This window comes from Schistocerca serialis, chromosome 1, assembly GCF_023864345.2.
Source record: "Schistocerca serialis cubense isolate TAMUIC-IGC-003099 chromosome 1, iqSchSeri2.2, whole genome shotgun sequence".
Lineage (NCBI taxonomy): Eukaryota > Metazoa > Arthropoda > Insecta > Orthoptera > Acrididae > Schistocerca > Schistocerca serialis.
The window spans coordinates 303,142,404-303,214,492 of NC_064638.1; positions in this window are offsets into that span (position 1 = coordinate 303,142,404).

Genomic DNA, 72,089 nt, shown 5'->3' on the forward strand with positions numbered 1-72,089 from the left:
TTACGATGACTAAAGATACAAAATCAAACATATATAGGTTAGTAATGACAACATATTCTGAAGTAAAAACACAATTTAAATTACGACATTTACATTTTGCAATTACGAGTACCGCTTCGTTGCAACTCGTGAATGTATTAATAAATTAATGTGGTAGTGATGGCGGTGTGTCAAAATACATCGAATATGCGCAAGACGTAGAAAACAAAAGGTGCCTCTTATTCTGCTACTGATATGAAAATCAAAAATCTAAAAATGTTTCCAGGGACTGCATACAATATTTACACAGCCGCGGACCTTATCTATGGCTCAAATTAATTGTTTATTTCATGACTTCTAATTACATTTTCCGCTAATAAAAGCCCAGCATGCAAATCTGCCATTAAAGTTCTAAGAGCAGCAGAATGAGTTTACCCTACATCCCCGGCCACCAAACGCCTCGGATTTAATAGAACCGAGAATCTGTGGGACCACCTCGATCGGGATGTTCGCTCCATTGATCCTCAAGCGATAAACCTGTGCGCAGTTGACCACGACACTCTAGTCGGCATGGTTCCACATACCCGTCGGTACCTTCCAGAGCTTCATCAAGTCTTTTCCTGCACGTATCGTGGCAGCCTGCGCTGCAACACGTGATTATTTGAGCTTCTGACATGTCGTCACATAAATGTGACTGCACAATGTGTATTGAAGTCTGGTGATTGTGAGGGCCAGAAGAGATACCGAAAATTCATCCTCGTGTCCACGAAACCAGTCCTAGACGTTGCGAGCTTTGCCGACAGACGCCCTATCTTCTTAATACATAGCATCTCCATTGGGAAACATCGTAGGGTGGGATCGACCTTATCAGCTTGAGTGGTCAGGTAATCTTTGGCAATAATTCGATCATGCAGAGTAACTATGGGCCACTGGAGTGTTGCAATATGGCTGCCGAAATTATCATCGAACCCCCGCCATGTTTCACTCTTGAGACGTAAACTCGGCCAGAAGAGGGACACCGTGTGAAACAAGACTCATCCAACCAAATGAGTTTCCTACATTTGAAACACCTCCGTTATTGGCCTTTATTGAGTCTTGTGTGATTTACCCAAGCCGCCAAATAGTTAATTATTTTGAAGATATGAGCGTGTGCTTAATGAAAGGCCATTAGTTTTTCTGCTGTGGTTTCGGGGGTATTTCAGCAGAGTGCGGCTGTTTCGAGACGGAATAGTTAACGATTGAAAGTTTTTCTATTATTTAAGACAAAAAAGGTTGCAATATACAAACTGATATGTATTTTCTATTCAAACACAAATTCTGAGGCAGATATAACCGTAATTAAACGTGTGAGGAGAAGGTAGTAACCTTTGCCTTACACTGTTATATCTTTTATTGGTTGCTGATTTTAAGTACTTCGTCACAGGCAATGACAATGGTTAACATTCACAGTAATGCTTACTTCAGCCCATGGTTGTTGCTGGCTGACGTGATTGACGCGAAACATAATTCTACACTTGTCAATTTTGGTTTTATATCCCTCGCGAATCGGTATTGGTGAGGGTCAATCCCACGACGATAATGGGACGCTCTCATTTGTCACATTCCGGTGAATTTACAAATTACTCCTCACTCGGCACATCCGCCACAGACACCGTACTCACATCGACCGCCATTCTTGTTTTATTTTTGCCAGTCTTTCCAGTACTGCTTTCACCCGACGCTAAACTCATTGCCTCCTGCAGCGCTCGACAATCGAATCCTGTCTGCTATCGAACTGGGTGGCGGATACTAATATCTATGTTCGTGGGATCACGGATCCCTTACACATTCCTCCACAGATCACATTCTATGCCTTCGACACCAAGTTTACCTGTTACAGGCATTAGCATCACTGACGAGTGGTTTTGAACTCCAGCTCGCCCTGGTTGTGGAGCTCACTTCGTGTTGTTTCGATGCTGACAAGGTACGCGAGTGCGAGATTCTGTTCTGCAATGGCTTTTGCAGCTGTCGTCCTCTTACTATTTTCTTATAATACCCTTCAGTTATCGTTCTGCACGAACACTCAACATACACTTTCTGCTGCGTCGCAGCTCAGTGGATAATTTTTAACGCTTTCGTTGTAAGATATATGAATCTTAGGTATGATGCATCTTGAATCATTAAACATTTCGGCTCGTTTGTTGATGAAAGCACCCATCATACGTACACCAAAAATTTGTCCATGTTCGAATTCACTTACCTCCGACACGCACACACAACTACACAGAACACTGATCTGACAACGATTTACACTTGTATGACAAATACAACAAAGCAACATGCTGGCTTGAATAGCATATGCATTAATGTTCAAGCGTGATGTTTCCACACTTCTGTCCAACGTTTCGATACAGAGGGTATCCGATTGCTTCCCTGGCTAGAGCGTTCTCTTACACCATTAAACTATTTCGGCACGGATTTCCAAGATTGGCACAGCACCAGACTCTAACCAATAATATCAATGGGACTAAGATGAAGCCCAGTTCGATTCGATGACCAGTCAAGTTACATTAATTGTTGCTTCAAAAGGTGGCTGCTCTGAGTACCAATGTTCGTACCACATACATCCTTATGCCATCTATAAACTGAGTTATACCGGGTGATCAAAAAGTCGGTATAAATTTGAAAACTGAATAAATCACGGAATAATGTAGATAGAGAGATACAAAGTGACACACATGCTTGGAATGACATGGGGTTTTATTAGAACCAAACAAATACAAATGTTCAAAATATGTCCGACAGATGGCGCTTCATCTGATCAGAATAGCAATAATTAGCATAACAAGGTAAGACAAAGCAAAGATCATGTTCTTTACAGGAAATGCTCAATATGTCCACCATCATTCCTCAACAATAGCTGTAGTCGAAGAATAATGTTGTATTTTCTCGTCGTGCAATGGAGTTTCCACGACAGTTCTAGGATTTTCGGTAACCCAAATTCTGCAGTTGTGGGCGTTGACAGACCCTCGGAGCGTGAAATGAGCTTCGTCGGTGCACAACACGTTACTCAACCAGTCATCTTCCGCTATCTTTTGAAACGCCCACACCACAAATGCCAATAAACAGCCAGATAACATTTCATGATGCCGATGGATTTTGTACGGATAGCATCGTATGGTACGCCTCAGTGCCAACCAAACAGTAGTGTATGGAATGCCGGTGCGACGTGCGACTGCACGAGCGCTGACTTCCCCGTGCATAGACGAACCCGCTACAGTCTCCATTTCTTCCTGAACTGTCTCAGCAGCATTACGCCTTGTGCTCGGTCGGCCACTACGGCGTCTATCGTCTAAAGAACTCGTGGCTTCGAACTTCGAAATCATTCTCGCCACAGCTGCATTTGTCAACGGTCCTTTACCCGTTCGAATCCCCTTCCTATGGCGATAGGATCGTGACGCTGAACTAGCACATTCCCCATTCTGATAATGCAGCTTCACTGGAAGCACCTTTTCGGGTAACGTCAACATTCTGCGACTGCTGGCGCATCTGATTCTCATTACAGCTCCTTTTATACAAGATTGTCATGCGCAGCCACTGACGTTTTGCTGTCCAGCGCCATCTATCGGACATTTTGTGAACTTAAATTCTTTTTGTTCTAATAAAACCCCATGTCATTCCAAGCATGTATGTCAATTTTTACCCCTCTATCTACATTATACCGTGGTTTATTAAGTTTTCAAATTGATACAGACTTTTTGATCACCCGGGATATTCATCCTGCTTTACTTTAATTGTGAAGTAAGTAAAATTCCTCTATTTTTTGTTATTCGTCGTGCTTGTGTCTCAATGGTCATCAGCGTTATCTGAAATTTTCAATTTTCTCTGTACACCAGAACATAGTGTCACCATTCGCTGAAATATCGTAGTCTTTGTTTGTTGTTGTAGTCCTCAGTGCTAAGACTGATTTTGTCCTGCGCAAGCTTCTTCATCTCCGGGTAACTACTGCAACCTACATCCTTCTGAATCTGCTTGCTGTATTCATCTCTTGGTCTCCCTCTATGACTTTTGCCCCCACATACGCCTCCAATAATAAAATGGTGATCCCTCGAAATCTCAGAATGGGTACGATAAACCGATCCGTTTTTCTAGTCATTTTGTGCCACAAATTGCTTATCTACCCAATTTTATTCAGTATCTCCTCGTTAGTTAAATGATCTACCCGTCTAATCTTCAGCATTCTTCTGTAGAACCACATTCCAAAACCTTCGATTCTCATCTTGTCTAACTTGTTTATCGTCCATGATTCGCTTCCATACGCATCAGACAAATAGCTTCAGAAAATATACCCTAACAGTTAGCCTATATTCTGTGTTAAAAAAATTGTCATCTTCAAAAACGCTTTTCTTGGCATTGACAGCTTATAATTCCTCTCCAATTTGCTATCATCAGTTATTTTGTTGCCCAAGTATCAAAAGTCATCTACTACTTTATAAGTCACGTTTTCTAATTTAATTCCCTCAGCGACACCTGATTAAATTCGACTACATTAGCTTATCCTTGTTTTGCTTTTGTTGATGTTCGTCCTTTCAACTCCCCGTCCATCCCGTTCAACTGCTCTACCAAGTCCTTTGCCGTCTCTGGCAGAATTACAATGTCGTCAGCAAACCTCGCCGTTTTTGTTTCTTTTCCCTGAACTTTAACTCCTACTATTTTTGGTTTCCTTTATTGCTTGAAAGTACCGATTGAATACATCGGTGATCCCTCGAAATTTCAGGATGGATCCTAAAACCGATCCGTTTCTGTCTGAATCCCTTTTCAACCACTGTTCTCCTTTAATCCCTCTCGACTCTTAATACTGGCGTCTGATTTATGTGCAAGATCTAAAGAGACCTCTACTTCCTGTATTTTATTCCTGGTACCTTCAGAATTTCAAAGAGCGTATTCCGGACAACACACAACGCAGTGAAAAGCTCTGTCTAAGCCTTTGTCTTTTGTCATCACTCTTCTGACTAGTTTGATACCGTCCACCACAAATTCCTCTCCTGTACCAACCTTTTCATCTCAGAGTAGCACTTGAAACTTACGTACCAACATTCTCAGTTATTTGCTGGATGCATTCCAATCTAGGTCTTCCTCTGCAGTTTTCACCCTCTGCAGCTCCCTCTAGTATCACGAAAGCTATTACCTGATGCTTTAACAGATGTCCCTAAGTTAGTGTTTTCCATATATTTCTTTCCTCGCCGATTCTGCATAGATCCTTCTCATTCCATAACTTATCATTTTACCCAATTTTCATCATTCGTCTGTAGCACTACATCTCAAATGCTTCGATTCTCTTCCGTTCCGGTTTCCCACAGTCCATGTTTCACCATGTTGTACTCCAAATGCACACTAGAGAACTTTCTCTATGAAAATTAGGCGTGTATTTGATACTAGCAAACTTCTCTTGACCATGACTGCTCATTTTGCCTCTGCTAGTCAACGTTTTACGAGGGTTGGGACTTTAATAGTGACAACAATTTACTTACATCTCGTACAAAATAGATACGTGTTTCAAAGCTTTACTGACCTTCAAAGTAGTCATCAGCATTGTGTATAACCTGTTTCTAGCGATGTGTAAGTCGTAGGATACTCTTAGTAGTTCCCAGTTGTGTTGACAGTGCAAACGGCGCGGTCTATTGCCCGACGAATTTGTAGCAATTCTGAAACGAATGCTCTGAAGTGTTTCCTTAAGTTAAGAAATCGACTTGAACTCACGAGGGTTTAAGTCATGGGAGTGCAGTAGGTTGTATAGTACTTAGCAGCCCCATCAGTCAAACAAATCAGTAACAGCTTGCACTGCACGTACTTGAGTATTGTCCTGCAAAATGATGGTGAGATCCTGCAGAAAGTGTCATCGCTTTTGTCCCTAAGCTGTTGGTAGGTTGTGTTCCAAAAATGAACAGCACAGAGGCAGAATTGATGACACTTTCTGCAGGACCTGACCATCATTTTGCAGGACAATTCTCAAGTACGTACAGTGCAAGCTGTTACTGATTTGTTTGACTGATGGGGCTGCTAAGTGCTATGCCACCTACTGTACTCCCCTAACATAAGCCTTCGTGAGTTCAACTCGATTTATAAACTGAAGGAAACACTTCACAGCATTCGCTTCAGAACTGCTGCAAATTCGTCGGGCAATACACCGAGCCGCTCGAACTGTCAAGACAACTGCCACTGCTAAGAATATCCTACGGCTTCCACAACGCTAGCAACAGGTTATACACAATGCTGGTGACTACTTTAAAGGTCAGTAAAACTTTGAAACACGTATCTATTTTGTACGAGCTGCAAATCAATAGTTGCCACTGTTAAGGTTCCAACCCTCGTGTATTCTCCTTGCCCCGTTCATTATGGGTTACTCTGCTGCCTACTTAGTAGAAATCGTTAACATTATCTAATTCGTAATCACCAATTTTGATGTTAAATTTCTTGCTGTTCTCAATTCTGCTACATCTCATTACTTTCGACTTTCTTTGATTTACTCTTAGTTCATATTTTGTACTCATTGTACTGTTCATGCTGTACAAAAGATCTTGTAATATTTCTCCACTTTCAATGAGGATATTAATGCCATCAGCGAATCTTATCATTGAAATCCCTTCACCTTGAATTTTAATTCCACTCTTGAACCTATCCTTCATTTTCCTGATAGCTTCTCCGACATATAGTTCGAAGAGCAGGGGCGAAAGTCTGCATCCATGTTTCACATCCATTTTATTCCGAGCCCTTTGTTCTTGGTCTTCCAGTCTTATTGTTACCTCTTGGTTACTGTACATACGATATACTATAGTCCTTTCCATATAACTTACCACTATTATTCTCAGAATTTCGAACATTTTGCATCATCCTACATCTCGAACGGTTTTCCCAGGTCGGAAGATCCTATGAGCGTGTCTTCATTTCTCTTTAGTCTTGTTTCCATTGTCAACCGCACCGTCAGAACTGCCTCTCTAGTGCCTTTACCTTTTCTAAAGCTAAACTGATTATGTTTTTCCGAAACTGAAATTGAATATCGCCCAACTCATACATTCTACACAGCGATGTGAATAGTCTTTTCGTTGTCACTTCACGAAGGATTTTAGAAATTCTGATGGAGTGTTATCTACCCTTTCTGCCTTATATGATCTTAAGTCTTCCAAAGCACTCTTATATTCTGATTCCCCCATTCTGTATCCCACCTCACTTTAGAATTCTGAATCTAATAATGCATCCCTATGTCTTCCGTATGGACTCACGCTTCTTCTTCTAACACATCAGACAACTCTCGCAGCTTATAGAGGCCTTCAGTTTACTCTTTACACCTTTCCGATTTCTTTCTGAATTTAACGCTGGAATTACCAGGGCACTATTAATGCTACAATGCTTGCTTTTCATTTCACCGAATATTAAATTGATGTTCCTACATGCTAAGACGCGACAATAATTTCTTTTTTGAATTCATCACATTTTTCATGCAGCCATTTCGTCTTAGATGCCCTGCACTTCCTAATTATTTCATTTCTCAGGGTCTGTATTTCATTACTGCTGAATTTTTGTAAACATTTTGTGCTTCCTTCTTTCATCCATGAACTGAAGTATTTCTTCTGTTACCCATGGTTTCCTCGCAGCTTCCTTCTTTTTACATATGTTTTCCTATCCAAATTCTGTGACTGCCCTATTTAGAGATGACCATTTCTATTCAACTGTACTGCCTATTGAGCTTTTTCTTATTGAAGTAACTCAGAAAAGTGGCAGTAACTCAGAAAACGTCAAGCGTGTCTATCCAGTCCTTAGTAGTTACGTCTATCTCTGCTCCTAGATATGCCTTATAATCCAGTATGATTTCCGTATTTCTGTATGATCAGGATGTAATCAAATGGAAATCATCCCGTATCTCCCGGACTTTTCCAAGTATCGTCTATTACCAGTTGATATTTATTGCAGAACTCAATTAGTCCTTCTTCTCTCTCATTCCAAGTACTTCGCCCATATTCTCCCGAAATCCTTTCTTCTACTCCATCTCCTACAACTGCATTCCAATCCCTTTCGCTGTTACACTTCCCTTTATGCACTAAATTATCCGTTCAATAGCCTCATATACTTTCCCTATGTCTTCATCTTCAGCTTGCGGCATCGGTTTGTTTACGTGAACTATTGTTATCGGTGTTGGTTTGCTGTCGATTCTGATGAGAACAACCCTATCACAGAACTGTTCACAGAAACACAATGTCTGCCTTATCTTCTTTTTCATAACGAATCCTGCTCCCGCTATACCATTTTCTACTGCTGACGATGTTACCATATACTCATCTGATCAGAAATCCTTGTCTTCTTTCCATTTCACCTCACTGACTCTCACTATATCTGTATTGATTCCTTGCACTTCCTTTTCAGATTTTCTGGTTGCTCTACAACGTTCAGACTTCTGACAGTCCACCCCGTAGCTTTTAGAACGTTACCCTTTCATTGGTTATCATATTTTTTTTCTCATGGCCACCTTCCCCTCGGCAGTGCCTTCTCGAAGATCCGAATGGGGGATTATTCTGGAATCTTTTGACAGTCTACTTTCTAAGATAAGTCGTAGAGTCTTTTTTCCTCACGTGTTCGTTCATTTAGGGTGAAACCAAAACTGTTCTTCTTCCAGTTTTTCCATTCTTCTCTAAATAATTTGTGTTAGTAGTTTCCATCCCTAACTTATTAAACTGAGAGTTGGATAATTTTTAGGCCTATTAAAAATCCATTTTATAAACTCATGCCAAAGACTGTATGTTTCTGACAGTCTGCAGTCATCATCATCATCATCATCCTCATCATCTCAGCCTTTTCCCACGTCATGTGGGGTCGGCGTTGCTTTGCAGGATCCTTCTCTTCCATAAATTCCTATCCAGTGTTTCTTCTTTGAGCCATCCTATCTCCCGTAGGTCCCCTGCTACCTCATCTTTCCATCTCAGTTTCGGACTTCCTTCTCTCCTCGATCCTTCGATTTCTAGGTCTTCAACTCTTCTCCCCATGTAGTACTCCCCTCTTCCCTGCACATGTCCATACCGTCTTAGCCTACTATCTCGGATCTTGTCCCTGTGGGCCCCACTTTCGCTGTTCCCCTGATGTGCTCATTCATTAGTCTATTCTTTCGTGTCACCGCCCTCATCCACGAAAGGATACACTAAGGAATGAATACATCAGGGGACAGTCTGCTGTGTGAGGTAATAAACCGAGTCGTCGCAAGCTGGCCGATGAGATATTGGGACAGGTCTATTGCGAGACTTTTAGATCGTTAAGGGAGGAACAAGATACTGGGTCTGACGTCATGAACTGCTTAGCGCATACTCAGAGGTTCGCCGTAATTTAGCTGTGAGCGTAAGCAATGGGGACCAGATGGAGTCATTGACGCTGACACGTTGAGTCTGGCCCAGCTGAGTCCGCAGCCAAAATCGTGCACGGACTGCTGCTGGCTGACTCACGTGTTTAGGCACTTCGACGGCAACTCACTGCCACACACGCTCAGCTAATAAAATGCTGCCACACAATCAGAGGAACGTGATCACAGTGTTCCGTTTGTCTCAGAGCAAGAACCAACTAACTCGGAAGCAAATTCAGTTATTCTTTCATTGTTGTACTGTCCAGTTCTTGGAGTCTGTACAGTACCATTTCGCTTTCTTGGATCATAATTCTCGCAGTTCGCCCACAGGCCTTCTAAGTATCATTGCTGCTGAAAGGAGAGCATTAATTTTAAAACTGTTCTCTGCGTATGATGTCTTTAATGCAGCTGCTGTAAGATCATGCTGAGTTTCCTGGATCCACTGCCGTGCCTTCTTTGTAAGACTTCACGTCACAAGTTGTAAAATCTCGTATTTTTACATTTCTAAGTTGTGAAGGAAATAAGAGATTCTTTTCTTCATCATTATGCTTCTGGAAGAGCTAAAGTTTTATAGTATTTCTTGAGAAACAAGATGAAATTTAAGTTTATCAGTCTAGAAATTGAGTTTTTTCGTTTTATTGATTGTCTTTATCCATGTTTCTTTCTCACTTAAGATTTGCTTGACAATTTTTTCGAGATATTTAATTAATAGAATTAACAAAAAAGTGTTTTCTTTTCAATATTTGCTTGTATAATTAAAAGATAAAAAATGTTGCAGGAAAATGTTTGTAATGATTACATACAATAAAATAAAATGTAGTCCATAAAAAGTTAAAATTTGCGAAGCTACAGTAAGCCTGTCATAAGGAATTTCTTTAAGCGTTCAAAAACTATTTGACACCTCTCCTTTCGAACTCATACTGTATTAGAAATTTCCTTCCGATGTTTTGAGAGGTTTGAAAAATAACCATGTAAGAAATCAAACACATGATTCTAAGTTTTATGAGAAATATGAATAGAATTTTACAGAACAATCAGACATATAGAGAGACAACGTTTCGTATACAGTGTTTCTTGTCGGCTGAGACTATGTGATAGTGAAAGAACAAACTTTGAGTTTCCTAACCTATTTCATAATTGAGTCCATGTTATACCGTTTTCTATATGAATGACATAAGGAAAACTAACCAAGTGTATTAAAAATATTTGTCTTATTCTAATCAGAAAACATTAGGTAACATTGGAACTGGAAAGCGTCATTCGTAATGAGATAATGTGAGAGAGAAACAGGATTGCTTTAAAGTTATTAATGACCCAGATTTTAATTATAAACGATAGGAAACAAGCAGCTATTTAACGATCTACAATTAACGGCATACTGTTAATTTAGCGCTGGTATATCGTTTATGTTTTGGAATGAAATTATATTTCTGAATAACTGTGGTCATCACTGCGTGTTCGAATATATGACACTGATTACCGATGCGACACAGCGTGATGGATTTGATTGCTTCTGGCCTCAGAGGAATTTTAAAAAATACAAAACGTTACAGAGCTACGTCACAATATCGCATTAGTTTTCCGGCTACAAGCACCGTAACATGGGGTACTTTAATTCTTACCTTCCTCTGCGTTACAGTGGACGAATAGTGGGGGAAAGACGCTTAAAAACAAACAAGTTTTCTTCGTTTCCGATGTATATCACACTTAATACTTCGTTTTCGAAGTTTTTATCTTTAAGTCTGCGTTTTTATTTTTTTATTTCATAGCCACGTAAACGCATTAGAAAAAATCTGATTTTCAAAGTAAACGCAATGGAAGCTTGAAATCGGAACTATAGTACTTTTTTGCATAGCGAATTGCTCACTAAGTGTGTGTTGGTGTCCCATGCCACCAAAAGCTTTAGCTTATCGCTTATAAACGGCACAGTGTCTTCAAATGACTTGCAGATTTGTATTATGGAACGACAATTGCTCCTACAATCACTATTTCTGCGAAACATAATCGGCAAACTTATATCTATATACAATTCATTGTCATGTTTAAGGTATGAGCCTGAAAAGCGATATCGACACTCGTATTGTCCTCCTGGACAAGGTCCTGTTGGAAGAGGTCTTCCATCGCCGTCTTCCGATCCCTTATGACGTATCAGTTGTGTACGTTTATCCCTTTCAGGCTGTCTGAGATGAGTACTCTTACAGTATAGGGTTTGTTTTTGCTCTTATGAATCAATGGATGTGAGAAGAACTGAAGGTGAGACATAGCCTACTTGTCTAGAAAAGCAACAAGGGCACCACCAAGTTTAGAGTTCACGGCTGACAGTTAAATCTCCATCAACGGCGTCGTATGCACAAGCTTCCCAAGACACTCCAAGGCGGTTTGGAATTCAAACTATGACAATGGAGAACATAGGTCTGAATTAAAACGCAGTAATCTAGGGAGTCATAAACTGTGGAGTACAGGGAAAAGAAGAAGGAAAGGGTTTGAGTTATAGCGTTACATAAGAGTGCTGAAAATTAAGTGGACAGCTAAGATAAAAAATGAGGAGGTGGTCCGTAAATTTAGCGATCAAAGGATTACAAGAGGAACAGTATTTGAAGGAGGAGATAGTACGAGATGCATATGTTAAGACATTAGAGAATTAGCTTCGAAAGTACTAAAAAGAGCAGCAGAATGCAAAATTTTGTGGCGCAGTAAACTTGATGCCATCAGTTCTCCTTCCCTTGTTGGCAAATTACTGAAGGTGCAAATTATTTCGAATTAGGACTCGAATTGGCTACCAGAAAGAGGAGCATTTTCTTCTGTGCTATCTTCAGCAGTACCTGTCTTCTGGTGAAGTTTTGCGTCTGTTAGCAGTAGTCATGTCAGGCAATATGCAGGAAAACCCATCGAAGATACTGTATCTATGAAGTATCACAAAACAATGAAAGGAGAACTAAATCCATCTTTAAGAACTACACTAGCGTCATGACCTAAACGACTACTTGAAAATAAAAATATGTAAAGAGCTAAAAAGTATTGAAAACTAAAAACTAACTGCAAATATAAAATAGCTTGGAAATTAAAATCTTCTGTGATAATTCAAACTGTTCAAATGGTTCAAATGGCTCTGAGCACTATGGGACTCAACTGCTGAGGTCATTAGTCCCCTAGAACTTAGAACTAGTTAAACCTAACTAACCTAAGGACATCACAAACATCCATGCCCGAGGCAGGATTCGAACCTGCGACCGTAGCGGTCTTGCGGTTCCAGACTGCAGCGCCTTTAACCGCACGGCCACTTCGGCCGGCCTAATTCAAACTGTCCTGAGAATATTTTATAGTGGATAGTTCAAAAAATAAATAAATAAAAAAATATAAATGTATGAAGTGGCTACCGAAACATACTACGTGCTACTAGTTTGGGCTAGTCTGGTCGTGAAGAAGTATGCCCCGTGTAGCCACTATCATTATGTTTTCTCAGACCTCTGTTCGAAATACACCAGTTCTATCCTCGCTACGGCATATCAGCATTGTCTAGAGCTGTAGACAGATTTATTGCCGTGGGTGCTGCCACTTATTTAAGCGACACAACCACAGGGTGGGTCTCCCACTGCGATTGCTAACTGCTGTTATAATTGATGATTTGCTCATGACAAGCCACTTACGATTGCCTTGCTCGCAGTCGTGGATGATGTTTTGTATGTCTGCAAAGCTCGGATTATCGTTGAGAGTTAATGCGTCGGACGCATCGAGAACAGCGAAACATCCATTCAGAAACACTTCGTGGTTGTAACAGGCCTCTCCCCGTTCCTTTAAAATTAAATGAGATCAAAAAAATTCTGTAAGGGACGCGAAAGTAGATTCCTGTAATAGCCTTATGCTTAATTCTGTCGCTCACAAATATTGTTGAAACTTGTACACGCCTACTACCAAATCTATGTCTACCTACCGTTATAATGACTTCAGTTTTGTCTGTCACCTTCCACAATGCCATCCATCGCTCTGCATTCCATAGGCACGCCCTGCCGGTTTCTTGGGCTTTCGGAGGGCGTTGCAGCTGCCTCTTCCAGAGTTTGCTTGCCTCCCAGGTAGCTGGGAAGGATTCCTCTGTTCCGAGGGAACATCGTTGTTGCTGGTAGCAAGCGCAGCCACACGCCGGCCCACGTCATCCCGGTTCTGCTTATTTGGGTGGCGGGACACGGCCAACAGCTGCGTCTTTCTCTGATGTTGTTACCATGGCTTCGCATACGGTGTTGACAGTAACTCCGCCGCAGCTGTTGACCTGAGCTACCTTCGCTGCGTTGCTTCTCGGTCTTCTGCCGTAACCGCTAGCAGTGCAGTACACAGGGGCTGGTTGATAAGATAACACGCTACCCAAGCCTTTCGTGAAATAGCGTCAGAAATGTTGCCAAGACTGCCATTCAAAATTGGGTAAACTGGTTAGCTGGTCTTTAATGCCTCTCTGAGTCGTTTCCGACCAATACGCAGACAGAAATGCATTTTGGAACTCTTAGAGTGACGCTGCCTTGCTATGGGCCTCATATGCATCGAAGGTTCTTCCTGTGAAAAGCTACTGATAATTCGAGCTAATGCGTCACTGGCCAGTTCGGTGGCAGGGATAATGAAAATTGGTGCACCCAATCAAGGGGCCGAAACACAGAATAACCCTGGGTTCGGTGTGGGGCGGCGGTGGGGTGAGCGGACTGCTGTAACCTGTTTTGGAGATGTGAAATACTGAGGGCTACAGCGGGGACGAGGACTCTCCGTCGGTTCTAGGTCCCCAGTTCAACCAGTTCAATACAATGCAATACAAACTGTGCATTATTTTGGCAAGCGGAACTCACATTTTCTGTGGTGCTTTGCAACTGTTGCACCGCAGAGTGGTTACTATCATCCTCAACATTGTTGTCAATAATCGGAAAATCGTCCATTTCGGTATCTTTGTCAGATTGCGCGCCGGGAACGTAACACTTTCGTGCGGCATCGTAAATAACATACAGAGTACAAGCCAAAAACAAAACAAAATAAATCAACAACCGAATCAATGAAAAACAAGGCCGATGAAATGTGGAAAAATTTTGTACAAATTAGTAAATTGCGTTGCGCCAAAAAAAAGAAAAGATCATACTACTATTATCGCTACAGAGTGGTTGAGCGAACAGAATACATATATCTGACTATTTTAATATAAAAAATTTCACAAAGCGAACGACTGGCAACCTGCCGCCAAGTGTGATTTTCTTTAAAAATATAATCTCTTCTTTGGAATACTCGGATGAAAGTGTAACCCTCTTTAAAAAAAAAGCTATTTTGTTATACTTTAAATGAATATCTCATCTGTGAATGCATACAAAACTGGAGTTATCGTGTAGCGTGTTGTAACTGCAAGTGGTGTACTTACTACGTTATTGTTAGCAAAAACTTTATACGGATAGGTTGGGTGATGCAACTTCCAATACCAATTAAGAAATAAAGTCGCTGCAAAATACATTCAGCCCCTTAGGCACTGAATCCTCTGGTCCTGTTCAAAACTGGTAACTTTGGTCCCGGAGAACATAACAAATACATAAAATTGTCTTACCTCTAAAGCAGCAACGGTGGATCGCGGTATATTCTGGTCTCTCATCGCAGTATAATCTTGATAAGGAGTTTTCCGTTTCGATTGCCGTCCGTTGTGGCCGAGCGGTTCTAGGCGCTTCAGTCTGGAACCGCGCGACCACTACGGTCGCAGGTTCGAGTCCTGCCTCGGGCATGGATGTGAGTGATGTCCTTAGGTTAGATAGGTTTAAGTAGTTCTAAGTTCTAGGGGACTGTTGGCCTCAGATGTTAAGTCCCATAGTGCTCAGAGCCACGTGAACCATTTCCGTTTCGATTCATTTGCTGCCGCATTAGCATACAGCGGATGTACGAGATAGCGTGTTCTGGTGTACCTTCTTCACCACAAGCACACTCGGAGGCCTATCATCCTCCAGTTCGGTACCAGTAGGTGGCGTAGGGTCCATGACCAGTCAAGAAGTGTGTCAGGCCTCTTGAAGGGTTCTTTCTGGTGCTTCATTCCCAGTCTGTTTTTCATTTGTCAGAAAACCTTAGGAGCACCTCGCTGTGAGGACATAACCGCATCGTTCCTACCATAGGAGGAAGATTTGATTTTGAATTTGCTCCTTGCTTGTGGCTCATTTCCCGTTAAATTCAAGTCTTCTTGATACTGTTTTTACTTCAAGCAATACATCGCTGCTCTTTCACGTATCCGGAGATCGCGTGGCTACATTCCAAGCATTACTTGCTAAGGCTCAAGGGTCGCAGTGCCAAAAGCTCCCGCCTGCCAAAGAAGTATTACATGTTGCAACCTGTTAATGTCAGTACTGTTGTTACAAACGAAAGTCTGTGGGCCCCAGCCACCTGCACAGTACCCCATGATGGTAGTTAGGACAGCGTTACTGTTCGTTCTTATTGTCTGCATTGGTAGCCTATAATCGTTACAGCGAAAAACCAATCCAAAGTAGCAAATTTTACTTTCTCTTATTCATCCGATGACTAGTATCGGGCCGAGAACCATTTACAAATCGCCCTACAGAGCACAAAACTAATTTTACAGTTATGTATAGTACACTTATTACCAATTTTTTTTCAGTCAAGTGGCAAAAATATAGAACATGTAACGTAGTAAAAAATCTTAGTAGTACCTGTATTAGAGAAGCGTGTAAACTGGGTTCTTCTGTTCTTTAAGATTATATGAATATGGGTCTCGGCATGGAACTAGTCATCGAGTGAATGAAAAAATTAAATTTTCAAGTTTGGATTGGATTTTCTTTGTACAGATTAACAGAAGTTGCTGACTCACAGCTACTCCAGCATGCTGGATGGTCGTAGTTATAACCGTAACTGGAGAGACTATAATTGTTCTTCGAGTTCCTGGCTCTCTTGCTCATTCTTGTGGAGCGTATGCACCACAATTTTGTCGTTCTTTCAAGAAGACGCCTAAACATCTGTTGACGGACTTCCTCTTTATGTCACTTAATTTCGTGATCGGCTCTCTTAAAAGAAGTCATTTTAACACCATGTACGTGGTCTTTTCAGGCGCAACAGACTATTTGTCTCTCGGCACTTTCGATGTTATTGTTGAAGGGCTACGTTACATCCATCTGCCAGGTTGCTTTTGGAGCTTTCCTTCACGAGGATCATCAGGTCGTCGGCATATGCCACTACTGCGACGATCTCTTCGTTATCCTCTGGCTTTCCTATCACCGGGCCTGGATCCTAGACACAGGGCCGCTTATGGATTCCTCGGTGGCAGCCTTTTGAAATCTCCTTTATTAGGATCTCTCCTGGACACGACAGGGTTGCATTTTTGTTTTCACAGTAGTTCTTAAAGCAGCTGAATCACGTTCGTGAGCAGTCCAAGTTACTCAAGCAGTCAAAAAGCGCCGGCCACCGTATATCATCGAGGGCCGCGGTGCTGTACACCTTTTTCGCTACAATATATTAATGCACATCTTTTATCATTAGTCTTTTCGCCTCATTTACAGCGTCCTGTGTTGACTTCCCGCTTCTGAAACCACACTGTTGCGAATTAATTCCATGAACAAGTCTTTTCTTCTGCTATCTACTGCACAGCAGCTTCTCCAGAACTTTTCCTATGGTAAGGAGAAGGCAAATCGGGGTGTAATACTTTGGTGCCAGGAGATCCATGTCCTCAGACTTTTTCAAGCTTATCTATCACATTTGCTTTCCCCCGAGTATCTGATAGTCTTCCCTGGAATGAACACGCGTTGTAGAGTTGACTTAAATAAAAACTTATGGGCAAATGAAGGACACGTAAAAATTCAGGTGGGATGTCGTCAGGCCAAGTGATATGTGCCTTTTCAATTTCAATATTTCTTTTCTTACCTCCGCTCCCGAAAATTGGCAAACTAAGTCATCTTCTCAGTACTCGTCTCTGTTTTGCTTCCACAGTTCTCTGCGGTCATTAAAATTAGCCCTTCGCAGTATCGTCTGGAAAGAGAATGCACACTGGTAACTGTTCGGATTGCCACCAGTTTTGCGTCATGCTGCAGTCTTCTCCTTTTAGAATTGATAGTATCATTAGAGATATTACCTTTTGACTTACGATTTAATACATCGTACCCTATGAATCAAGATGTAAGTTCTGTGCGATGAATCGGTTCCATCTCTCTGTTCTGGCCTGCCGCAGGCGGCCTTTACGAGGTGCATTCAAGTTCTAAGGCCTCCGATTTTTTTTCTAATTAGCTACTCACCCGAAATCGATGAAACTGGCGTTACTTCTCGACGTAATTGCCCTGCAGACGAACACATTTTTTACAACGCTGACGCCATGATTCCATGGCAGCGGCGAAGGCTTCTTTAGGAGTCTGTTTTGACCACTGGAAAATCGCTGAGGCAATAGCAGCACGGCTGGTGAATGTGCGGCCACGGAGAATGTCTTTCATTGTTGGAAAAAGCCAAAAGTCACTAGGAGCCAGGTCAGGTGAGTAGGGAGCATGAGGAATCACGTCAAAGTTGTTATCACGAAGAAACTGTTGCGTAACGTTAGCTCGATGTGCGGGTGCTTTGTCTTGGTGAAACAGCACACGCACAGCCCTTCCCGGACGTTTTTGTTGCAGTACAGGAAGGAATTTGTTCTTCAAAACATTTTCGTAGGATGCACCTGTTACCGTAGTGCCCTTTGGAACGCAATGGGTAAGGATTACGCCCTCGCTGTCCCAGAACATGGACACCATCAATTTTTCAGCACTGGCGGTTACCCGAAATTTTTTGGTGGCGGTGAATCTGTGTGCTTCCATTGAGCTGACTGGCGCTTTGTTCTGGATTGAAAAATGGCATCCACGTCTCATCCATTGTGACAAGCGACGAAACGAAAGTCCCATTCATGCTGTCTTTGCGCGTCAACATTGCTTGGCAACATGCCACATGGGCAGCCATGTGGTCGTCCGTCAGCATTCGTGGCACCCACCAGGATGACACTTTTCGCATTTTCAGGTCGTCATGCAGGATTGTGTGCACAGAACCCACAGAAATGCCAACTCTGAAGGCGATCTGTTCAACAGTAATTGGGCGGTCCCCCAAAACAATTCTCTCCACTTTCTCGATCATGTCGTCAGACCGGCTTGTGCGAGCCCGAGGTTGTTTCGGTTTGTTATCACATGATGTTCTGCTTTCATTAAACTGTCGCACCCACGAACGCACTTTCGACACATCCATAACTCCATCACCACATGTCTCCTTCAACTGTCGATGAATTTCAATTGGTTTCACACCACGCAAATTCAGAAAACGAATGATTGCACGCTGTTCAAGTAAGTAAAACGTCGCTATTTTAAGTATTTAAAACAGTTCTCATTCTCGCCGCTGGCGGTAAAATTCCATCTGCCGTACGGTGCTGCCATCTCTGGGACGTATTGACAATGAACGCGGCCTCATTTTAAAACAATGCGCATGTTTCTATCTCTTTCCAGTCCGGAGAAAAAAAATCGGAGGCCTTAGAACTTGAATGCACCTCGTAAATTGCTCCCCAGTCTGTGACATCTTTCTTCCGCTGTGCAGCCATTCTGACTTCTTTTCTCAGTCTTTGGATACCGTCGTAACAAAGTACTTGTGAACTTCATCCCAGTTTTCTTTTGACTGGTATTTCTGCTTTCATGGCCTCTTCTACTGCCGTGACGAGTTCTTCGGCTTATATGTCTACGTTGTCATTTAATTACAGCGGGTCCGGACAGCGCAAAATACCCTCTGATGGTTCCAGTTGCCTTTATGTTCTAAAATGTCTTTAAAGTGTTTAATACGTAGTAGTTACTGAGTCTATTTTTGTCTGAGTCAACTGTGAAAATTTTAACGTTGTGATCACTCGTAGTGAGATCCCTTTCACTTTCCCCTTTCTCTGACTACATGTTCGTTAACTATTGTAAAGTCTATATTGCACCACACACCAATCAACACCTCACATGTGGATGATTTTCCACTTCTGACCGCCACTTCCATATTTAACTCCATTGTGGGTTCCTGTAGTGTAATACCTTTTCATTCCTGCGCTGAGTGGAACCATAACGGTGATTTAGAGTTCGCGTCCGTGCTGTAGATTAGTGGTTTCGTTTGGCCAGAGTGACTGATGTTCTTGAATGGCTCAATTTACTGATCTGTGCTATCGTGTGACTAGGGCCTCCCGTCGGGTAGACCGTTCGCCGGGTGCAAGTCTGAGCGGAGAAAATCTCCGGCCCACCCGGGAATCGAACCTGGGCCCTTAGGATTGACATCATGTCGTGCTGAACACTCAGCAACCGGGGGCGGACGTCTGTGCCATCACAGAACTGGAAATACATTGAGACTAAAATAAAACTTTCCTTCGCTGTCAAAAACTAAACACAAGCCACTTGTTTAGTACACTATTATGCTACTTTTGCAGCTGAGATTTTCTTGTTGAGTGATATAATGGCTGTCATCGATTTTTGACAGGGTGTGATGACCTGAGATGAGACTGGAATTAATGGGATTTTTCCACTTCTCACGTGTGATTCCTGTAAACATATAAATCTTATTTCTTTCATCATCTACTTCGCGAATTTCTTACATAACGCTTTACTTCACATACAGTTTATCTGCGCTATTTTTGGACAACTTACGTTCATCCATGTATTACGTATATGAGAATAGCACTGCGGTTATCGTTACTACTTTACCATGCTGTAACAAACTAATTATGCAGTTTTTCAGTATCGTAACCTATATTTTTCGCCCAAAACATTTAAGCACTAAGTTTACAGATTTTCCCATCAGGTATTTGGCTCTTACTATATGCCTCAGCGCTATTGACTGGTTTGAGGGTCTTCAAGCATGGCAAGGAGGAGTAAACCTTCAAACCCTTCATGAATTTGGTACGGCTTTATGCCCATTTACTCTTCGTTGTAGTTGTGCGTCGCAGTGAATATAGTCAGTGTTACGAGCTCTTAATTGTGCAGACTCACGACTTAAAAGTGCATCGACTTCTCTTTTGTTGGACTTGATATTTCTCTTTGTTGGTGATTCTGTTCCTTTACCGGTAGTTCACTACAATGGGGCAGTGACTTGCAATGTTTCTCGTCTTTAGTAGTTGAGCTCGACTCTTCGTTGTACTGTATTTTGGTACCTTGCTTTTCCGTGCATTATTGTACCGCTCCTCAAAGTGCAACACACGTTTTCAGGTTTGGTAAACAAGATACAGATAGACACGATTCCGAATAATTCACTTCCGTATTAATAGCTGCATCTCTAGTATAAGATTTGTTTTCTTTTTTTTTTATTTTCTGCCAGAATTCCAGAGCCCTCTACCCATATCGCTTTCTCCTAGGCGGAGAGTTTTGCATTTTACAGCCGGCCGAAGTGGCCGAGCGGTTCTAGGCGCTGCTGTCTGGAACCGTGCGACCGCTACGGTCGCAGGTTCGAATCCTGCCTCGTGCATGGATGTGTGTGATGTCCTTAGGTTAGTTCGGATTAAGTAGTTCTAAGTTCTAGGGGACTGATGACCTCAGAAGTTGAGTCCCATGGTGCTCAGATTCATTTGAACCATTTAAATGACTTCTCACCCGCCATAATGGGAAGGATACGAATAAAACATATTGATCCCAGCCGAGATATGGTCATTAACTCAATACGGACCTTATCTTACGCGCTCTAAGAGCGTGAGTCTAATGCAGACACCAAGCTGTATACATGGGGAAGACTGTTCCCCAGAATACACAGTCTTTCTTCCACGGAAAGTGTGAGACGTATTAAACCAAGGCTACAATAACACAGAACCATATTTACGCACGGTAATTAGATAACGAAGAACAAAGGACCCAACAAAATTAAACACTCGACTCGCATTCGAGAGGACGACGGTTCAAACCCACGTCCGACGACCCTGATTTACGTTTTCTGTGGTTTCCCTAAATCGCTTCAGGCAAATGTCGGAATTGTTCCTTTGAAAGGGCATGGCCGACTTTCTTCACCATCCTTCCCTAATCCGATGGGACTGATCAATTTCTTTTTGGTCCCCTCTCTCAAATCATCCAACCCCCAACTTAACAAACAACATCTGCAAAGCTATATACGAAAATTATATACAAATAGCAACCAGCAGACGACATGTAGATTTGTGACCTCATGACGTATTCCGTAGCGAGACGGACAAGAAGAAGAAGTAGAAGATAGCAAATTCTGACAGACAAAAATCAAATTTGGACGACTGACACAACAATACCATAACCTAAAATAGTGCACGCGAACTGCTACTTTGTGCTGCTTTCTAAACCTATATCTCAGTAAAAGTACAAGACAGTATATACGTATTGTGGCTAAAATGCACTGTGAAGATGTAGGCACTCATAGAATAACAATGGCAATAGATAATTAGGCTACTAATAATTGACTAAACTACACACTGCTGTAGTGTCAACCACACAGCCACTGCACAGTGATTCTTCTACTACTAACATGATTTTAAGAACCGTGACTGGCGGTCAGCGGCTCGAAGCAACAATTCCGTGGTGTTCACCTCCAGTCACAACGGTAACGGTATTCACTCGTCAGTAATTTATCCTATCTTCTGTTTTTTCTTATTCTTCTTAAATATCAAAACTTTATTTATGTAAAGTCTTTTCCACTCCCCTGGTTGGCAAGTACAGCAACCGTTACGAATTATTTGAAAAAGAAAACAGTCTCGGTTGCAAGATAATGATTGTTTTTTGGCACCATAATTTTATCTACAAAGAAAGAGAAAAATATCTTAGTACGAAAATGGAGCATGGTACTGTTGTGCACCACTACAATCAGTACATAAGTAATTTAAAAACCATTGCAGGAGATACTTATTTAGTATCTGGAAAATAAGCGTTCGTCAAAATGTGCAAGATGGAGCATGGACCTATGAGGCAAATATTGCGGTAAGAAGTTTTGAAATTAATAGGCAAAAGGTACAAAACCTCAAGGATGTCAGAGCAGAAACTGCCAAATTTACCTGAAACACACCAACATCCGCAGACGTAGAAGTGTAGGAACAGAACCACGCATAGAAATCTGTACATTCAGTGTTTACTCATCTTCTACGGCTTTATTTGAAATTCTTTCAAATGTTTGTAGTTTTGTTGTTTGTTCTATCTTGCAACTATTCATAATATCTTAAATGAATAATATCGATGATATCTCTATTCATGTGACATAGGTCAAGTTTCCTTTATCAAAATTCACGCGCTGCGAAGTTTTCCTCATGTTCGACATATATGGTTACACGTCTATTTTGAGGAAACTACTGCTGTGTATACAGATTATGCAACATTTGAACAGGTCTGTAAGCGTGGTCCTATTTCTGTGCTTCTACATCTGTAGATGCTGTTTCTCGTTTTTTTTTTTTTTTTTTTTTTTTTTTTAAATAAAGTTTATCAGTTTTTGCTCTGATTTCTTTCGTTTTTGTCCTTTTCACCTATTGCTATAAAATTTTTTACCGCAATTTTCTCCTCTCTTGCACACCTCAAAAAGACCAAACGAGTAACTAAGTAACCATTGTCTTGCAACCAAGATTGTTCTTTTAAAACATTATTTATACTCTCTTTCACAAATTGTATGTTAAATTAATTGGTTTAAAAAATTCTGCCGGAAAGAAAGCAGAGATAATATTAACAATAATAATAAACAAACCAGCAAGGAAAAAATAATCTGAGACTGCAGCGGCGACAAGCAGAGGTTCCCTGAAGTAGGGTGCCTGATAGTAGATATCTGTACTACTGTCGTACTGCGGCTTAATGAGAGGTGTCTACCTTACATAACAGGCACTGGCAACGATCAGCAGCTTGAGTGCTTGCGTGAGAACCGCATTAAACATGATCCCAGCTGTTCCCGCCCTGCCAACAAGCACGTGCATGACCTCACCCGTTACCTTGAAGTTACAAAACGAGAGAAGGCCTTCGACAACTTATCTCAAAACTGTAGCTATTCATAGCAAAATTATGTCACGCGGAAATATGGAAGTGCCTTGCAGTAAGTTCGAAAACGATCTAACAGCTTTCCACGACGAAGAATAACGGTGGGCCATTGTTTGTATCTATCCCCTTTATTGACATATTCTAAGCCCGAGTTTAGGAAACCGACAACCCCATACGAATGGGCTGAATTAAATACGACCAGAAGTTGTTCAAAGTGTACTGTATGAAAAGATAATCTCCGAATCGAATTTCCGGAAGCTCTGCGTTATTTACACCCGATGATGCTAACCGATGACTACTGAACGCTCTCCAGGTTCTTTTTGCTCGACGAACAGAAGAGTGAAACAGTCATAAACTCTTTGGAAAATACAGCTGACATCTCTGTGATCCTTTACTCAGTGAAAGCAATTCCGTGAAAGGCAACAAAATAGGAAAAATGGTAATATTCTAATTTGTCCGTCAAAGAATATTGTTGACAGACTCTTCGAGTGCAGATCAATAAAAAAAAACATCATCAAATACTGGGAGATTCTGAAGGGGTTTCGTTCGACGTTTTGGAAAAACGTTTTTCTTTAAAATATCGATGTGACTGTGGTCCCACCATGGAGGAGAGATCATTAAGAGGAGAGGATTCGTCGGTGGGGTTGCTCATTGTACAGTTCAATGTTACTTAACACCGCACCGGTAATATTCTGGTCCTTGGCAAATTTCGTTATGATACAACGAATAGTCCTGTACATAATCTCGAGTTAGAATCAGATTATGTCTACCTTCCCGATGTTGTACTTTCGTCGCTGTTTCTAACCTCAAAACTGTTGTCGGAAAACAAGTGCTCGTCGATCGATGAATGTTCCTCAAAAATGTTCAAATCTGTGTGTGAAATCTTATGGGACTTAACTGCTAAGGTCATCAGTCCCTAAGCTTACACACTACTTAACTTAAATTATCCTAAGGACAAACACACATACCCATGCCCGAGGGAGGACTCGAACCTCCGCCGGGACCAGCCGCACAGTCCATGATGAGTGTTCCTGTGTAATAAACAATTATTGTGCAAGAAAGAAAAATAATCCCTGGTGGAATACATTAGTTGGCTCCTCACGGATATCACTGAATCCAATTCGGTGGAAATTATGTCAATAATTAAATTGTACGTACAATAAAGTGGTACAATGTTGTATAAGTAAAATTATCACACTTTCGTAACAATCTCAATATGGCTACGAGAATCGAATAACAGTAGAATCTGAAATCTCTGTACGTGAGAGCACATACGATACTCGTATTCTGTTTTCTGTCGTAATAGATACGAAATGTTGAGAAAAAACCTAGGTCCGAAACATCTGGCATTCGTTTCCCTTATATTACCATTAAACAAGAACGGAAAGCGTTTCTTGAACAGCCTTACACACCATTAACTGTGCTATTCTGACGCGTTTGCCTAAAGGGGTTAAGCAATATGACAGCACTGAGGGACATGCAAATGAGTGGAACGTTATCTTCTGGGTTTTTTCTCATTCTGAATTACTTTGTATGCCCGATATACGTGAATGATTCCTGTTGTTCCGTTCGTGCTATGAGACAGTTCAAGGATATTACGTTGCATCACTCTTCTATAGGGGTCAATGATTCCCCGCCGTTCATGTACGTTGTTCTTCCTGCAGCCACTGTCTGAATTGTCTATGTGGCCCTTGGAAACTCGAATTAATTCTGTTGACATTTCGCTTGTTCAGTCATCTTTGGTTATTTTCTATATGTACGAAGCTGGTGTAATGAAACATGTTACGGTTCGTCGCAAATCTGTTCCACCCCTGGCCGGCCGCGGTGGTCTAGCGGTTCTAGGCGCTCAGTCCGGAACCGCGCGACTGCTGCGGTCGCAGGTTCGAATCCTGCCTCGGGCACGGATGTGTGTGATGTCCTTAGGTTAGTTAGGTTTAAGTAGTTCTAAGTTCTAGGGGACTGATGACCACAGGTGTTAAATCCCATAGTGCTCAGAGCCATTTGAACCATTTTTTTGTTCCACCCCTACTTGACCCTGCAATCGTAGTGCCCGGCCCAAGCAGTGGAACTAAGTGGTACTACTAGCTAAAGTTAACGGTGTTATTATAACAAGGGAAAAATGAAGGCACTCTGATGGACTTCTCTGTGACTGAGGCGTGGTTACAAAGATATCACAATGTAGCGTTATCTTTACGCAGGCAGCGCCAAAATTATTTGTAACACAGAATATGTCGTCTGAAGGTGATGGTCTGTCTTACTTCCGCGCGGGTGATGTAGTAAGATCATCTTTCCCTCTTGCCTATGCGTGACACACAATCCACACACAGTACGTTCGACCGGAATCACACTTCATCAACGACAAACACCACAAACACATTTACACAGTTACCTGTCACTCACACTTGGAGCATATATTTTGCCGGGATATCTCCACATAATTAAATCTCAGGCAGTAACATGATCAGCTACACCATGATTGTATAAATTTGTTTTTCCAGCAAATGAGGTGTGCCTGTACAGGAAGAAATAATTTCTACGTGCTCTCATTTTGTGTCGCACACTTGCACTTCTTTGTTCAATGCCGCAAGAAGCTAGTGCAAAATGAAATACACCAATAGAAAACTAAAAATGAATACCCCGGAGCATAGGTCCAGTCTGAATGGAATTACACTATTCCTACGTTATCAAATATAAGTTGTATATGGGCTCATGTGTAGGCCGCTCTTCCTTCTCAAGGAATCAGATGTTACATTTCAATAGATACTTAGCTGCTCAGTGGATACTGTGTTGAAATGCTCAAACTAGTTCCCGGATTGGTTTCAAGGAATTTTTTTAAGGACAAAGTTACGTGAATAGTAAATCGTATTAGTCTGACGACTTCAGTCTTAAAAACCAAGAACCACGCGAAGTCGGGTGCTCTGCAGAGACCACGGCTGATTTTTTTCCCAATCCTTCCTTAATTCGAGTTTGTGCTCTGTCTTTAAACGATCCCCGCTGCCGACGGGCAACCAGAATGTAAGCTTCCTTCCTTACAACCCAAAGTCTCGTATCATGACACTTGATCTGTGAACGTAGAGAATAACGAAAGTAATGTCGAACGTTAAATATTGTTGCTATATAATGCACTGAGGAGCCAGGGTCACCAAGCCTAATGTTTACGTACGACGGACGGATCAACTTCGTTCGGGAGAAAAACTAAGTCAGTAAAATACTTCTGGCTGATTTGAGATATAGTACGGTATGTTACCGCACCATCTGGTGTCACGGGACTGGACGACCAGATACTATCGATTCAGATTTCATCTGGATGGCTGGATGTATCCTAATCAAACGTCCTGTCGCTCGTCAGCGACCTTTCCCACAGTAACGCTTTACTTATACGAACCACAATGATAAAAATAAAACACTTTCTAATTACTAAGGATCGTCGGCCTCTTTTCACGCATTCTAATAACATGACACCTTCATCTCCGTGTAAATAGCTGCATCATAGATCATAGTCTCTGGATGAACAAAAATGGAGATATAATTCACTAAGCACATGCCTGCGAAAATGATTTCACCAAATAAATACATAAATAAAGAGCAACCAAGACAAATATCGACGTAGTAACAAATGGAAGAGCATTAAGCTTTACGGAAGTCTCTGAGTGAAGTCACTGTGCCTGACAGTAAAGGTGGTGCTTCAGCATGTCCCTAAGGAATCAAGGGCAGGTAAGTAAGAAAACCATTGTAGAATCAGGTTGATACCTCACACATGGCTCGTGCTGACGAGATATAACAGAAGAACGAAAAGGAAAGTTGAAGATGTGTAGACGACGATTAGTTTGGTTTTAGGTAAGACAATGGTAACGGAAAAGTACTTCTGATATTGCTTTTGCTAATGGAAGCAATATTTAAGAAACTTCATGACTCTTTTACTGGATTTATCGATGTAAGTAAAAAAAATTGAAAACGTAAAGTGGTCCAAGACGGTAGAAGTCTTCAGAAAAATATCACACGCTGCAAGGAAAGACGGTTAATAGACAGCATATATGGGAGTGAAGGGGGAATAATATGAAATAATATAAATGGATGATTGAAATGGGCATAAGATCAGAGTGCAGTCCTTCTCCTTTATTGTTCAGCCAGTATATGAAAGAAAAAAAACGGTCTGGTATGGTATTAAAATTCAGGGTCATAAAATGCAAATGAAAATATTCACTGAAGAAGCGTAATGTGTTGCAGGATATGGTGAGTGGAATTTACAATGTACTGAACACAGAATACGGCTTGAGAGTAAATCAAGAAAGGCGCAAATATTATTGTGCCTCGCGCACATGACGTCATTTCTACTACTGATTGTGTCTGTCTGAAGTTTATATCTGGCTACGTTGCTGAGAGACCAGTGAACGCTTGGTCAGCAGCGTACAAGCCCGTCCTCAGCTGCTGTAGCTATTGGGCGAGACTAGATGGCAGCAGATCTGTGTTTACCAGGGACGAGGTGCGAGTTCTCCGTTTTGACCGAATATTGCTGGAAGGGGGCCACCTCACCTGTGGCGTATCCCCGAAGATGTAACGCTAGTTGGTAATTCAGCTGGCAGCTACTCGAACGTTGATGGAAGCAAGTCTGCTAGAGCGAACCGTTGCCTGGCCATATTGTGAACCATGGTGAGGTTCTTGCTTAATACCGGCATCCTGGCTCGTTTCCCGCCTCCTTGATAGTTGTGTCATTGCTCTGATCTGACACAGTAGGCTAAAGGCGCACGTTGATGTTTTTCAAGTAATATTTTTACAAACTGTCACGAATGTGCATCAAGTCTGTTTTGTAGTTACCCCGTGACTAAATGGAACAGGTGTCTTGTAGTTTCTTCAAGGAGCTTTTAAAATTTTAGCGTTGTTCTTAATTTCGTACCCTAAATTTCATGCCTTGAGTTTTCTATGTCACGCTTGCTATTTCTTTTTAAGGTCCCTTACATTTTGCTGCCTCCTGTTAAGTACCGTGCTTTAAAAAGAAAATAGTGTCGTTAGTCTCAACGCAGTTAAACATTATTTAGCCCTTATTGCTGGTTCAATGGAATTTATATTTCCGTCTACTGAGGCTCGTATATTGGACCATATTTAAGTAATGTTTAATTCTGTCTATATGCCTGTTACAGCATAGATAATCCATTATTTAATTATTTGTTCGTCAGCGACTCCATTGTAACGTTCACCGGTTATGCGATGTTATTATTAAAAGTAATCTATAAATTTTAGGTAAGGCCGTTGTCCAGCTGATTTCCTTAAGTCCATAATACTAGTCATTTACTGCTTTGTTCAAGTGTGCTACCATTTTTCATGCCTGTGTTTATTTTGCTACCCGTGGGCCTTGCCCAATCTGTTTGCTTCCTTGTCGCCCCAAGGATGTGGGTTTACCTCACTTGGAATTTCTCAGTCAGATTGTGTTCCTATGATGTTTTTAGCATTTAGGTAATCCTGAGAAATCATACATAGAGGCGATCAGTAATATCCACCCCATTCGTAAGTTCATCCTATTGTTTACTTGGCCATACTGGTGTAAACCTCACTGTATAGTTATTAGTGGATTTGTTGCGATTTAGCCGAATATCAGACACCCCTTTAATCGCCTTCACCGATTATAAAACTTGCTTGCCTTTAACTCAGTTAACCTATACATGTTCCTACTTATTTGAATACTATTAAAGTGTAGTTTATGTTTGTTACGACTTCCTCTGCACGTTGTTTGGTTCTTCAGTGGATACAGGAGCGAGGAACAGAGATTTCAGATATTAATTTATTGTACATCTAATATCAAATAGTAAGAATAATATGCTACTTTGTTGCTGTATTTGTAGCATCAATTGCTAACATAGATGTGAATGTAGAAATGTGAACAGATAGAAAAGGTTTATAAATCTGTCTTTCTTGAATACAATGTCTATTCAAAAAATTCGATCCATGGCCACATTGAAAATCTGTGAATGTCATTCTACTAGAAAACGCAAAAAGTAGGGGTTAGTGCACGATTGTTCGAACTTAAGCATACCCGCTACTAGAGCTCTGGAGAAGGGATGTTTTCTCCTCATTGGCACCGGAGCGATCGCTCGTGGCAGCGCCCTAGTGTCGTGGTGACGGCCCTTGAAAACGCAGCGGCAGAACTGGCGGAGGACGTATTAGAAAGTGCGGCCAAACGGATGGCGGCCGAAAAAGCAAAGTGCATTTTTAGTACCCTTAAAGTTTTGTTTTTGGTTTACATTCTAATAACGTTTTATTGGCAAGTATAATGACTGGTTTCAGCATTTCATTTATTTATTTATTTATTTTACCCGGAAAGATTAGGGCCTTCAGACCCTGTCTTACCAGGCATACTCAGATTGAACGAATTTCATTTTGTAGAGAACATTATGGACATACTACGTGTTGCACAGTATTAATGTTAAAGAAAAATATAGAGATGATAACAGTAGTACAAGGATAATTATAACAATCAAAAAATAATTGTAACAATCAAGAATAATAATAATAATAGTAATGACTATGTATATGAAAGTAAACATATTTTTCTTTTATGAATGTCAGTCCTATTGCTAGTTGGGAATTTTCTCTATATGTTCTTGCAGCTTGTGAGTTATTCACATCGAGCAGAGACATAAGACGATAGAATGGGGTGAAAGAGGTATAGAAGAGGGGTGTTGGTGTCCTACGACCAAAAAAAGATGTGACACAATGTCTTCTCAACTGTAACTGTGACTCACAACGACTTTAGATGTTGCAGACAAATTATTCTAGTGGAGATATTCTGGTTACCTACGTGGAAAAAACTGAGCCATTACGTTCCAGTGGTGACTGTCTGTGATCAAGGAGCAGCGAAAACCGTATGATGCACTTTTTTTTATTATACACGTAGTCTGAGGCATCTTTACACGCCAAGAAATTTCACCACATGGAGGTGTGTACACAAAGTTGGCAATATCGCAACCATTACAACGCCAAAGACTTCCACTCTCAGAGATATTTGATATATATACGCGACAGTAGCAATTTAGAAATTACTCATGTTCCGTTACTTAATATTTCTATTAAGAGAAACTGATTAAAATGAAGATAATCAAATAATGCAGCCAGTTTGTTATAAAATGATACAGTAGTGATATTATGTAAATATTATGATATACACTGGAAGTATAAATCATAAGCGACAGATGTACGTAAATAAATATTGCGTAAACACTAAACATCGGAAACAAATTAGATATTTTGGAATGGATGCACTTAAACAAATGTTATCACAGTGGACGTTAAAGTTTTTTTAATTTTTTTTTTTAATTTTTTAGATCTACCTAGTTGAAGGTATTATATGACAAAGCAAGCAGATATATATCATTCACTATGGCAGGGTGAGTGAAACTTTGAAGAAAGGCTGCATTGGCAAACTCGGGCTTTTCATTGTGCACATTTTGTGGTCATTTGCTTTTATGTGCGTATACTTCAATCTCTTCAAGCAAATTAATAAAACTACCTTTTTCGGCATGGTTTAATACTCGTACGTGGTCTTCGAAGTTCTTTATTCCACGATTGTTGGCAGTTGTGTGCGTGGAAAATGTAGATTTTGATACGTTATTCAAAAGTATGGCATCTATGTGCACTTTGAACCGAGTCCCAATACATTCCCCAGTTTTTCCTTTATAGGATGAGGGCAACTTTAACAGCTGAGATTGTATATGTCACATTTTTGTATGGGGGATTATTATTGTTTAAGTTGTGAAATTCTATCTTTTGAAGATTGTTGTCAGTATGAAAGCTTCTATTAATGTGTGGCTCAAATGGCTCTAAGCACTATGGGACTTAACATCTGAAGTCATCAGTCCCCTAGACTGAGAACTACTTAAACCTACCTAACCTAATGACATCACACACATCCATGCCCGAGGCAGGATTCGAACCTACGGCCGTACCAGCAGCGCGGTTCCGGACTGAAGCACCTAGAACCGCTTGGCCACAGCGGCCTGCTCATACATACAATTCCGAAGACTGCAAGAGCTGAAAAGTGCGAGAATTACCGCACAATCAGCTCAACAGTTCATCCATCCAAGTTGATTACAAGAATAATATACAGAAGAATGGAATAGAAAATCGAGCATGCGGTAGATGACGATCAGCTTGGCTTCAGGAAAGATAAAGGCACGAGAGGGGCAATTCTGACGTTGCGGTTAATAATGGAAGCAAGACTAAAGAAAAATCAAATCACGTCGTAGGATTTGTTGACCTGGAAAAAGCGTTAGACAGTGCAAAATGGTGCAAGGTGTTCGAAATTCTGAAAAAAGTTGGGGTAACCTGCAGGGACAGGCGTGTCACATACAATATGTACAAAAGGCAAGAGGGAATAATAAGTGTGGACGACCAAGAACGAAGTGCTTGTATTAAAAAGGGCACTGTTCAGTCTGTACATCGAGAAAGCAATAACGGAAATGAAAGAAAGGTTTAGGAGTGGAATTAAAATTCAGGGTGAAAGGATTTCAGTGATACGATTCGCTGATGACATTGCTATCCGAAGTAAAAGTGAAGAAGAATGACATGATCTGCTGAACGGAATGAAAAGTCTAATGAATGCAGAGTATGGATTGAGAGTGAATCGAAGAAAGACGAAGGCAATGAGAAGTAGTAGAAGTGAGTACAAGGAGGACTGTAACACCAGTATTGATGGTCACGAAGAAGATTAAGTTAAGGAATTCTGCTACGTAGGCAGTAAAATAACCGATGACGGACGGAGCAAGTAGGACATCAGATGCAGACTGGCAATGGCAAGAACGGCGTTCTTGGGAAAGATTTGTCTACTAATGTCAAATATCGGCCTTAATTTGAGGAAAAAATTTCTGACAATGTACGTCTGCAGTGCAGCATTGTATGGTAGTGAAACATTGACTGTGGGGAAAGCGGAACAGAAGAGAATCGAAGTATTTGGGACTTAGTGGTACAGACGAATGTTGAAAATTATGTGGACTGATAAGGTAAGGAATGAAGAGGCTCTGTGCAGAATCGGAGAGCAAAGGAATATGTGGAAAACACTGATAAGGAGAAGGGACAGGATTACAGATCTCTGTTAAGACATGAGGCAATAACTTCGATGGTACTAGAAGGAGCTGTAGAGGTCAAGAACTGTAGAGGAAAACAGAGATTGGAATATATATAGCTATTATTGAGGACGTTGGTTGCAAGTGCTACTCTGAGATGAAGAGGTTAGCACAGGAGAGGAATTCGTGTCGGGCCGCATCAAATCAGCCAGCAGACTGATTGCATCAATGTACACTCTTTGACATAAAACTCGACCGGCGGCCGCCCGCTTCAGAGACTAAGTCCGCGCCGATCGCGACATGGGACAAAAAATCTGGCTAACTCGCTAATTCTCTAAGTCCGGTTATCTGCACAATCTGGCGACACTGTAGACTGCGGCACTTCCTGGAGGAAAACTTGTCCCATGATAGAGAAACCCTAGGCTGATTACGCCTGTGGTCTAGCGGTAGCGTGCGTTCTTTCTGTTCATAATGTCAGTGGATCGAGAGCACAGTCGGCTCTCAGCCGTGCTAGCGTGCGGACCTGCTCCGCGCGCCGTCCGACGCTCCGCTCTCGGCGGTGTTTACTTCCGCGTCGCGGTGTTTGTGTCTATTGAGTCCAGTACTAACGTACACCATGGCGCACTCGTACCGCCGTGCAACGATCAAAGTAACGTTTCAGGCAGAACATCCACGACCCAGAGCTTTCGAAGTCGAACAGTTCCTACGTGAGGATCTACGTTTGAACCCCCAGGACGTAATCGGCATACATTTTTCCATCACTGGAAGTGTTGTCTACATCAAGATGTCGACAGAGGAAATTTGCAATGACATAATTCAACGTCATGCCACCGGACTGAAATTTAAACACTCTGATGGACATATGGGTGCTGTGACGGTCGCCCATGCTGGATTCGGTCTCCGGACATTGCGGGTGTTTGAGCTCCCGTTCGAGGTGCCTCAGGATGTGGTCATTGCCGCTTTCCAACCATATGGCACCGTCTTGGGTCACGTCGCGGAGAAGTGGCAAACATTTACGACCTACCCCGTATTAAATGGCGTCCGGCAAATAAAAATTGAGCTGACGAAACATGTCCCATCGTACCTGCTGATTGGCGGTGTGAGGGCCATCGTCATGTATGATGGACAGCCACGAACGTGCGCAGGATGTGGCCAGGAGGGACATGTACGTTCCGAATGCTTACACCGCCGTTTAATACAAACGCCGTTACGTGAAGAGACCCAGGCTTCGACGGTCACGTCCTTACCCATCACCTACGCCAAGGTTGCACAGGACCCCGTCGTACCAATCTCGATTGCGCCAGCAGCATCGTCAACGCCACCCGCCGCAGCACAACGCGCCGAGGACACAAGCACGGCGTCGCCTCCAGTGCTCGCTTCAGGACCGTCCGGTTTGCAGACCGAAACCGATGTTGCTGTTGGAACCATGGACGTCGACCTCGGTGTCGTGCCGACGTCTGCCTTTGTCCAGACGGGTTCGGCGTCAGACGACGGGCGACCACATTCTGATTCAGAAGGCCACATCAGAAAACAGCGGTCGCCTCGCAAACACAGGAAACGACGACGAACGCCTTCCGATGACGCCCTTTCTCAGACGGCCCCACGAGATGTCGACCTGATGTCTGACGGTGATCTCCCACATTGCGTCCAGTCACGTGATGTGGCAGCAACAGGCGCCCCTCCTGTGACGCCTACTCTCCCAGTCAGGGACGTGTCCTCGCCGTTGTCAACGAATGATGAAGACGGTCCCCCTGCCACTCATGTTGCGGAATCCACAACACCCGTTCCGGAAGTACGTGACCGTCACATGTCCACGTCGTCAGCTTCCTGGGCCGATGACGTTGAAGAAGAAGTGGAACAGACTGCCAGCGTGTCTGCACAGGAGTCCACCTCGGCGACACTGGGGCTGGCGCCCCGCCAGTAATTATCACCACGGCGGGACCACCGGCGGGTCTCCACCTGCCGGCTACATCTACCGCACGTTCTGCAAATACTGAGGGTGGCCGTACACAGCAATATCGTATCGCCACGATGAATCTTGCCACCATTCGTGCCCCCCATAAACTGGCCATGTTCAGAGACACTATTTACTCTGCGGATGTGGATATAGCACTCTTACAAGAGGTGTTTTTTTTTTTTTTTTTTTAAATTCTTTATTGATAACTATAATAATTATACAAATTTAACCCACTACCTAAAAACTCATTAGTGGGTCCTAAATAATATACATTTATGTTAATTGTGCAGCTTTTTCTTAATTTAATAGTGAGCTACAGTTACATTAACAACAATGGGCATTTAATTTCTATATCTACTGTTTATTCTAGTTCCTGTATCTAATTTAATTTATGTATTTCCTGCAGCGTCACATGTGTGCCAGTAAAAAATATAAACCTACTTGATATGCCTTGTTCTTCGCGCTAAACCCGAAGAACATGCCCCTGGCACTGGGCAGGCCACGACGTTATTAATCGCTGCAGTACCTAATCTAATTTCCTATAACTAATTCCTACAAACTAACTTATCCTACGTCATATCTGGTGTGTCATGGTCGGTGGTTGGTCCCTGCTCCCCCTAGTCCCGTTTATGGCGGATTCCAACTCGGGTGGAGTTGGCCAGTCCACGCACAGGCGGTATGGGATCAGGGCTCTAGGTCACAATCGGTAATAATTAGTTCCTTGCTCTTACTGTATCTCTCGTAGATATTCGGTTAAGACCTTTCGAGATACCTCGTTTGCCAAGGTGTTTAGCGTCTGAAAAGTTTCCTCACGTCTAAGCAGTTGATACGTGTCATGGTTAGGAAGTCTGTCTCGTAGTGTAGTTGCAACATCATTGAAGAGAGGGCATTCGTAAACAACATGTTCGGGTGTTCCCTCCGGATCGCCACAGTCGCACGCTGGTGTCGCCCTTTTCCCAAATCGGCATAAGTATGTCGGGTAGGGTCCATGGCCAGTGAGGAAGTGAATCAGACCTCGTGTAGGCTCGAAATACCTCATACCCAGACGTTCCTTCACATCTGGTAGGAACTGGAAAGTTCGTCGTCCCGCCTCTTCTGCAGCCCAGGTCTCTTGCCAAAGTTCTTCCCCTCTTATCCTTATATCTCTTTTGTCGCCCAATCTGATACCCATAATATCTACAATCTTTTCATAATTCTCCCTTTTGGCCCAGTACCAGGCCGCTTGTTCCCTTATTTTGATGTCCAGGGGGCAGAGCCCCATTATGACTAACAGGGCCCCCCCCCTGGAGATGTTCTGTAGGCACCCACAGCTCTTAGTAGCATGCTTCTCTGGACCCTTCTCACTGCCATGGCGGGCACCACCCTCGTGAGTCTGTGTGCCCAGACTCCCGAGCCGTAACCCACGACTGAAGTTAAGATGCTGTTGTGGTATAACCAAATTAGGTGTGACGGAAGGTGGAATCTTTTATGACCTATTGAGATGAGATTGTTCAATATCTGAAGGGCTCTCTGGGTGACGGTATCAATGTGCTTGCCGAAACTCCACCTCTCATCAATGATGACTCCTAAGTAGCGTGTCTCACGTCGTCTAAGAACTGGTGAACCGTCTATTCTGACAGTCGGATTTCTAATGAGATGTCCTTTTAGCAGGAGGTAAGTAGATTTGCTGGGCGATATCGTCATTTTTGTCGCGTGGCACCACTGTTGGAGTTTGTCTAGTGCTGTCTCTATCTTTGGTTCTATGTCTTCGCGGCTGCGGCCGCCAACCAACAGGAGGAGGTCATCCGCATAGGCTATCACCTCTAGCACCTCTTCACTCTGTTGTAAGCTATCTAGCAAAGGCTCCATATGGATGTCCCAGAAGAGGGGTCCTAAGACGGAGCCTTGGGGACATCCCTTGGTGATTGTCTTGCTAACTCTTTCGCTAGAGGATGATAGCCAGACCTCCCGATCCTCGCAATAGCTCCTCAGGCAACCATATAGCGGCCCTGGACACTCTTTCTCCCGCAAGCAGGAGAAGAGCGAAGGCCACCACAGGTTGTCGAAGGCGCCACTGATGTCAACCATGATGCCAACCACGTATTTGTGCGGGGTCGAGCCACAGACCTCGGCCGCCAGGGCGATTGCATCAGATGCCGATCGCCCCGGCCTGAACCCGAACTGCCTGTCACTCATCCCGCACAACACCCGGTGTGCTGTCAGTCTGTCAGCCAGCAATTTTTCCAATAATTTGCCAAATATATCCAGCAGGCAAATCGGCCTGTAGGATTTCGTTTCTGCGGGATCCTTGTCTGGTCCTTTCTTTATGATGACTACATGTGCCTTTTTCCATAATTTAGGGAACTTACGCTGTCTTAGGCATTCATTGTACAGATGTGTTAGTGGTGCAGTCAGCTGGGGCGCCAGAAACTGCACCACTTCCGCCACAATGCCGTCTGGCCCAGGTGCTTTTCCTCTTTGCAGAGATCTTATGTGGGTTGCTACCTCCTCTTCTGAGAAGGGGTAGACCGCCGTCTCATTGGTGTATATTTCGCGGTCTTGATCTCTGAGTTGCTGCTGCCTCTCTGTTTCCCCATCCGCTTTGTCGTCAGGCAGCAGGGAGTGGAGGAGGACCCCCGCAGTCTCCTGCCAGGACTCCGTCATCCTATCCCCGTACCTGACTGTGGATAGTTCCAGAGGAGAGCGGATTTTTTCTCTAACTAACTTATACGGGAGTCCCCATGGGTCCGTGACTAGTTGGTTGAGCACGAAGTTTTCCCAGCTTTTCATTCTGACTTCCCGTAGTTCCTTCTGGAACTTTCGCTTTTCCTCCCTGTACAGCAGCTGCCACCTTTGTCGCTCCCGCCAGACGACACTGCGCTAATAGTACCTCCTCAGCCTTCTGACAGACTGACGCAGTTCACTTAGTTCGGCAGACCATGGTGACGGTGAGGCCGCCATGGCCCTCCTCCTAGTAGGTACGGCTGCCCTCACCGCTCTTGTCACTGCGTTCACCAGTTCCCCCGCCCTCTGATCCACGTCCATGTCTAAGTGCATGTCGTCTTCCGGTAACGGAGGAACGTCACACTCCCTCGCTAGGCGTTCCCAATCGGTTCTTTTGTAATTTAGTTGTGTCTCCCACCCCGTGGCCCAGTGGCACTCTCTTTCTCCTATGGTAAAAGTTATCAAATTGTGGTCGCTTGTGGTGGCATTTTCTACAACTCTCCAATTTTGAAGGTTATTGGCTGTATTCGGAGTTACGAGGGTGATGTCTATGTTTGTGCCCTGTCCTCCACCTGCAGCGTAGGTGGGAGGATTGCCAGGTCTGTTGGCCACCACAAGTTGCGATGCCATAATAAATTCTTCAACCTTTTCACCATTCGCATCTCTTGTGCCACTGTACCACAGGGGGGACTTTGCATTAATGTCGGCAGTTATTATGACCTTTCTTCCCCGCAACGCCGTGGTAACCCTCGCTAGGTGGTCTATATGAGTTTCTATATTATCCCCATACTGTAAATACGTATTAATGAGAATTATAATTCCTGTAGGGGATTGAAGCTCCACGACGTTGCAGTGGCTAGTTGTGAACTGCGAGAGTGTTGTGACTCTCAAGAGTTTGTTGGTGATTATAATTGCTGCCTTCGGGTCATCCCCTCTACTGACTATTTGCCAGCTTGCAGCAGCAAAAGCTATTTTCCCAGCCAGGGAGTATGGCTCCTGTAGACAGAGTACATCAAGTCTCCTCTCCTCCACCTCCCTTCGGAGCTCTTGCATTACGAGTCTGCTGTTGTGTGTGTTGAGCTGTCCTATAGTAATTTTTGTCATTATGGGTAGTATGTATGTATTCGGTCATGCGGCCAGGTCTTGCTCCAGTCGAATGCAATTCGTCCATATGCCACTACTGACTGTCGATAAATGTCGTCAAGGTCGAATTTCTCTCCTCGTCTTTCGAATGCTTTCTTGAGCAGGTCTCGCAAGGCTCCAAAGTCGGTGGGGAGATTCACCGATTTCAGCTGGATTCTGTCGACAGCCTCCATAACCGGAAAGGTTATTTTTTTGCCGTCCTCATGTCCTACTCGGACCACATGTCGTAAGGCAGTGGTCAGGGTAGCCGGCTGCTCCAATCTGGATAGCTGCATGGTGTACTCCAAATTGGGGTACACCCTGACTGGATCGACCGGTGGTAATCTAACTATTGGTGTGCACTGAGTGCTGGGGCTCGTACTAGAGCTCGTCACTACATTTTCCTGTATTGGTTGGTTATTGATGTTACTGTCCTTATGAGTTGCTGGAGCCGCAGGATGCCCTTGCCGCTGTAGGTGTAGTTTCGGCTTTGTTTCCCGGCTTCCAGAGGAGAGAGTTTCTGCCATGGGGAGATTTGTTTGTATTCCTATATCCATTGTTGGAAAATCAGTTTGTATAGCCATATCCTTTGTTTCAATTTTGACGGCTCCCGTGAGCGACCTCAAAAAATCCTTAAATCTATTTGCCCGCATGGCATCTCTCCTCCTTTTGCTCGGGGACTTTCGCTTTGGCATCCTGTTCGGTATACTGGACTCAACCATAATCAGTCCTGGAGGTGTTTGTGGCTGACTTCCTAGTTCCCACCGGATACACCGCCCATGTTTCCCCCGCATCCGATACCGGTAGCGGCGTCGCCATCCTGCTACGCGACGGACTCCCTGCAGAGGACGTCATCTACCTCCCCACTGCGCGAGGTATGGCCCTCACACTGTTCGGCGTGCGTATTATTAATATCTACGCTCCGTCCGGCACTGGCCGCCGTCATAACCGACAAACTTTTTTTGCCGAAAGCGTCACACCCCTCTTCACCAGTTCGCAGGACGATTTGGTACTCGGTGGGGATTTTAACTCGACACAAGAGCCCGCGGACCAACTCCCGCGACATTCCCCTTGTGCATCTCTCTCAGTGGTCATCGACCGTCTCCGTCTTGTTGACACATGGAAGAAGCTCCACGGAATTCAACCGGGCTATACATTCTACACCTCTCACTCGTCAAGCCGCGTACATCGCATCTACGTTACCCGCTCCCTTGCTGATGGCACACGTCATGCGGAAGTCTGGCCCTTGGCCTTTTCAGACCATGATGCGTACCTCTGTGATGTCACTCTCGCCCGACAGCAAGTGTGGCATAGTCGTGGTCTGTGGAAACTCAATGTCGCTCACCTGACCTCCTCAGACTGTCGCCGTATGGTCGAAGAAGCGTGGGCACGCTGCCACCATCGTCGAGAAGCCTATGATTCCACCTTATCATGGTGGCTCTCCTGTGCGAAGCCGACCCTCAGGAAGACTCTGATGAGTTATGGGAAGGAATTAAAGGCGTGGCAAACTAATACCCTGCACTTCTACTACACCGTTCTACGTGACTGTACGACGATGCCTTTCTCGCCAGCCCGGCAGTCGATGGTCCATCGCACGAAGGCGCAAATCTCCTTGATCATGCGGCGTAACTTGGAAGGCACTGTAGTCCGTTCTCGAGTTTCTAATCGAATCCCTGAAGAACGTCCGTCGATGTACCACCTCCTTCAGGAAAGACAACGACGACGACGAGCTCTGATCCAAGTCCTCACTTATGTGGAAGGGCGCCGGCACGACACCCAACAAAGCATCGGTCGTGCTCTCCATGCTCATTTTGCCGGGCTCTACTCAGCCGTACCGCATTCTGCAGCACTGGTCACAGAAGTCGCTCAGCTTATTACGAACACTCTTCCGGAGGATGCAGTGCATGACCTCCAAGACAACGTAACCACAGATGAAGTGGTAGACGCTATCAAGGCGGGTTCCGATAACAGTTCTCCTGGACCTGACGGTATACCCATCGAATTTTATAAAAGTTTTCACTATTTGTTGGCTTCCACGTGGACGGCAATCGCACAAGAGCTGATGTCACCGATGACAGTGGTCCCGAGCACCTTTCTAGAAGGAATTATTATCCCCGTACATAAACCGAGCGGGTTATCGAGGGTCCAGGACTATCGACCAATTACTTTGCTCAACAGCGACATGAAAATATTCACACGGCTACTGGCATCGCGACTCAGGAAGGTCGCACGTTACGTCACATCCTGCGACCAGACTTCCCTAGGAGGCGACAACAACATCCGTACGGCCCTTTGCCGTTACAGAGACATGATAGCATTAGCGCATCATCAGCGTCTCCCTGGCGCCTTGGCTTCACTGGACTTTAGCCAGGCTTTCGACTGTGTTGACCACTTCTATTTACGGACAGTTCTTCAGCATATGGGTTTTCCTGGCGGTATGGTCACAGTGGTTATGCGCCTGTTGAGTAGTGCAACCTCTAAAATCATGTACAATGGTCGTCTTACACCGTCTCTGGTCATCGCACGATCTGTACGACAAGGATGCCCTCTTTCCACGATTTTGTATGCTTTCGCCTTGGAACCCCTGCTCCAGGGCATGCGCCAACGTTTGGAAGGCATGGCTGTGCAAGGCCACCGTTTTTGTTGTACAGCCTACGCAGACGACATAGTACTATATCTGCGCAGTGAAGATGAAGTACGAGCAGCACTGACATGGGTGGCGACTTACGGAGAAGCGTCGGGGAGCTGCCTCAACGTGTCAAAATCCAAGGTCCTGCTCATTGGTGAGGGCTTGCCGGAGAGATGCGCTGCCCCCCTTAGTGTCGCCGCCACCATACGGTGTCTTGGACTTGATTTCACAGCAGACCTGCGCCGCTCAGCGACTATCAATGGTAGACGCTTGCTACAGACAATCAGAGCAAATATCGCAGATCACCGGCTACGAGCTCTCGACGTTATCCAACGCGCGCAATACGTGAACATGTATCATGCTTCCCGTATACCACACGTGGCCCAAGTACTACCAGTCCCAAATCTCCTGGCGCGACGACTGTTGATGGCTTTCGGCTCCTTCGTCAGCTCGGGGATGTTATTCAAGGTGCAGTATGAATCCCTTGCACTGCCACGAGATCGTGGCGGGGTGGGACTCATCCACGTGCCGACTCGTGTCAAGGCACTATACGTCAGCTCCCAACTAAAACTTTGGCATCGTTGCCCGCAGAGCCTTACTAGCCTCCTGCTTCACAACCTTGCACCGGCCTCCTTGTCCGCCCCAGTACTGGTATCGACCATTCCCACCCCCTTTTTTTACATCCAACGATTTTTCCTGGAGTTCAGTTATATCTACCGGTCCTCACCACTTACACGTTTTTACCTCACGAAAACAGTCTCCGAATTGTTACAACAGTACCGCCCGTCCAACCCCATCGAACGTAAGTATCCACAGTACGTGTGGCGACACATATGGAAGGCGATCCATGCGCGTTTTCTCGAATCACATGTTCAATCAGCGTGGTACATCACCGTGAAGGGCAAACAAGTTAACCGAGATCGTCTGCACCGCATCCATCTCGCCGATTCATCCCTCTGCACCCACTGTGGAGTGGATGACACGGATGTCCACCGATTCCACTGTGGCACAGCGCTAGACGTCTGGACACTTGCGCGCCGTATTTTGGCATTTCTTACTCGCCAGACACCGGCTCAGATCAACGTCCACATGCTTTTGTATCCCGATAAGACTTTCTACCCCTCCGCCAAAACTAACTCTGTGAATTGGATCTGTGGCCACACGATCAGCTATCTTTTTACTTCTGGCGACAAGTCTACGCTAGGATATTGGACTTATCTCAACGAACGACACTGCGTCCTGATACGCAACCCACACTATAAACAATATTTTTCCAATTTCTTACGGAGCACTTTCGATGACCCACCTAGTAGCTGGAACGTCCAAGCCCTGAGAAGCTGAAAACTGTATAAACTGAACCGAACTGAATAGATCTGCTACCCAGAACCCACGCCTACGCCATGAGAAGACACGTTTGGACGAGCTGGCATGCTGTAGGCGGATACACTTCAGGAGCTCCTGTAAGAACTGGACTTTAACTACAAGTCGCACGACGACTTAAAAAGCTTTTCCTTGTTTATTCCTCATAATTTGTTCTTAAAGGAAAAAGAAATTTGAGTTTGGCTTTGGAAAAAAAAATAGCGGCTCCGATCTCGTAAAAAAAAAGAAAAGAAAAGAAAAAAAAATGAGCAGCTGGCACAAAATATTTTTGTAGCCTCTTCTGTCTGAATGCTGAAGACGTGAATGTAATGGTTGCGCAGATTCAAACTATTTCGCTTTCTGACACACCGATATCAAAATTTTATCCAGTAACGACTTTGCGGCAGATTTCCTGCAGACTGTCCTCTGGACGCCGTATGCGGCAAAGCTCCGGGATCCATTTGCTGGCTGCTGGCAGCGGCCGTGGCGACAGCAGCGGCGCTGCACTCCCCCGTTCTTTATCGAAAGCGCCTGCTACCGCTCATCGCTTTTGATGATTTAAAACGCTTTATTATTAAATGTTGCTCCACAGAAAATTTCTACAATTTCCACTCACGCTCAAAAGCAACGGAGACAGACGCCCTGATTAGTAGGCGGGTATTATATTACATTAATCGGCAAGAGCTGAGTATGGCCCGAAATTAATTTTATAGACCGGGACGAAATTAAACCACCTCACTACATTCGATGAATTTATAAATTCTTCATACCTCATTTCTTTTCCTTTCAAACTCAATTATTTGCGCAACTTTTGGTCAATGTTTGGATGTTTTCGTCAAGCCAGAGTGAGCGTCTGTGGTGTAAAGTGTATCACAGTTCTTGTTTCATTCCTTATGGTAAGTCTATTCGATAAACTGTGTGAATACCTTGCAATGCATGCTCTGTAGCAGTGCAGGAACACTGCACATTTGGAGTTCCATGTATGGGTTCATGAAGTATTTATTGTTGATCGGAAGTGATATTTAAGGTCATCAGATTTAAACCAGAAAAATTTGTCGTTTTGAAGGTTTCAGAGAACGAAAAGGAATTGCTAACGCCGGTGTTAGAAAACGTCTACAGTTAAATGCTATTGCAAGAATTTAGAAGAAGGGAGCTATATTAATCAACATGTGTACTTCATAAACAACCTTCTGACATGTTAGACCTATATGACGAACAAAGCTCAAATTTATATCGTTGACAGTCGGTTTGAATCTTTTCAGGACCTATTTTACAGTGAAGCACCTTGGCATTTGCAAAGCAGACATCCATGATATTATCTTAATTTACTTAGTCGAAATCGGTCGAAGATTGATGTTTAAAGGCATTCTTCAGATTTTGAATAAAGAATTTTTACTAGCAGTTTGCAACTCCATTAATTAAAATGGAAAATAAAAGGTTGTAGTCAGCGGCTTCTACCGTGATTCGAACTGCTATGTCATATAGCACGAGCACTGCAACGCACAAGGGAACCTCTTTTTTTTTTCTGTGAGGATCGAACTCACGACCTCTGGTTGACTAGACCAGCGCTCTGCTTTTTTTTTTTTTTTTTTTTTTTTTTTGAGTTGCCTTCTCGGCCCGGCTTCTCCGCCTTTAAGAATGAATGTAACTTGATGATGTGGAAACGCGCTTCTTCTAAATGACGAACGAAGTATACCCCTTCTGTTGCCTTTGTTTGCAACATGGCTTGAATAAAAATAAATGTAAATTCCATTGAGAAGGCAGTCTCATAATTGTTGTGGAAATGTTACTGCATCTGTAAATTTCGTTCTCCGTGCGTGGAAAAACGGAAAGAAGCAAACTCATTATTGCTGATAAGTATAATTTCCTTTTTCAGAAGGTAATGAAGTAAAATAGGCTTCTTCTGCTTGATTTTACACTTAATTAACATAAATGTGTCTTCTTGTGAAAAGAAAAGGAAAGAAAGACAGAAACTAAATAAATGGTGTATACCAGTTTCATCACTGTGGTTCCCCGAAACCAAAGTAATAGATACACATAGGCTTAATTGGTCTATACTGATGATCTTCTCTGATTACTTTCTGCTGGAAATCCTCCTCCTGCTACGTGAAGTACAAACTTTAACCAAAAATCATTCGTCTAATATACGAAATGCTTGGATGTGTAATGTAAATTACGCATTTCTATTGGTTACAGGATTGTTTTAGTTAAAAAGTTTGCGTAATTTTCTTTGTATTTTTTAGTACACATCAACTTGTGGTGCTCAGTTGTAAGGTATACCCAGAAGTCCTCCCTATTGCTTGATTCTTTTGTTAGGACGTAATGCATCGTTTGGCCTTTCAACCAGTTAATTGCATTTCGTTTTGTTTTAGGGTAAGGTATAGCGTCAGGGTTTAAAGATTCAGCAGTCGTAACGGCATTGGGCGTAGTTCTGCTGACGCTCGCTATCTTTTGTCTTATGTAGAGCCATATTACTTTTACCCTGTCACACAGCAATCTATGCTCTTCGGTATCTGGTATTTTACATAATGTACACAGCGGTGACTCGGCCAGTCGAATAGAGCGAAGTTTAGAGTTCGTCGTAGTTTTTCTGTTTACAGCAAAGTACCAGGTCGATTTGACATACGTTGGCAAGTTCCGGCAGTGAATATTTTCCCATATTGTTTCCCAGTTATAACAAGGATACTTTTGTTCTACGTCGTTTCTGGGTTTGTCTTTCATCAAGTTATTATAAAGTTCATTTACTTTCATGATGTCTTTTCCAGGAATCCTTGACTGTATATAGCTGTATTCTACGAAAAAGTATTTCAAGTGGTATAGTCCGTTGGGTATGTGTTGGGCATTTATAGGTGCACTGACGTCAGCAGGAGCTAGTTCGTTTAACAAATGTGCAGCAAGGGTACCACTTGGCTCTTTCCATTGTTTGTATATGGTAGCAAGGTATAAGGCTTGCGCTTTTTTGCTGACATCGGTAAGCTTTAACCCACCACATTTCGTAGGGAGCATCAGAATGTCATATTTGACTTTGAAAATACGTCCGCGGCTCACAAAGTGTCCTAGTGCAGATGCGATGCTTTTCAACAAGGTCGCAGGTGGTGGCAGAACTTGTGCTACATAATTAACTTTGGATGTGATGTATACATTTGCCACTGTTACTTTTTGAAGTTCATCGAGTTTCCTAATACTATGTGCTTGTACAGAGGCGCGTATGCTGTTAAGTAATTTTCGATAATTCGCAGCAATAGTGTGCTTGATATTTCTTTTAAAATCTATGCCGAGACATTTTATGGTTACAAGCTCGCGTAACAGATCCTGCGTTTGCGTCCCAATTCCACGGCCGATGTTTAATATCCCCGACTTTGTTCTATTAAGTTTTGCACCAGATCCCTGTTCATATTTTGTTACTACTCGTAGTGCGCTCTGTACTTCAGCACCATTCACGACTAGGAAGCCAACATCATCAGCGTATTTGTGGTCCTTGTAGATGTTTCATAAGGGAGGCAAGCAGGGGCTCGATGGCGATGGCGAAGAGTGCCATTGACATTGGACACCCTTGCCTAATGGAGCTGGTGACGACAATCGGGCGGCTAATGTGTCCATTGATGACAAATCTGGCTGAGTTGTTTGTTACTGTATTTCTTACTACCGCAATGAATCGAGGTGGGAAGCCCATTGCGCCATGGTGCGAAGGAGAAAACTATGATTAACTCTGTCGAAGGCTTTGTCAAAGTCGAGTGAGATGAGTGCACATTTTATTTTGCAGACGTCGGCCGTTGAGATTAGGTCCCTGTAATCACAGAGGGTCTGGAGAATTCTTCTGTCTTTGCCCACACTTGTTTGATACGGGCCAGTGACGCTGGTCATTGTGGTTTTTAGCCTGCGAGCGAGGATGCGGCCAAAGATTTTGTAATCGCTGTTTAGAAGCGTAATTGTTCTCAGAGCGCTTACAGATTTCGTATTGGTAGTTTTTGGCACTAGCACTACGAGTCCCTCACGAAATTCTTTCGGGATGTCATTTTCAGGGTTTAGCAGTTCGTTGCAGATGAGAGTAAACTTGTCTTTTACGAGGCCACTGAAACTGCGATAAAATTCTGCCGGAATTCCATCTGCCCCTGGAGCCTTATTTTTCGTGCTTCCATATATAGCTTCTTCGACGTCTTCTTCAGTCACTTCCGAGATGAGAGTTTGTGCTTCCGCGTGGCATATTTTGCCGTGGAGGTTAATCATTAACTCGTCTTGAAGCTGTTCGTCAACCGGTTGACTAGACATTAAGGATTCAAAATGCTGTACGATTGCCTCTTTAACCTCTCTTTGCTTCGTCAGCTTCCTTCCATCATCAGTTGTTATTTCAGATATCTTGCGAGACGTCCTTTTGCTTTCACGAATGACATGATAAATGGAAGTGACCTCGTGCTGGGCTATGTTCTGGGCACGTGACCTTGTTTGGTAGCCTTCCAGTTGTTTACGCCGTAGTGCTAAAATTTTTGCTTTAATTTTGTTAATTCTTTCTTAGTTGTCTACAACCGTTGCATCGCACTTGTACAAATCCCTTAGACACTGAAAGTAAAATTCTATAGTTGATTTGTACCATAAGTTTTTGTCTTTGGAGTAGTTTACGAAAAACCTCCGTATTTTAGGTTTGGCATGTTTCAGCCACCAGTCAGTTCCAGAGTTGTACGAGCTAAATTTGCTTTCACACTCTCTCCATACCTTGTGAAATGCCTCCTGACAAGCATGGTCTTCGAGATGTGACACATTGAGCTACCATATGCCTCTACCTCTGAAGGTCCCTTGTTGTATCAGATTGATTGTGCATATGTATGCAGCATGATCTGAAAAAACGGTAGGCCATACTTCGGACTGCAAAATGAGGTGTTTCAAATTGTGCGTTACATATATCCTGTCGAGACGGCTCGCCGAGTGACTTGTGGCGTGGGCGAAGCCAGGGGCTGCACCGTGCATGTTCCCATGAGTCTATTAGTCTTAAGTCATTAACTATACGTTCCAGTTCAGTACACTTGTTGAAATTGGGAGTTTGGTCTTTGGCATGCAAAACACAATTAAAATCTCCTCCTAGGACAAGGTGTTCATATCGAGTTCCAAATAGTGGGACAATTTCTTCTTTAAAGAACTCCGTTCTGCGGTGCCTGTTGCTGGATCCTGAAGGGGCATACACGTTAATGAGTCGTATTTTGTTTATTGTGGCCGCTATGCCTTTACTGTTTGGTAGTTTTAACACATCTTGGACTATTATGCCCTCCTTTGTGAGCAGAGCCGTGCCCATTTCCGCTCCATGCCCTGGGTTTGTAATGGCGTTGAAGCCAGGAACGTTACCAAGCTCAATGTCTGTCACTTCTTGTAAAAGTATAATGTCACTGTCAGAAGCATATATAAAATCTTTTAAGTTCTGTAGTTTAAAGGAACTATGAATCTTATTAAGGTTTACTGTCGCGATTTTGTATGCTTGTATGTCAGACATTCTTCGTTCTACTTGATCTAACTTTAAAAAACATTCTTCTGTCTTGTCTCGCAAACGTCAGCTTTAAAACGCATCTTAATAATATTCACCGGTAGCAAATGTTTCAGCGGTGTGTCCTTGTTCTTTAGAATGTTCGTTCGCGGGGACGTCGTCGTTGAAGAAATCAGCCACCTGTGGGGCTAACTTACAGTCTGTCTTAGTTTCTGAAAGTTCTGTCATTTCTGCGTCGGCATTGTTATGGTCGCTTTCGTCTGCCCACCTGGTTGAGGTTGTCGTCGTGGGTGGGACGAGTGAAGCTTCATGAGAGTGACTCGTTTCTTGAGGGTGGTTGGATGCTTTCTTTGTTGGCTTTCCTTGGACGTCTCGTTTTTCCAGCGCAGAAGGGGAACGCTCCTCAGAAACTGGTGTCGCTTTCGTATTGCTACAGATCTGTTGGCTTAAGGTACTACCTATTTCCTTCGCTTTTTGTCGGAGTGTGGGAGCTGTCTCCTCTGCACCTTTGCGCGCCAGCCGGCGTTTCTTATTTTTCTTCGGAGAATTGCTTCTCGACGGACTTTCTTCAGTATCCAAGTTAGTGTCGCTTTCCTGCAAGATGTGTCGGTCTTCAACTTCCGGCGGATCTGCTGCCTTTACAATTGCAGGTGCCTGTGTCGGTGGAACTTCAACTGTTTCCGTAGATTGGCGGGACTCTTGTAGGTCGTCAGCTATGACGGCACTGACGTCCATCGGAATTTCAGTGTTTGGAGAATTTGTATTTGCACACGATTCAGGGGCTGAGGAGACAGTCGGCCGTTCGCGTGCCACGGCGGCGTAGGTTCCTGGCAGTGTTTTCATCGCCGGTGGCTTGGCGGCCTCGCCGGCCGGCAGCTGTGCAACGCGCCGCTGTATACATTCTGCGCGAACGTGCCCAGGCTTGTTACAGGCGGCACAGGTTCGCGGTTGGTCGTCATAAATTACAATCCCTTTATATCCGCAGACATTGATGAACGACGGGATGTGCTTTTGTAACTCTACACGAAGCTCCCGTACGCCAGTTAGTACTGGGAATTTATGCGCGCTTGACCATTTCTCGGCAAAGTTGCTGAGCACTTTCCCGAAGGGTGAAATTACAGCATTAATTTGGTCTGCTGTAATCTCAAAAGGTAACTCGAAGATTCGAATTGTGCGAATGCCAAAACCAGCATGTGCAACGGTGACTTCACCAACGTTTCCATCTGAGTGCTTAAATTTCAAGACACCTCCGGAAGAATCAACTATTTTTTCGCACAACTCGGAACTACGCATTTTAACAAACACGACACAAGCTACAATCGACAGGTGGATCCCAATTACATCATTAAAAGAGAGCTTCACATCTTCTTCTAACCAATTTTCTACTTCAAACGACTTGGGTCTGGCATATCGAGGATCAAAGGTAAGTTTCAACGTATCTTTTCGACTTCGTTGAGCCATCACTGCATGCTACTCATTACTTCTCGAAGCGTTCTATAGACAGAGTTTTAAGCCGCAGCAAGCGCAAGACTTACCACGCGGAAGCACAGACGGCGCAGCGAACACCACACTACGTCCAACCTCCACGCCGTCGGCCGGCGAACGTGAGCTAACGACACACTGGCGGCAAGAGGCGGACTATAGCCACTGCGATATTGCCTGAGCCTCAAAACGCAACCTTAAACACACAAACAGAGGAGGAGGTGATTACTGTTTTAACGTCCCGTCGAAAACGATGTCATTAGAGACGGAGCACAAGCTCGGATTAGGGAAGGATGGGGAAGGAAATCAGCCGTGCCCTTCCTAAGGAACCATCCCGGCATTTGCCTGAAGCGATTTAGGGAAATCACTGAAAACCTAAATCAGGATGGCCGGGCGCGGGATTGCACCGTCGTCCTCCCGAATGCACACACAAACAGGTGTTACTTATGTGAAGAACGCCATTCTTGGAGTCCAGAAATTAAATATACTTTCTAATTGTGTCATCTTACAGTGGATTATATCGTACGAATCTTCGATGTGGAAAACGAATGTCAAGTGAATTTAGCGAGGTAATGCCGGCCTACACCCGGAAGTAAATGCACTATTAGAGTGTTGACAAATACTTGCTACGACGCTGCCATTTCTCGGCTCTCTGACGAGGCAGCTCTTCAGCGAAATGCTTGCCGTGATTCTCCGATACGGTTCTTCAGTGTGGAGACGCGCGCGCACGTTTGGTTTTTATGCGACGCTCTCCCCTGATGGTTTCTGACGTCGCCTTGTGGGCTATGTATACATTTGAGACATTCGATTATCATTAATCCAGAATGATACAAGTTTCAGCTTCCGGCGTGGAAGAAGGCTGTTGACGCCGACATTATATCATTTCAACGTAGGGAAAACAAAACGGATCATTCAACGTTTCTCATTCAACATAAAGCATATGAGATAATTTTCCGTAACGTTCATAATCATCTAATAATAAAAACGAAGTAAAAATACACCGGAAGCTTATTCGAACTGAATATAATGTAAGATAACAACCATTGGCACCTCCATGTCGAATTTGTCCACGTGCGATCTTTTGCAGGATACACATAGAATGTCATGATTACCATGAGAATGACGAAATATGTTGGTAAGGATGGAAGCAAGAAGAGACGCAGTCAACAAATATTCTATTCCTCATGGCATTCATTTAATTTGAGACGTAAGAAGAGGTAAAGCGGGAATTTACTTTCGTTAACACGAAAGATATGCCGCACATATTGATAACGAGGAAGTCTGCGTCTTCATACGTTTCCTCCTTGAAATCTGTATGTTCTATTATATACTAAGTAGCCCGATCATTGTTCCAGTAATGTTACCCTCTTGTTTGACCCCGTAACGATGAACAGATTCCAAATGCATGTCTCTGCATGAAAGTAGCTGTTCGAACCCTTCTTGGGTTGTTTTTTGTGTTTTATTGCTTGGAATTCCTGAAGCAGACCACTGTGCCTTCCCCCTCATGGGTTAGGTCTCAAAACTAAACCGCTTTTTATCCAATGGCATAATTTATTCAGACAGCATCAGCACAAGACTATCGAACAAAGCCTTCCATTTGCAGTTGCAACACTCTAACCAGCACTGACCGAAGTGTAATCCACGGTCATGGCCCGAAATTAGCAGCTGTCTGCTACTGTGGCAAAGTCCGTACTACACTTTCGATTCCGCAGCACCATTTTATCTGGTAACACTGTGTAGTTGCAGAGTTGTGCCAGCATGTCTGTCCTCGCACTGTCAACTTTATGTATCTCACTTCTCCTGTAGCGTTGATCACGAGGAGCCGAAGTAAATGAGTGTATTCTGCATGACGTAACATTCAGTATTCCCTTCTTTCATAGCCACTCTTCATGTGCATCGATACCAAATAGGAAAGTGAAAACTCTTGCTAGAGAGAGAATGACAATAACAATCGTAACAAGAGCAAGCAAATAATGTATGATGTTTATTCCAACGCAGAACGAGAATGGCTTTAAATATAAAAATCTATATCTATATCCATATCTATTAATCTTCGAGTTGGCACAATGCAAATATATTCTTAGCATTTAGTTACTGAATTTAGTTCTGGATTTTTTCAGAGAAAAGGAAAAGTCGGTACTTCTCGCTAGTGTAATATAATGTGAACCAGCAACTACCCTTTCCTTAGAACACGACTCAAGCAGGTCCTCAAGTAGGTACCAAGGCACTGCTGCATTCTGTTCCCTGACATTGCTCTGATGACGGTTAATGCAGATAGTTCCGATTATGAAATACAAAACGTATTGCAGGTTAGTTCCTAGGATAGTAACATTAAATTTGCGTTGTAGACGGCACATGAACGTGACAACTATCCATATTACTCATCAACATAAAAAGACAATATTATGGGAATTTAGCAGGATTACTCAACATGAATTCTGAAATTGGGTGACTGACCGCACAGGTGCTAAACGTCGTCAAGAGTATACGATGTTCTAATCGCATTAGGAATATGAAGATCGTCTTCGACAGCTCGCAACTTTCACATTGCTATCTCCACCCTACTCCAGACAGCCCTCGGTGGAGTTGCACTACGTTGCCGATGTTATGGAAGGCCTTCAAACCGACAACAGACCACATATTGAAAAATACAAGCGAATTCTCTTGCAGCGTAGGCTTATTGTAACTAATGTAAAAATTATTGGAGAGGAACATTGTTCTATTCAAAAAAAGTAAAATGTTACACACTGTTGACGTCAAACGGACATTATCTATGTCCTGTCTTGTGTCCTACTCATCTATAATATCAAGTGTACTATCAAAATGATTATATATAATGGGTGATAATGTAATGCATTGATACCAGATGGTGGGGGCCGGCCGGTCTGGCCGTGCGGTTCTAGGCGCTTCAGTCTGGAACCGCGTGACCGCTACGGTCGCAGGTTCGAATCCTGCCTCGGGCATGGATGTGGGTGATGTCCTTAGGTTTGTTAGGTTTAAGTAGTTCTAAGTTCTAGGGGACTGATGACCACAGATGTTAAGTCCCATAGTTCTCAGAGCCATTTGAACCAGATGGTGGGTTCACAACAGTATTGTTGCGAAAATAAAATAGAAGTTCGCAAAAGTGCAGTTGTGCATTTTCGTACGTTTTCACCTCGAGATGTACAGTCGTGCTCAAAAGTATCCGAACGACCTGAATTGCATTTCGCCTGATTCGCATGCAACCGGCATAACGCAGCTGTCTAGCAGGTCCTCTAATCGCTCTTTGGTACAGTCGTATGACTATTGAAAATGGTTCCAATAAGTCACCACTAGAAAACACTGCTCTGTATCGCAATAACTCAAGATGTAAAGTAATACCACGATACTACAAATATCAGGGAACACCTTATCACAGATAAGACTGTCCTTAAGGCTTGTAAGCTCACATTTATTACAATAAATGACATACCTGAAATGTTACCACTCTCATTATTACGTCAGATTGGTAATGCACGTAGTAAGTTCGTCGTATTCATGATTTCCTCCTCAAAGTAACATACCGTACTTATTATTTAACACAAAATGACATTAAAAATTTAAGTTATTCACGAGCAGCTAGTTGAGAATATGTATGAACTTTAAATGACACGACAAACCGTCTTGTTCCGCATATGGATTCAAACCCAGTTCACGCCGACTAAGCAAAGATCTCGTGACTGACGGAAACTAACAGTCATTCCTGATTAGGCATACAGAGAGTGATATACCTCGATTTTAGACAATATCAGTTAGCAAATATCAACTTTAAATTGCATAACGCAAACATTTTTAACAGACGCGAATTCCTACCCAGCATCTATTGTCCCCGTTAACGAACTACGACAGATGTTAAATATTGCTTCTTCACAAGTAACTTACTTGAAATGCCGTGAGGTAAAGCTTTGTGTTGGACACGGATTCGAACCCAGAACCTAATCGGACTGCTATCGAAGCACAGTCAAATGTGACATATCGGATTTTCGCGGCAGTAGCTAGATGTTTTAACTGAAATGACGAGACGAAACATTAATTTTTTCCTTCCGAGGACTCCAACCCAGCACCTATCCCTGTTATATTCTAGAGAAAACGAACGTTAAATATGGGTTTGTTGCACCAGCAGTGACATGTGAGCATGTTTGAACTAGAAATAATATGACGAAGAGTTAAGCGCTCACTGGGAATAGAGCCCCACACATGTCGTTGTTGACTACACACAAAGAGACGTCAGCTACCGAATTTTTCTCTACCAGCTGCTCAGAATAGCATCTTGAACTTACAGTCATCTCGCAAATAGTTCTGTGTCTCACTATGAGTTAAAAACGTCAGATATCGTTAGTGTTGACAACGAATGAAAATACAAAAAAAATGGTTCAAATGGCTCTGAGCACTATGCGACTCAACTGCTGAGGTCATGAGTCGCCTAGAACTTAGAACTAATTAAACCTAACTAACTAACCTAAGAACAGCACACAACACCCAGACATCACGAGGCAGAGAAAATCCCTGACCCCGCCGGGAATCGAACCCGGCAACCCGGGCGTGGGAAGCGAGAACGCTACCCCACGACCACGAGATGCGGGCATGAAAATACATTAAAAATCAAAATTATTATCCACCAGCAGATAGGTGTTCTCATGCTAGAGCTTGATAATACATAATTAAATCTTTAGTGCCGGGCCAGGATTCGATCCCATTCACGCGTAATATGTGAAGGTGTTGAGGAATCTGCAGTTTTGAACAAACAACAAATTGTAGCCGAGCTGTATTGCCACGAAGGGATCAAATTCCGCGTTAAGGGCGGTCTGAGTTGCATTCCCAGTTCAGAACCAATTTTATCGACATACAGAAGCTCGGATAAAAGATGGAATAAGTGTCCTGTGACCATACATAGCGTTTGTTTCGTCACTTGAAATAAATAACTAGTATAAGAAAGGTTACTGGTGATAGAATTTCTACATGTCGCCACTCCAGACTTTATTGAGGTTCAACCTACCGTCTCCTTGATAAAGAAGGAATATCACCTTTAATGTGATTTTCAGACCACTTTGCCACTATATCTTCTTCACTTGGTGTAGCCAGGAGAGAGTGGAATCTGTCTCTCCCTATTTAAATCATCGAGAGAAGTGGGAATCGAACCCAGACCATAGGTATAACAACCTACCATCCGTCCAACAGACCACGAAATCCTCTTCTCTGCGACTCATTTTTCTATCGTAACGCAGTTGCGCCACACTGGATGAGAATTCTGACACACAGGTTCCCTGTAGTAATTTGCAGCATGTTCAGTAAATTCATTTACTTTGTTCACCGAATCACCATGAACCAGCTGCCTCTGCTACCCAGTGCATACATTCGACTCTATTTTGTAATCACCGAAATAAAATCGCGTAACTGCCACCTACACAGAACTGCGAACAGTGTAGGATTCAAAGGTTTAAATAGGAAGTGTTCCTTTCCACTTGAGCTATTCTATTGCGCTATCTGTTACTAGAAAACGTCGTTCAGTCCAAAAGAAAAGCTGTAACTGTTTGTCTCTCAGAAGTCAAGACCTGGCCATATGCATAATCTCACAGTGCTATGGAAACCGAAAGTTCTGGAGGAATAGTTGTCGAGCTCTGGAGCTGTTGTAGCTACATGTCAGCTTGTAGCATAAATGAGATGTCGCGAGTTCGAATACATTCAGTGCTACATTTTTTAAAAAGCAATTCTGCTCTCTGCTGAAGTCATCAATCTATTGGAACTTTGAACATAATTCCCTTCACTTCTCAACCCAAAGTAGCCGCATGTGGAAAAAGGGCTAACTACTGTGGCATTTTGTTCTATTCAGGTTTAATAAACAGCAGGCAGCAGATGCATCTCGAAGATGTGTAGGGAGAGCGCGTCGTGCCATAATATGTCAGAAAAGTATTTTCTACATTAGCTGCCGTGTGGTAGTGATAGTTTATTCTTCTTCAAACTTTGTTTGACAGCTTTAACTCAGAACAAGTTTTCTACATGCATGTAATCAATAAACTGCATGTGCATTGTCAGACTGTCATAGGTAACATCAGAGAATTCGCATATATCGTTGATGATTAATTTTCTCTCTCATGTTTACTATTGTTTTAACAACACCAAAGGAAACCTTACGAAAATTGTGCACTGTATTATAAGAAATGAAATAAAACTAACCACGATAACCTTACGACGAAAGTATATGTACACAAGCATGCCTCTATCGACACGAATTAGTAAAATACTACTCACTTAGATTTTGATTGGGTCTGTGTTTAATTGGTATGCTGTGACATACTCAAGAGGTATGCAAATGTGGCATTTCATAAATATAGTTACGTATTCCTAGAAACCCAAAATTCGCTTGTCAGCAGCGGAAAGAGGCGTTACCTGTTGTGCAGCATTGTAAGTTTTTCAACATTGCACTATGAGCTGAAAGCATTTTCTTGCGATTTCCTTATTGATGTTTGATCCGACTGCTTGTAGCTCTTTCACAGAAGGGATAAAAACGTTGCAGTCAGTGCGACTGGAACTGCGAACCATAACAGATTCTTTTCTACAGGTCAGCACGTTACCACATAGCTGGCGAGGAGGTATGGGTCTCCGCTTCCTATTACGACGGGAATAGTAACTAGAAGTCGTAAAACGCTATTTAAAGGTGGCGATTAGTTGCGATTTCCACCTGCAACGACTTTCCTGGGCTGAAAACCGTAAATTTACAATCTTTTCTTATCCTTCAAGCGATAATAACTCAGATTATTCAATGGAAATGACATGTAAAATCAAGTGAACTTTGAGGCTTAATTCCGTGCACACCAGGAAGTAACTCGTCGATCACAGAGTTGCCAAACATACGTTGCCTTGTTGCCAAATCTCAGTTACAGTACCAACAGGAAGAAGACGCAAGTCGCGGCTGCTACGGCCTGGAATACGTAATGCGTCTGATTCGCTTTCTGTAACTAGGTTTAGGGACTGGAGCGTAGTTACTAATAAGACTCAGAACTTACTGCAAACTGAGCATCATAAATCAGTAACTCTCATTGTTGTTTTTATATTTCTTTCGTAAGTGTACTCAAAACTAAGAAACTCATTCACAGGCGTTTTCGTGCCTCGCCGATAGTCGAGCACAACATACAAATAAAAATAAAAAGAAATGTGTATTTTTGTCGATACGTGCTTTCGGTCGCCAGACGTCATATTAGTTGGTCTCGCGATTTACCTCAAGACTACGGTCGTGTTCCAGCAGCGGTATGAATAAAATGATATTAACAATAACAGTAACAATCGAATTATCCGGCAACTTCACACTTCACAGTGGATTTTCTCGAACTAAGAAATTTGCTGAATTTGTGAAACATCAAAATGGCTTCACATCCAGCCTATGATGCCTAGAAGAGTCTTTACATCCTGCTGACATGAGAATAGCATAAGCTCTGCGTCAGAAGCTTGCTTCTACTGGACCATTTAATAGACTCGCATTTTTCCCGCCATGACCAATTTTGTAAGCTAAGCACATCATCCGTTACAGCACACTGCTGGGGCTGGGTAATGTGGCCACAATGGTCTGGTGGAACGAACTATCACAGATGCAATGCATGGGTTCAGGCAATTACTTTTAAGAGGCACAAACAGATTTATTTTACCTCTGGTAACCTCATGAGAAAGACGTTATAATCCAGAATCCGCATTAAACATCACGTTCCTTCATTACCAACTGGGCAGAGTCGGTTTACGTTGGAAAATGACATAACGGAAGTCACGGTAAACAGAAATACAGTCGCCAGTAAGCTTACTTACATTAGAAAATTTTATTTTATTTGATGAACCAATAGCCATTTAAAGGGACAGGGCTCTTATTTTACTTGTGCTTGATTGAACTAGAGACGTTTAAAAATTTGGTGCTGGACTGTGATTCGAATTCGTATCTCCTCTTTCGAGGATCTGAATCTCTCAGAACAGTATAGTTCAGTCATTTCGTTCCTTTTCCCAAGACTGCAATCTTCTCTAGGTCTCCTCCAAAGGTAAGTATGTGGGTCTGAAACCTGATCCAGTACAAAAATATTCATAATTTCATTTCAAGCTTTATCAAGTGCACACCCACCTGCTAGTGAAAATTAACGCGCATTTTCAATGTCTGTTCATGTGTTGCCAACAATCGCAACAGGTGTCGTTATTTCTGATCAAACACGCACACATCTTACTGTTCATGAGTAAGCAACTGATACTTAAGCTATATTCGTGGATGCACGGTAGGTGTGCAGTTCGATTGTCGCTTAGGCACAAAAGTTTATATCCTTATTTTAGATTCAGACACCTAGCGGCTCGTAAGAAAAACCGATACGTAACATTTGATTTTTCTTAGTTAACAATCCGATCACGTGTTGGGTTCGTATCTCCGTCACAGAACTTCACATCATGCACTTCATCTTTAAATGCATGCACACTTTGTTACTTCAGAATGGAGGTATATCAGACATCTTTCGTGGTTAGATAACAGGGACGAAAGGGTCTTGATAGGAGTCCCGGTTTATTACAAAAATTGTCGTCTTTTATTTTCAAGTTTAGATTTGGTTACTGGTATTGGCAAAAATTTCGGTAATTCATGACTCTTCATGGCTAATCATCAATATGATGTGATTAGATTAGATTAGATTACATTAGATTAACTCTTGTTGGATAGATCATGAATACGACATTTCGTAATGATGTGGAACGTGTCATTTTAATAAAAGATTTCTTTAAATACCATGATTCAATATCTTTACAACAATTTTTTACACTCTCTCTCATTGCTTTTTATTTCTATCTCTCTCTCCCGCTCTCTCTCTCTCTCTCTCTCTCTCTCTCTCTCTCTCTCTCTCTCTCTTTCTCTCTCTCTCTCTCTCACACACACACACACACACACACACACACACACACACACACACACAAATTCACATTCTTAACGCGGAATTTGATCCCTTCGTGGCAATACAGCTCGGCTACAATTTGTTGTTTGTTCAAAACTGCAGATTCCTCAACACCTTCACGTATTACGCGTGAATGGGATCGAATCCTGGCCCGGCACTAAAGATTTAATTATGTATTATCAAGCTCTAGCATGAGAACACCTATCTGCTGGTGGATAATAATTTTGATTTTTAATGTATTTTCATGCCCGCATCTCGTGGTCGTGGGGTAGCGTTCTCGCTTCCCACGCCCGGGTTGCCGGGTTCGATTCCCGGCGGGGTCAGGGATTTTCTCTGCCTCGTGATGTCTGGGTGTTGTGTGCTGTTCTTAGGTTAGTTAGTTAGGTTTAATTAGTTCTAAGTTCTAGGCGACTCATGACCTCAGCAGTTGAGTCGCATAGTGCTCAGAGCCATTTGAACCATTTTTTTTGTATTTTCATTCGTTGTCAACACTAACGATATCTGACGTTTTTAACTCATAGTGAGACACAGAACTATTTGCGAGATGACTGTAAGTTCAAGATGCTATTCTGAGCAGCTGGTAGAGAAAAATTCGGTAGCTGACGTCTCTTTGTGTGTAGTCAACAACGACATGTGTGGGGCTCTATTCCCAGTGAGCGCTTAACTCTTCGTCATATTATTTCTAGTTCAAACATGCTCACATGTCACTGCTGGTGCAACAAACCCATATTTAACGTTCGTTTTCTCTAGAATATAACTGGGATAGGTGCTGGGTTGGAGTCCTCGGAAGGAAAAAATTAATGTTTCGTCTCGTCATTTCAGTTAAAACATCTAGCTACTGCCGCGAAAATCCGATATGTCACATTTGACTGTGCTTCGATAGCAGTCCGATTAGGTTCTGGGTTCGAATCCGTGTCCAACACAAAGCTTTACCTCACGGCATTTCAAGTAAGTTACTTGTGAAGAAGCAATATTTAACATCTGTCGTAGTTCGTTAACGGGGACAATAGATGCTGGGTAGGAATTCGCGTCTGTTAAAAATGTTTGCGTTATGCAATTTAAAGTTGATATTTGCTAACTGATATTGTCTAAAATCGAGGTATATCACTCTCTGTATGCCTAATCAGGAATGACTGTTAGTTTCCGTCAGTCACGAGATCTTTGCTTAGTCGGCGTGAACTGGGTTTGAATCCATATGCGGAACAAGACGGTTTGTCGTGTCATTTAAAGTTCATACATATTCTCAACTAGCTGCTCGTGAATAACTTAACTTTTTAATGTCATTTTGTGTTAAATAATAAGTACGGTATGTTACTTTGAGGAGGAAATCATGAATACGACGAACTTACTACGTGCATTACCAATCTGACGTAATAATGAGAGTGGTAACATTTCAGGTATGTCATTTATTGTAATAAATGTGAGCTTACAAGCCTTAAGGACAGTCTTATCTGTGATAAGGTGTTCCCTGATATTTGTAGTATCGTGGTATTACTTTACATCTTGAGTTATTGCGATACAGAGCAGTGTTTTCTAGTGGTGACTTATTGGAACCATTTTCAATAGTCATACGACTGTACCAAAGAGCGATTAGAGGACCTGCTAGACAGCTGCGTTATGCCGGTTGCATGCGAATCAGGCGAAATGCAATTCAGGTCGTTCGGATACTTTTGAGCACGACTGTACATCTCGAGGTGAAAACGTACGAAAATGCACAACTGCACTTTTGCGAACTTCTGTTTTATTTTCGCAACAATACTGTTGTGAACCCACCATCTGGTTCAAATGGCTCTGAGCACTATGGGACTTAACATCTGTGGTCATCAGTCCCCTAGAACTTAGAACTACTTAAACCTAACTAACCTAATGACATCACCCACATCCATGCCCGAGGCAGGATTCGAACCTGCGACCGTAGCGGTCACGCGGTTCCAGACTGAAGCGCCTAGAACCGCACGGCCAGACCGGCCGGCCCCCACCATCTGGTATCAATGCATTACATTATCACCCATTATATATAATCATTTTGATAGTACACTTGATATTATAGATGAGTAGGACACAAGACAGGACATAGATAATGTCCGTTTGACGTCAACAGTGTGTAACATTTTACTTTTTTTGAATAGAACAATGTTCCTCTCCAATAATTTTTACATTAGTTACAATAAGCTTACGCTGCAAGAGAATTCGCTTGTATTTTTCAATATGTGGTCTGTTGTCGGTTTGAAGGCCTTCCATAACATCGGCAACGTAGTGCAACTCCACCGAGGGCTGTCTGGAGTAGGGTGGAGATAGCAATGTGAAAGTTGCGAGCTGTCGAAGACGATCTTCATATTCCTAATGCGATTAGAACATCGTATACTCTTGACGACGTTTAGCACCTGTGCGGTCAGTCACCCAATTTCAGAATTCATGTTGAGTAATCCTGCTAAATTCCCATAATATTGTCTTTTTATGTTGATGAGTAATATGGATAGTTGTCACGTTCATGTGCCGTCTACAACGCAAATTTAATGTTACTATCCTAGGAACTAACCTGCAATACGTTTTGTATTTCATAATCGGAACTATCTGCATTAACCGTCATCAGAGCAATGTCAGGGAACAGAATGCAGCAGTGCCTTGGTACCTACTTGAGGACCTGCTTGAGTCGTGTTCTAAGGAAAGGGTAGTTGCTGGTTCACACTATATTACACTAGCGAGAAGTACCGACTTTTCCTTTTCTCTGAAAAAATCCAGAACTAAATTCAGTAACTAAATGCTAAGAATATATTTGCATTGTGCCAACTCGAAGATTAATAGATATGGATACAGATATAGATTTTTATATTTAAAGCCATTCTCGTTCTGCGTTGGAATAAACATCATACATTATTTGCTTGCTCTTGTTACGATTGTTATTCTCATTCTCTCTCTCGCAAGAGTTTTCACTTTCCTATTTGGTATCGATGCACATGAAGAGTGGCTATGAAAGAAGGGAATACTGAATGTTACGTCATGCAGAATACACTCATTTACTTCGGCTCCTCGTGATCAACGCTACAGGAGAAGTGAGATACATAAAGTTGACAGTGCGAGGACAGACATGCTGGCACAACTCTGCAACTACACAGTGTTACCAGATAAAATGGTGCTGCGGAATCGAAAGTGTAGTACGGACTTTGCCACAGTAGCAGACAGCTGCTAATTTCGGACCATGACCATGGATTACACTTCGGTCAGTGCTGGTTAGAGTGTTGCAACTGCAAATGGAAGGCTTTGTTCGATAGTCTTGTGCTGATGCTGTCTGAATAAATTATGCCATTGGATAAAAAGCGGTTTAGTTTTGAGACCTAACCCATGAGGGGGAAGGCACAGTGGTCTGCTTCAGGAATGCCAAGCAATAAAACACAAAAAACAACCCAAGAAGGGTTCGAACAGCTACTTTCATGCAGAGACATGCATTTGGAATCTGTTCATCGTTACGGGGTCAAACAAGAGGGTAACATTACTGAAACAATGATCGGGCTACTTAGTATATAATAGAGCATACAGATTTCAAGGAGGAAACGTATGAAGACGCAGACTTCCTCGTTATCAATATGTGCGGCATATCTTTCGTGTTAACGAAAGTAAATTCCCGCTTTACCTCTTCTTACGTCTCAAATTAAATGAATGCCATGAGGAATAGAATATTTGTTGACTGTGTCTCTTCTTGCTTCCATCCTTACCAACATATTTCTTCATTCTCGTGGTAATCGTGACATTCTATGTGTATCCTGCAAAAGATTGCACGTGGACAAATTCGACATCGAGGTGCAAAGGGTTTGTTATCTTACATTATATTCAATTCGAATAAGCTTCCGGTGTATTTTTACTTCGTTTCTATTTTTAGATGATTATGAATGTTACGGAAAATTATCTCACATGCTTTGTGTTGAATGAGAAACATTGAATGATCCGTTTTGCTTTCCCTACGTTGAAATGATATAATGTCGGCGTCAACAGCCTTCTTCCTCGCCGGAAGCTGAAACTTGTATCATTCTGGATTAATGATAATCGAATGTCTCAAATGTATACATAGCCCACAAGGCAACGTCAGAAACCATCAGGGGAGAGCGTCGCATAAAAACCAAACGTGCGCGCACGTCTCCATTCTGAAGAACCGTATCGGAGAATCACGGCAAGCATTTCGCTGAAGAGCTGCCTCGTCAGAGAGCCGAGAAATGGCAGCGTCGTTGCAAGTATCTGTCAACACTCTGATAGTGCATTTACTTCTGGGTGTAGGCCGGCATTACCTCGCTAAATTCACTTGACATTCGTTTTCCACATCGAAGACTCGTACGATATAATCCACTGTAAGATGACACAATTAGAAAGTATATTTAGTTTATGGACTCCAAGAACGGCGTTCTTCACATAAGTAACACCTGTTTGTGTGTGCATTCGGGAGGACGACGGTGCAATCCCGCGCCCGGCCATCCTGATTTAGGTTTTCAGTGATTTCCCTAAATCGCTTCAGGCTAATGCCGGAATGGTTCCTTAGGAAGAGCACGGCCGATTTCCTTCCCCATCCTTCCCTAACCCGAGCTTGTGCTCCGTCTCTAATGACATCGTTTTCGACGGGACGTTAAAACAGTAATCTCGTCCTCCTCCGTTTGTGTGTTTAAGGTTGCGCTTTGAGGCTCAGGCAACATTGCAGTGACTATAGTCCGCCCTTTGCCGCCAGTTTGTCGTTAGCTCAGGGAAGCGGACGGGTTATCTGAAATTACGTGTGAAGAGCTGGAGGAAGCGAGGTGCTTGCAACAACTCCCCAGGTCCAGACGGATTCCCGTTGGAATTTTACCGTGCCTTTGTGACCATTATGACACCGATGTGGCTATGTATGTTTAATGAGCTTCTGCGGCAAGAAGTACCGGTTCACATTCAATTCACGGAAGGGCTCATGATACCGATACCGAAGCCCCGTGGTGGCAAACGGCCTTGTGATTATAGCCCCTTGACCCTCCTTAATAGTGACTACAAGATCTTCATGCGCATCCTGGGAAGTCGTATCAAAAAGTCGCTGGAGAATCGAATACATGCCGATCAGACTTGTCTTGGCGGCATCAGTAATATCCACACAGCCTTGGGATACTATCGTGACGTCGTCGCCCTCGCGGCTGCATGCCGCCTCCGGGGGGCGATGGTTGCAGTAGGTTTCGATCCTGCTTTTGATCGCGTGGATCATGTGTACCTTGCGGCGGTGATGAACAGGATGGGTGTCTCGCCATTATTGACCAATGCTGTGATGCGGCTGTTGCACGGCGCCAGATCAGCGATTGTGGTCAACGGAGGGAGAACTGAGTATTTTAAGATCTTAAGATCAGTGAGACAGGGTTGCCCCTCGTCGATCCTCCTTTATGCGATCGCCTTAGAACCGTGCATCGCAGGCCATCGCCTCCGTCTTACCTGGATCTCCGTACGGCATTTGTCATTCAAATGCAGAGCATACGCGGATGATATTGGGTTCCTCGTACGGAATGAGAGGGAGAGTCAAACAGCACTGGATTGGCTACAGACGTATGGGATGGCAGCCGGAAGTGTGGTCAACTACCAAAAATCACAATTCATGCATGTGGGGCGTGGACTAGAACCAGGAACGGAAGGACTCTTACCTGCGGTGGAAACCCTCCGCTGTTTGGGTATCACCTTTCATAAAGAGACAGCGAGATCGGCTGCGGACAACTACCGAAGACTGTTACTCAGAGTCCGCACGGCAATACGACTAAACGCTCTACGGTCGATGGATATGCTGCAGCGAGTGTTACTCGTCAACCTTTATCTCGCGCCCATGATGTGTCACCTGACACACCTTCTCCCCTTGACGCGCACGATGGCTATGAGGATTCAGGCGGCTTTTGGGTACTACGTGTGCCTGGGACAACTCTTTAAGGTAAAGTACAACACGCTTACCCTCCCAGCGCGAGTGGGGGGAGTTGGTTTCGTGAACTTGCACGAGAAGGCGCGTGCCATGTATATTAATACTATGCTCAAACGGTGGCGCAACAGGAATCACTCGCTTACGGGGACGATCATCGAAGAACTCGTACCAACATCGCATCTTCCTCCAGTCAGTGTCGGCCATATATCGCCCCCTTTAACGTATGTGCGCACGTTCATCGTGGAACACAGTTACGTTCGAGAGCGTTTACCGATGACCCGACAGTCGACATCGAAGGACGTGTACCATCTGCTTCTTCGGCAGATCGCCCGGAATAGGGTGAAACTCAAACATCCAGCTGTTAATATTGGCACGTGGTGTGGCGCACGGTCCACCACCCCCACGTACCTACATCAGTCAGATCAACATGGTACATTGTCGTGAACCGAAAATACCCTATAAATGATAAAAAGTACGCAATACATTTGGCGGACTCGCCCTTGTGTCACCAATGCGGCATGCTGGATACGGACGACCATCGGCTGGTCTGCGGCGAGGCATTGGCTGTCTGGACTCTCGCAAGAAAGATAATTGCGTTCATGCGGCGCACTATCTATACAGCAGTCTGTTCTGACATAGTCTTTTTTCCAGAGGAAACGTATTTTCCGCGTCATAAGACGAAAGCAGTGGCGTGGATCACAGGTATGACGGTCCATTACATCTATAGAGACACGCGTACGAACTTACTGAACGTTCTGGATTACTGGCAATACTTGCAAGATGGACACACAAAACTATTACGGCTACAAAAGTACAAGGATTGATATGCCAATTTCCTAGTAACGGTTTTTACGGACCCGCCATATACTTGGGGTGTACCGGGTGCGCAAAGATGAGCGGCGGTGCTTTCGTTGTGAAACCGACCAAGTAATGTGATCGACTAAGAACACTATGCGAGTATGCGACCTACGAAAAACACAGGCTTGAACAGCTAGCAAATGGATGTACTTCAAATTTTGTTTTCATATCCATAAATACTTTTCTTTAGGGTGCCGGAGGTGGCCCCACTTTGATTTTGTTGTTATTTCATGCTGCATGATAGGACGGCAGCGAGGTTCCTTCCCAGACAGTTATCATGTGTCAGGACGTACTATGTTTATTTTGTGAATAATAAAGATTTCTGTTCCTCCTACCTTCCTTCATATAAAATAAATAAATAAAAACCCCTCACTCCCAAAAAAAAGGGGGGGGGCAGAGCAAAAATATTTAAGAAAAAAAAGATGGATAGAGCGTCTGCCATGTATGCAAGAGATTCCGGATTCGAGTCCCGGTCGGGAAATTGCAAAAAAAAAAAATTGCAGTGCTCGTACTTTATGACATAGCAGTTCGAATCACGGTAGAAGCCGCTGACTACAACCTTTTATTTTCCATTTTAATTAATGGAGTTGCAAACTGCTAGTAAAAATTCCTTATCCAAAATCTGAAGAATGCCTTTAAACATCAATCTTTGTCCGATTTCGACTTAGTAAATTAAGTTAATATCATGGATGTCTGCTTTGCAAATGCCAAGGTGCTTCACTGTAAAATAGGTCCTGAAAAGATTCAAACCGACTGTCAACGATATAAATTTGAGCTTTGTTCGTCATATAGGTCTAACATGTCAGAAGGTTGTTTATGAAGTGCACATGTTGATTAATATAGTTCCCTTCTTCTAATTTTTTGCAATAGCATTTAACTGTAGACGTTTTCTAACACCGGCGTTAGCAATTCCTTTCTGTTCTCTGAAACCTTCAAAACGACAAATTTTTGTGGTTTAAATCTGATGACCTTAACTATCACTTCCGATCAACAATAAATACTTCATGAACCCATACATGGAACTCCAAATGTGCAGTGTTCCTGCACTGCTACAGAGCATGCATTGCAAGGTATTCACACAGTTTATCGCATAGACTTACCATAAGGAATGAAACACGAACTGTAATACACATTACACCACAGACGCTCACTCTTGCTTTGACGAAAACATCCAAACATTGACCAAAAGTTGCACAAATAATTTAGTTTGAAAGGAAAAGAAACGAGGTATGAGGCATTTATAAATTCATCGCATATAGTGAAGTGGTTTAATTTCGTCCCAGTCTATAAAATTAATTTCGGGCCATACTCAGCTCTTGCCGATTAATGTAATATAATACCCGTCTACTAATCAGGGCGTCTGTCTCCGTTGCTTTTGAGCGTGAATGGAAATTGTAGAAATTTTCTGTGGAGCAACATTTAATAATAAAGCGTTTTAAATCATCAAAAGCGATGAGCGGTAGCAGGCGCTTTCGATAAAGAATGGGGGAGTGCAGCGCCGCTGCTGTCGCCACGGCCGCTGCCAGTAGCCAGCAAATGGATCCCGGAGCTTTGCCGCATACGGTGTCCAGAGGAGGACAGTCTGCAGGAAATCTGCCGCAAAATCGTTACTGGATAAAATTTTGATATCGGTGTGTCAGAAAGCGAAATAGATCGAATCTGCGCTACCATTACATTCACGTCTTCAGCATTCAGACAGCAGAGGCTATAAAAATATTTTATGCTAGCTGCTCTCGATCCACTGACATTATGAACAGAAACAACGCACGCTACCGCTTTTTTTTTTTTTTTTTTAGACGCTACCCCCTTTTTGGACCACTTTTTTCCCTTAAAAAGCCCCTTAGGAAAATGGAACTAAAAAAAAAAAAATTAAAAATTAAAGAATAAAAAAAAGAAAATAAAAAAACCTAAGTGCCACCGCCACTTGTCATCCTATAACAAAAAAAATCTGATCCACTTCAGGCGTTGGCTCCTGAGTAAACCCACCCCAGAGAGCTGCCTATAGACCAGGGGAAGTATGGGAATCAAGGTTAGGGCTATTCGTTGCCACTTTTTCTTATTTTTTTTATATGATTACATTTAGGGAGCGTGTACAAATGAGAATTCTAGTAACTAAGTGTTACAAGTAAGTGTTACAACAACAAAGGTGGCATAAAAGAGTAATCAAAAAAATTAAAAAAAAAACCACTGATGTAATTCTAACTAAAAGGTTCTTCAATAATGTAACTGGTTCCACTTGGAGCCTTGCCATCGTTATCTGAAATCTCCAATAGCGCCTTTGAAGGGCATCTGCAACGGTGGCATTCTGCTTCGCTAGTGCCTCAAGGAAAACAGTATCCTTGCAGCAGCTTGTCTCTTCCTTTGGTCGTGGCTGACAAGGCAGAACGTTGAGCCGTTAGTGTGATGCGGCACAGCACATTAACCACAGCCTGGCACTCCCCAGCTGAGTGGGGGGTTAACGAAAACGCTGCGTAAATAATTTGCGAAGAGCGTACGGTATTTCGGTGTGCGTTCGAGGGCATTGTGAGCATTTTGTAGGAACCACCAGTAATCAAGCTGCTCGTTCTCTCCGTCGCTAAAGATGTAGGCGACGGTAAGTCCCTTGAACCATGTAAGCGCATGATATTTTGCAGCCGGAAAGTAAGTTTCATCGGGTCAATCATATCAGGTGTGACCCGGAGGTAACAAGCCAGTATCTTCTGTGTTAGTCGCCAAACTCCTGACGATGATGCGCAAGTAAAACGATGTTCATCGGTATCCAAAAGGTGACAATCTGGGCAATAAGGGGAATCTGCCAGTCCAATAGTGTGAAGTCGCTGGCGTGTGGCATATTTTTTGTTGGCGATCTGATACCACTTCGAACGCACCGTGGATGACAGAAAGTGGTGGTGTATCGTTTTCCACACTCTTGGCCAGTGAACCGTAGGGTACTTGTTTTCCACCACGTTATGGTGAACAGCCCGCAGAAGGTTGGTATAAAAATCTTTCGCCTTCGGTGGACGTGTGGCGGAGAGGTTCAAGCTGACATAGCTGTAATCAAGAAAGCTGTAATCAAGAATGAAGGTCGACACATGAGAGAGCTGTGGTGCGACGTGCGCAACCGACACCGGCGGGTCGTTAGAGACTGGCATCAGAACCTGTAGTAAACGACCCGTGAGAGAGGTATATTGACTTTTCCATCGTTTCCTCATGTTGCTCATGTAAAGGGCAGCTGCTCTCGCCCTGACGTTGACCAATCCCAGCTCTCCTTTGTGCACTGGGAGGGTAAGAGTGTCGTATCGTACTTTAAAGATATGACCTGCGGAAACGTAGTAACTGAAGGCCGCCTGAAGCCGGCGACCTATCTGCAGCGGTAGTGGGAGGACCTGTGCCACGTGGTTGAGTTTGGATGCTATGTGGAGGTTCAAGTATTCAACACGTTGTAGCTGATTCAAGTCCCGGAGCAGGTTCTGTCGCACCATTGCGCGTATGATCTGTAATAACCGTCGGTAGTTTGCTGCAGCTGTTTTACGTACATCTTTCTTGAACGTCATGCCCAAATATCGCAGATCAGAAATACCGCTAGACCACAGGCGTAATCAGCCTAGTGTTTTTCTATCATGGGACAAGTTTTCCGCCAGGAAGTGCCGCAGTCTACAGTGTTGCCAGATTGTGCAGATAACCGGACTTAGAGAATTAGCGAGTTGGCCAGTTTTTTTGTCCCATGTCGCGATCGGCGCGGACTTAGCCTCTGAAGCGGCCGGCCGCCGGTCGAGTTTTATGTCAAAGCGTGTACACTAATGAGGAGAAGATGGATATATTAATTTTTATGGTGAATGTAGGAGAAATGCCGTGAAAACCGTACATCGTTATAGAGCTGACTATCTGATTCGTCAATGTCCAACGCGCCAGGCAATTGCACCGGGGAGGCTGCTTTTTTTTTTTTTTTTTTTTTTTTTAAATCCTGTTCTGCGTACGACGCTAACGAGTCCGCACAGTTTTAAGAGACATATTGCCAACAAATGTGTTATCAGCCAGACGAGTGTGTTTCGCATGCTGAATCGACAGAATTTGTATATCTATTATCTGTCACAAAATCAGGCTCTCGATGACCATGATTTCGAACGGCGTACGAACGTCGTAAATAATTTTGTCTGGTCACTCTTCAGCAACTGAGAGAGGACCTTACGTTTCTTCAATGTGTGCTTTTTACCGATGAAGCGACGTTTACGAACCACACTAGTGGGCAGCCGAAAATCCACACGGCCTTCGTCCGGTGCATCGTGAAAGGCCTTGCAGCGTAAAAGTATGGTGGGGCGTCACAGGATATTACGTTGAGGGACCTTATTTCATACCAGGCGTTCTAAATGGACATTGGTATGCACACTTTCTGGCGAACGTTCAGTCAGTTCTTCTAGAAGCGGTACCACAGGATATCGGACAGTGAATGTGGCTGCAATCGAAGTTTCTCCAGCTCACTCGTCCCATCTTGCAAACGCTAATACTGAATGATAAATTACGTGGACATTGGATACGACGACAGTCTGTTGTCAAATAGACTTTGGGGTTCCCCGATTTTACACCTCTCTATTTCATTCTTTGGCGAGCACTGAAAGATGCAGTCTATGACGCAGCCGCAATTACGCCAGATGATATGTGCCGTCGAATGGCCAGTGCTTGCTCTACCGTATCAGCCACTGTGATTACATCTGTTCATCGTCCTTTCTAACAGCGATTACAACTGTGGTTTTCCGTCCATGATCAACAGTTTGACACATGGTTAAATAAAGGAGAAATTTGTTTTTTGGAACACAGAATTTATGTTACATGATTTGGATAGCTACTAATCATTCATATTAATATGTATATTTCTCTTACGTGTGTACGAAATTGCATTGCAATGTAAAATACGTCGACAGTGTATACTACACGTATCTGCTAACACTGTAATTGTGCGCTTACGCTCAGCATGAAAAAAACGTTGCGTTAATAAGGATATTTATTTTGCCGTGTACAGGTGGTCACCAAAGTATTTTTAATGAAATGTTTAGTTCAACGAATGGATCCCATGTGATATGATTTAAAGCAGTGTAGGTAGAGACAGCTGTCCGACAGCACGTATTTTACCTCTTAGAAGCGTACAGCCACATACAGGAAAAGAGGTCAATTCTTCCTTCTGACATTTGGATATTCAATACTGTAGCTGCTTTTTGCCGCTTATAAGACCACTTTATTTTTGAAGAAGGAACGGTTGATTCTCTTTTTCGACTCACGTAAATCTGGGTGGATATCCAGGTGTGAAACAGTTTTTCCTTAACCCTTTGTGTTACGCTAGATTCTAGCTTATGTCGCATTTTAATGTGCAACATTCATAGGTGAACCCGTGTCTAGGTCTTAAGCTGGATAACGGGGAAATAAAGCACTATTCCAGTAGCCTACTCCGGGACGCCTGCCTGGCAGTGTTTGCACCGCAAATGCCGTTTCCAGATACCGTGCTCTCTAATTCTAAAACATTTATCGAATTTTTTACTACAGGTTTCAACGTTAATATTAACAAACCATATATCGCTGTAAATTTCTTCTCAAGAGATTTCGAGTACAGTTATAAAATGAATAATGTTCCATCCTAAAAAAACATACTTATATATCTCGCTTGATGCCGACGCTAAAAACATTAAGTAAACAAACTGATACATACCACTCGACGCTCTAACATTTCCCGAAAACCGCATTTCGATACGTTTAAAAAAATGGTTCAAATGGCTCTAAGCACTATGGGACTTCAGGTCATCAATCCCCAACAACTTACAACTACTTAATCCTAACTAACCTATGGACATCACACACATAATGACCGAGGCAGGATTCGAACCTGCGACCGTAGCGGTTGGCGGTTCCAGACCCTAGCGCCTAGAATCGCTCGGCCACGCCGGCCGGCGATACGTTTAAACATTAACGATATAAAAGGAGTGTTACATCTTACGCGACTAACCATATATGGACGAGGTGGCACAGCGGTTAGCACACTGATCTCGTATACGGTTCAAACCCACATCCCGCCCTCCTGATTCATGTTTTCCGTGATTTCCCTTCAGGGAAATGCTGTGATGGTTACACTGAAAGTGCACAGCCGATTTCCTTCTTCATTCGTCCGTACACCGAGCTTATTCTCCGTCTCTAATGACATCGTTGTCAACGGGACATTAAACACTAAGCTCATAGGGTGATTCACGAAGATATGCAAATATTTTAATGTGTTATTCTACAATTAAAACTAAAGAAAAATTTTCGTATAAACATAGGCCCGCAAATGTTTAGTTACGTAGTCAGGACTAACAAAAGATTTTGCCTGAAATTTAGCAACTTCACTAATATGAAGCCATCACAAAACTGTACGAAGTTAAGCAAAGGACGATTTCCATTTATTTTGTGTTATGGGACTGGTGAATCTAATATAACATGTCCAACACGTGTATCTGCAGTAGTTTTCCAGAACATCCAGAGAAACAAAGATTATTGTACAAGTAAATTTGTGTACTTTCCATTAAGAAAGTAGAAACGTTTATGTCATTCTTAGCAACCGTTACTGAGTTGTTTCAGTCATTTCCTAACCTTGAAATGAGTTAGTTTTCTGTATTGTTCTGTGAAAGAACACAACAACAACAGTGTATTTATGAGAAACTACATAGCAACTCTTGTAGATTATTTATGAAATAGGGATGCATTTCAAATGCGCCGTTATGGTGTTTATTTATGGCAAATGTGGTGGTAATGCTACGCCTGTAGTTAACGAATATCGCGCACGTTATCCAGCTCGGAGGATTCCGTGTGCACCAACCATTAGCGGAGTATTTCGAATTTTACGAGAGACACGTTCTGTACCTAGCGTTCATAATCAGTACGATAGCTCGATATGGGAAGACGATGATGAGGACGTTGTTGATTCTGTTCAGCATAGCCCGGGTACCGGTACATGACGTATCCCTCAACGATTAGGCATTTCACAGTCGAAGGTATGGCGTACAATGAAGTACAATCGTCTGTATCTTTGAAGGTATGGGGTACAATGAATTACAATCACCTGTATCCTTACCATAAGCAAAAAGAGCATCATTTACACCCGGGAGATCCTGCCCTTCGCTTGGAACTGTGAAACTGGTTAAATACTAATCAGCAATTACACAAACACATTTTATTTACTGATGACGCACAGTTTACTCGAAGTGGTAAAAACAATTTACATAATGAGCGCGAATGGTCTGAAGCAAACCCACATGCAACAGTTCAACGCACTTTCCAGCAGCGATTTAGCGTACATGTGTGGTATGGTATAATAAACATACACTTTGTAAGTAGGCTGTTTAGGTTTTTATGTTG